The sequence below is a fragment of the Eretmochelys imbricata genome, chromosome 1 (genome assembly GCF_965152235.1).
Source record: "Eretmochelys imbricata isolate rEreImb1 chromosome 1, rEreImb1.hap1, whole genome shotgun sequence".
Lineage (NCBI taxonomy): Eukaryota > Metazoa > Chordata > Testudines > Cheloniidae > Eretmochelys > Eretmochelys imbricata.
The window spans coordinates 220,744,439-220,815,620 of record NC_135572.1 but is presented as its reverse complement, the minus strand read 5'-3'; the positions used below and the strand labels follow the sequence as shown (position 1 = coordinate 220,815,620).

The 71,182-nt window shown below is 49.8% G+C and overlaps 1 protein-coding gene across 1 annotated transcript; it reads right to left on the bottom strand.

Moving 5' to 3' along the window:
* Window positions 1-14,078: 14,078 nt before the first annotated feature.
* Window positions 14,079-57,943, bottom strand: LOC144268890 (antigen WC1.1-like). The gene is made up of 15 exons (XM_077824191.1): window positions 57,880-57,943; window positions 50,739-51,053; window positions 36,302-36,621; window positions 35,748-36,057; window positions 29,324-29,641; window positions 28,930-29,244; window positions 26,045-26,359; window positions 25,411-25,473; window positions 25,021-25,335; window positions 24,056-24,241; window positions 21,686-21,781; window positions 20,129-20,212; window positions 16,353-16,442; window positions 15,570-15,707; window positions 14,079-14,352 (listed from the first exon to the last, which is right to left on the bottom strand). Exons 1-15 carry the CDS (start codon window positions 57,941-57,943, stop codon window positions 14,204-14,206), a joined length of 3,078 nt encoding a protein of 1,025 aa, XP_077680317.1. The 3' UTR covers window positions 14,079-14,203.
* Window positions 57,944-71,182: the final 13,239 nt, after the last annotated feature.

Below are 71,182 nucleotides of genomic sequence, written 5' to 3'. Positions count from 1 at the left end.
AATCTTCTCCCCCTCCTCCGGGGGTTTCAGCTGAGGCAAATAGCTGCGCCCGGGAGCAGGCGTGAGGGGGGGGGGTACTGGCAGCAAGTTGGCAGCCGACCAGCACTCAACGGCAGCAAAGAAAAACGGCAGAAAAACAAAACAAAACAAAAAAGCGTCTGGCCCGGACGGGGGCGGGGGGGAGGGGTTGGGGGGGGGGGAACTAAGGCAGGGGCGAAAAGTAAGAAAAATCCAGGCCAGGGGGCTTTAGGAAAGAATGGAAAGCAGATAGCTGAGGAGCAAGCGAGGGAGGTCCCGTTTCCCAACAGGGAAGGTTTTTTTGAAACAGAAAAGAATTTTATTGTGTAACACTTGCAAAGAATTACCAAAGAAACAAAACAACTATGCAACAAAACAACGCAAACAGAAGGTATAACACAGCAGCTTTCAGGAGGGAGAAGTGTTAAGGCTAGCCTGGGCCCAGAGCCGGGGGGCTTCCTCGACACTCGTGGTCTTCCACCCTCCTTAGTTACCTGGTGGCCTAGAGCGGGGGGGCTTCCTCGACACTCGTGGTCTTCCACCCCCTCGAGTTACCTAGTGCCATGCCCAGTGTCACCGATTATCCCTCTCCTGAGAGTGCCCGGCAAGATGGGCACGGCTGCGGGGTGGGCGGTTTGGGGGTGGGGGTGGTAGACACCCATGTATTATAGGACCCCTCCTAGATGACAGTAATGATGGTATCCACAGCGGCAATGGCTGGGGCTGGCGTCTTTCGCTCTTCCCCTCAATCAAAGGGTCAGACGGAGGGAACCGGACGGGGTCACCAAGCAGAGAACCCCGGACAGCGCCCACCGCTCCTCGAAGGCATCAAGGGAGTCGGTGGACGCTGCCGAGAGGAACTCCGCCCGGATACGTGAATGTACTGAGGATCGGAAAAAGGCCCCACAATCGCAGGACGTTTCATGGGCCAACCTCCTCTCTCTGGTTTTATAAATGGCTGTTTTAGTCAAGGCTAGGAGGAGGTTAACCAGGAGATCCCGCGACTTTGTGTGGCCACGGATGGGAAGTGTATAGATAAAAAGGTGAGGGGAGAAATGAAGCCAGAAGCGCCAAAGAATATTTGTGAGGAGCTGGAAAAGGGGCTGCAATCTGGCACACTCTAAATATATGTGCGCCAGGGTTTCCCTCACATTAAAAAAAGGGCAAGTATCCGGGATGGGGGTAAACCGTGTCAGAAACACACCCGTGCTCACAGCTCCGTGAAGGAGCCGCCAACTGATGTCCCCCACGGGCCTCAGGACCAAGGTGGAATACAGGCTGGACCATCGAGGTTGCTCACCCTACAAAGGTGGCAGGAGGTCCCGCCACTTTGTATCGGGGCAGGACACCAGGGTGTGGGCGTGAAGGGTGTGAAGTGTGAGTGTGTATAAATATTTCCGTGGTGCAATTTGAAAACTGACCGGCTGCAGTTCATGCAGCCGGCTTGCAGTGAAAGGATGAGGGGTTTGTTGGGATCTACGGGGTAGGGGCCCAATGGAAAGGTCTGGCGGGCCTGGGGCAGAGGATGGGCGGGGTGCGCCCTCGCGCAAGGCTCGGTTGACATAAGCCCGAGCAGCGGGGGTCAAGGTGGCCTTCACCTCCTGAAGTACGCACCGGGGGGTACGGGGGCTGGAGAGCCCCATGCGCCGAGCAAGCGTCAGGGGATCCAGCCAGTCTCTCCGGTCGTAGTCCAGGAGGTCTCCGACCCTCGTGACTTCCGCCAGGACCAACCTCTGGCGCACCGAGCGGGACTCTGCCACCTGCACAAGGAGCTGGGGGTTGTGTAGCAGGGGCTTCGTGAGGAGATCTGCTCCCACGGTGGCCGCCACGGACCTGGTTCTTTGAAACAGTTTCCAGGTCCGGAGGAGGTCCTGGTAGAAGACCGGCAGCCCGGAGAGGTCTTGCGGAAAACCCCTTGGACAAAGATCAAAAGAGATGCCGGTCGTATCGGAGCCCTTGGAAGCAGAGCAGGAAGGTGTGCGCCAATATGCTCCATGTCGAACTACTTGCACTATAAAAGAGCCTCTGCAGGGCCTGGAGGCGGAAAATGCGGACCTGAGTGTACAGACACTTCAGGCCCTGCCCTCCTTCCTTCAGGGGTAGATGAAGAACTCCAACAGGGGCCCAGTGCATTCCTGACCAGAAGAACTCTAGAATCAATCTCCGGAGGTGGGTCAGGAAACCCGGGGCCGGGTCCAGGGTGTTGAGCCAGTACCAGAGCGTGGACAGGACTAGTTGGTTAAGCACCAGTGCTCTCCCTCGGAGGGAGAGACATCGGAGTAGCCTTGTCCATTTCCTGATCTGCTCTATCACCCCGCCGTCTAAATTTTGCCAGTTCTCCGGCGGGGAAGGGTGCGTGGCAGAAAGGTAAACACCGAGATAGAGCAGTGGACCCGCACTCCACCGGATGGTCTGAAGCGTGGGTGGGAGGGAGCTTACCTGCCGCCAGTCCCCCACCGCCAAGCCAGAGCTCTTGACCCAGTTGACTCGGGCGGAGGAGGCTGCCGAATAGATGGCCTGGCATGCCTCCACTCGCGCCAAGTTGCCCGGGTCCTGGACCACGAGGAGTACGTCATCGGCGTATGCTGACAGGACCAGCCGCAGCTCCGGCTCCCACAGCACCAACCCTGTCACCCTCCTGCGGAGGAGACAGAGGAAGGGCTCGATCGCCAGAGCATACAACTGGCCTGAGAGGGGGCACCCCTGCCGCACTCCTCGCCCGAAGCTGACCGGTTCAGTCAGGGTCCAGTTGAGTCTAACCAAACACTCCGCGGAGGCATACAGCACCTGGAGAAAACTCACAAACTGAGGTCCGAATCCAAACGCCTGCAGAGTGCTCAGGAGGTACCCATGGTCTACTCTATCGAACGCCTTCTCCTCATCAAGAGACAGGAGGGCGAACGACAGACCATCTCTCCGCCCGAGTTCCAAAAGGTCTCGGACTAGAAATAGGTTGTCAAAAATGCAGCGACCTGGGACAGTATAGGTCTGGTCTGGGTGGATCACATCCGCCATCATGGACCCTAGCCACAGCGAGATTGCTTTCGCTACGATTTTGTAATCCATGCTAAGGAGTGAGACAGGACGCCAGTTTCGTAAATCGCGGAGGTCCCCCTTCTTCGGCAGTGAGGCGAGCACCGCTCGCCTCCACGACAGAGGGAGGACCCCGCTCTGCAAGGACTCAGCCCAGACGGTGGCTAGGTCTGGGCCGAGGATGTCCCAGAACGCGCGGTAAAACTTCACAGTCAGCCCGTCGATGCCCAGAGATTTATTGGTGGGCATGCGACGGAGGGCTTCCGAGAACTCGGCCAGGGTGAGAGGCAGCTCTAGTCGGTCTCGGTCGCCCACGCTGACCATGTGGAGTTCCTCCCAGAGCACCCCGCAAGCACCAGGATCGGTCAGATCTGGGGAGAAAAGGCTTGTGTAGAAGTCACGGGCCCTCCCACACATCTCCTCCGGATCCGTGAGGGGGGTGCCGTCTTCCGCAAGAAGGCAGGTGACGTGTTTCTTGGCCCCCCTCGTTTTCTCCAGGGCATAGAAGAAGCGGGAGCTGCGGTCCATCTCCCGAAGGAGGCGGATGCGGGACCGAATGAAGGCACCTCGGGCCCGGTGGTCCTCAAGGGCCCGGAGCTCCTCCTGCTTCTCCCGGCACGCTCCGCAGAGGGACGGGTCCTCGGGGTTGGCGGCCAGGCGCCTCTCCATCTCTAAGACCTCCCCTTCCAACTGCTCTATTGCCGCATTTCGCCGTTGGCTGGTGCCCCGAGTGTAGTCACGGCAGAAGAGCTTGGCGCGCACCTTCCCGAGATCCCACCATTGCCACACCGAGGGAAAGGCACGCCACTGTTCTCGCCAGGCCAGCCAAAACTCCCGGAAGGACGTTATGAAGCTCTCGTCCTCCAACAGGCTGTTGTTAAAGTGCCAATAGGCCGGCTCCGGTATCTCGACACGGAGGGAGACCGTTACGGTGACTAAATGATGATCGGAGAATGGGGCCGGCCGAATGGCGGAGGAGTGGGCCTGTGAAAGATGGAAATGGGATAAATAAATACGGTCCAATCGAGAGTGGTGTGACCGATGGGCCTCCACCCAGACAAAGGTGAACGTGGAAGTGTCATCTGGGTGATGGTCACGCCAGACGTCCACTAGGGAGTGATGTTCAACTATCCCTCAGAGAATATTCGTGGCGGCCGGGCTCGGCTCGGCCCCTGAGCGGTCCCATTCCTCGAGGGTGGTGTTAAAGTCCCCTCCCAGGACCAGGCACTCGTGCGAATCCAGGGTGCCGAGAAAGTCGGACACCCGTTGATAGAATTGTGGCCGCCCGGAGCTCATTTGTGGGGCATAGATGTTAACAAGATTGACCACAAGCCCCTCCATACGGACTCGAAGGTGCAGCAGGTGGTCCGGCATGGCCTCAGTGACCCCTAGCACCTTGGGCCGTAGGTTGGGGGAGAACAGGGTCGCCACTCCAGCTTGCCAAGTCGTGAAGTGGCTAAAGTATACCCTGTCCCCCGACTCCAGCCGCCACCTGTCCTCGGCGGTCGGGTCCGTATGGGTCTCCTGCAGGAAAACTACTGAGTACCCCCCTTCCCGAAGGTAAGAGAGCACCTGGGACCTGCGGAGAGCCATCCTACAGCCCCTGGTATTCAGGATTGCAATAATAAGAGGCGTCATGCGGAGGGCTGGGGGGGGGTGGGGGTTTCTTGTTGGCGGGGGTGTTCAGGGCCCCTGGCGGGTTGCGCAGCAACCCGTGACCCATCCCGTGGATGAGTAGATCGTGTCGGAAGCCACGGGCTCGCTCGTAGGCCGCAGCACCGCGCCTTCCTTGCCCCTGCCCTCCTGTATAAGGGCCCTTGTGGCCTGGAGGATTTGATCAAAGTCCCCCCATAGCTGAAGAGCCAGCTGTGCCCTATTGCGGGCGCCGTGGATGTGTTCTAGGAACTTCCATAGTGCATGCCGCAGCTCATGGGGGGGTGGGGTTACAACTTCCGGGGTGTTCCCTGGTGGGACTCTTAATACAGCCTCGTGGTCCGCTAAGGCGGGTAGACAGGGTGCAGACCACCGACGGGGCGTCTGACAGGCTGGGGTTATTAAATTCATTTCACGCCTTGGGGTGGAGGGGGATGGCAGGGAAAAAATTGCAACTCCTAATGGGTCACGACTAGAAAGTGCAAAGACTGCTCCCTGGGGGGAATCTGCGAAAGGCAGGAAGGAAATAACCCCAGGGGCGGCATTAGCATTGCAGGAGGAGGGGACTTGGGTAGGGACAGGGGTGGGGGCAGGGGTAAGGCTCTGGGGTTCAGGAGGCAAGCAGCTAAAGGAAAGTGCCTCCTGAGCAGAGTCAAGGTTTAAGGGGTAAGGGAGGGGGCTCCCAATAATGCTAGGCACTAGCTCCATGGTGGTCTTAGCGGCCATGGCATCAGGTAGTGGACCACCTTCTGCAGGGTGCTCGCCCGGGAAGGCAATTAGGGGGAGGGAGCATGGGGAAAGGGGGGCTGGGGTAAGGTTGCCCAGCTCGAGGCCAGCCGGCAGTAGATCATCCTCTCCCTGGGTGACCGGGGTCAAATCTAGGGCCTCAATCTCCGCATACACGGGGGAGAGGCCAGCTCCTGCTACCCCGGGGGCCTCTCCTCTAGGGCCTGCCTCAACGGTCGCCTTGGGGTCCGCGGGGGGTTCGGGTGGTATCCAGGCAGAAGGGGCGTCCTCAGGAGCCTCGGAGGGGAGAGTCTCCCATGGAGGGGGGATTCTGCCCTCCAATGCCAGTCCGTCTTCCCCTCCCGACACCAGCGGATGGATCTCACTCGTGGCCGTAGTGGGAGGCTCAATATCAGTGCCTCCTTTCCTGGTCTGCCGGGGGGCTTCCGCGTCGGATGGATGCAGCGGAGTTCGAGCCTTCCGCTTGCCTCGCTTCCCCTGGACTAGGGTCCAGCCCTCCATAGCGTCATCTGGGGGTTGGTTAGCAGGGTCGTGTTGGTGGGCAGAGGCGATGGTTCAGGGGTTCGGGGGTGTAGCGGTGAGGCAGCATGATGAGTGGGGGTTTCTCCTTGGGGTGGGCCCTCTCCTATACCCGGTAATATCCTTGCCACACCCTCCTCCATGGGCTCTGCTGGATTGGTAATAGCAAGGGTGGAACTCCCTTGCTCATCCGGGCGTTGTAGGGAAGGTATCTCTTGGGCCCGGACGGGGGCAGCGATGGGTCGAGTAGGAGGAGGGTTGGTTTCAGGTGCCGGGCAGCCAGGGGTGTCGGCAGCGACGGGGCCAATGTCCTGCCGGGTTTCGGGGGTTTCGGGTGCCCCTCCCCCCCCGGGCCAAAGGGCAGTCTCTTCGGACATGCCCCGCTGAGCGGCAGAGGTAGCACCGGGCCTCTCCGGTGGAGTAAAAGACCCGATAGCGGGCTCCCTGGTAGGGGACTAGGAAAGACCCCTCGAGTGCCTCTCCGTCACGCGCCCCTGCTGGCGGTAGAAGCTGCACTTGCCGGCGGAACGAAAGGACGTGACGGAGGGTGGGGTCCTTGCAGCCCAACGGGAGAGGGCTGATGACAGAGACAAGTTTCCCCAGAGTGGAGAGAGCGGGTAACAGGGCAACATTGGGTAAGAAGGGAGGAACGGAGGTGAGGACGAGGCAAACGCCCAGGTCTTCTAGCGGCTCTAGGGGGACAAACACCCCCCCCACTGCCAGGCCCCTCTCCACCGCCTCCTGGGCGGCAACCTCCGAAGCTAAGAAAAAAACAACCTTCCCATACATCTTGGAGGCCGCCACAATAGCCGTGGGTCCTAGCACCTTCGCCAACGCCTGCACGTATGTCTCCACATGGGGCGAGGGGGGAACCAGGAGGCAACGGACACCGTGCCTCCTGGTCAAGGCGGGGAAAGGGCCCCAGCCGCTGATGATGGTAGCGGAGGCGGGGGGGGCGAGATGACGAGGCAGCAGGCAGGGGGGAGCCTGTTACCGCCCTGGCATACATCCTGGGGGCCAGGGGAGGGACAATCGCAGAGCTGGTGGAGGGAAACACAGGGAGGGGCGCCACGGTTGATGATGAGGCCACAGCGGTGGGGGCAGCCCCTGCCATGGAGGGCTTAGTGGTTTTAGCAGGGCCCTTTCCTTTCCACCCGCCCTGGCCCTTCTGGCGAACCGGGGGGGGGGTTTCCTAGAATCTGGGGGGGCGGTGGGCGCAGTAGCAGCAGTGATCACCCGGTGCCTCCTGCCGCCGGTGCCCCAGCGGGGGGGGTGGCAAGTATCTTAACAATAGTGGTGGAGGGGGGGCCTTGGGGGTCGGGCAGGGGGGAAGGTGGGGGAGGGACAACTGATTTTGTTGGAGGGGCCTCGCCCCTCTCATTCCCCGCCATTGTGAGCAGGGAGAGATGGGGAGACACCGGAAGGAGGAGGAGGGAGGGGGAAGCAGAGTAACCGCTCCTCCCGGCTGGGCTGCAGGCGGGGGGGGGAATGCCGAGGGGGTTGGACTGGGAGGGGGTGTGAAAAACAAAATCGGGGTCCGGTAATAGGGGCAAGCTGTGGGATAAGCAATCCGGTGGGGGGGGGGTGCAGACCCACACACGTTTGTCCAAAGAGTCTCGGTTGGTCGGCTGTTATGTCCGGTCCGAAAGGTAAAGTTCAAAGCGAACAGCTGGATCCGAAGGGAGATGGCAGGTTGCCAGCAGGGACGGACGGCGGGTGGACCGTGACAGTTGTAGTAATGGTCGGGGGGGTAGGGGCACCGATGGATCGGGGAGAGCTCCGCGCCACACCCCCTGTGCCGCCACAAACGCAAGTAACCACAGTCAAACTCCCCCCCACGAGAGTATAATTCAGAAGATTACTCAGTCTTATGGCCCCCTTTACGATGATTTATAGCTTCCCTGGGTTATTTCTCCTGTCTTCTGAAATCTTCTTCTCCAGCTATGTTGGCTGTGTTCCAAGGCTTCCGGCCGGCCAAGAAAAATTACAAAAATAAGCTGACAGCAAAACGGCTGGGTCTAGGGGCTTCCACTCCCCTCTCCGGATAACAGGTCGGCAATCTTCCTCCCCTCCTCCGGGGATTTCAGCTGAGGCAAATAGCCACGCCCGGGAACAGGCGTGGGGGGGGGGTGGTGCTGGCGGCAATTTGGCAGCTGACCAGCACTCAGCAGCAACAGAAAAACGGCAGAAAGACGAAACGAAACAAAAAAGTATCTGTCCCAGTCGGGGGGGGAAACTAAGGCAGGGTCCAAAAGTAAGAAAAATCCAGGCCAGTGGGCTTTAGGAAAGAATAATCAGGAACCTTCTGGAGACAATTAAGACAGGCTGATTAGAACACCTGCAGCCAATCAAGAAGCTGCTAGAATCAATTAAGGCAGGCTAATCAGGGCACCTGGGTTTTAAAAAAGAGCTCACTTCAGTTTGTGGTGTGGTGTGAGGAGCTGGGAGCAAGAGGCACTATGAGCTGAGAGTGAGAACGTGGACTGTTGGAGGACTGAGGTGTACAAGCATTATCAGACACCAGGAGGAAGGTCCTATGGTGAGGATAAAGAAGATGTTGGGAGGAGGCCATGGGGAACTAGCCCAGGGAGTTGTAGCTGTCACACAGCTGTTCCAGGGGGCACTCTCGACAGCTGCATTCCACGGGGCCCTGGGCTGGAACCCGGACTAGAGGGCGGGCCCAGGTTCCCCCCAAATTCTCCCAACTCCTGGTCAGACACAGGAGGAGTTGACCTGGACTGTGAGTTCAGAAAAATGGCCAAGCTGAGGGCTTCCGTGAAGCTCCAAGGCGAGCAAATCCGCCAATAAGTGCAAGACCCACCAAGGTAGAGCAGGAACTTTGTTACTATATATCTGTGATTGCTATATATCTTTGTTACTATATATCTGTGTGCAACAAGAGTGATGTAGTGGTGGGAGTCTGCTATAGACCACCGGACCAGGGGGATGAGGTAGATGAGGCTTTCTTCCGGCAGCTCACGGAAGCTACTAGATCGCATGCCCTGATTCTCATGGGTGACTTTAATTTTCCTGATATCTGCTGGGAGAGCAATACTGCGGTGCATAGACAATCCAGGAAGTTTTTGGAAAGCGTAGGGGACAATTTCCTGGCGCAAGTGCTAGAGGAGCCAACTAGGGGGGGCGCTCTTCTTGACCTGCTGCTCACAAACCGGGTAGAATTAGTGGGGGAAGCAAAAGTGGATGGGAATCTGGGAGGCAGTGACCATGAGTTGGTTGAGTTCAGGATCCTGACGCAGGGAAGAAAGGTAAGCAGCAGGATACGGACCCTGGACTTCAGGAAAGCAGACTTCGACTCCCTCAGGGAACGGATGGCCAGGATCCCCTGGGGGACTAACTTGAAGGGGAAAGGAGTCCAGGAGAGCTGGCTGTATTTCAAGGAATCCCTGTTGAGGTTACAGGGACAAACCATCCCAATGAGTCGAAAGAATAGTAAATATGGCAGGCGACCAGCTTGGCTTAACGGTGAAATCCTAGCGGATCTTAAACATAAAAAAGAAGCTTACAAGAAGTGGAAGGTTGGACATATGACCAGGGAAGAGTATAAAAATATTGCTCGGGCATGTAGGAATGAAATCAGGAGGGCCAAATCGCACCTGGAGCTGCAGCTAGCGAGAGATGTCAAGAGTAACAAGAAGGGTTTCTTCAGGTATGTTGGCAACAAGAAGAAAGCCAAGGAAAGTGTGGGCCCCTTACTGAATGAGGGAGGCAACCTAGTGACAGAGGATGTGGAAAAAGCTAATGTACTCAATGCTTTTTTTGCCTCTGTTTTCACTAACAAGGTCAGCTCCCAGACTGCTGCGCTGGGCATCACAAAATGGGGAAGAGATGGCCAGCCCTCTGTGGAGATAGAGGTGGTTAGGGACTATTTAGAAAAGCTAGACGTGCACAAGTCCATGGGGCCGGACGAGTTGCATCCGAGAGTGCTGAAGGAATTGGCGGCTGTGATTGCAGAGCCATTGGCCATTATCTTTGAAAACTCGTGGCAAACCGGGGAAGTCCCTGATGACTGGAAAAAGGCTAATGTAGTGCCAATCTTTAAAAAAGGGAAGAAGGAGGATCCTGGGAACGACAGGCCAGTCAGCCTCACCTCAGTCCCTGGAAAAATCATGGAGCAGGTCCTCAAAGAATCAATCTTGAAGTACTTGCATGAGAGGAAAGTGATCAGGAACAGCCAGCATGGATTCACCAAGGGAAGGTCATGCCTGACTAATCTAATCGCCTTTTATGATGAGATTACTGGTTCTGTGGATGAAGGGAAAGCAGTGGATGTATTGTTTCTTGACTTTAGCAAAGCTTTTGACACGGTCTCCCACAGTATTCTTGTCAGCAAGTTAAGGAAGTATGGGCTGGATGAATGCACTATAAGGTGGGTAGAAAGCTGGCTAGATTGTCGGGCTCAACGGGTAGTGATCAATGGCGCCATGTCTAGTTGGCAGCCGGTATCAAGTGGAGTGCCCCAAGGGTCGGTCCTGGGGCCGGTTTTGTTCAATATCTTCATAAATGATCTGGAGGATGGTGTGGATTGCACTCTCAGCAAATTTGCGGACGATACTAAACTGGGAGGAGTGGTAGATATGCTGGAGGGGAGGGATAGGATACAGAAGGACCTAGACAAATTAGAGGATTGGGCCAAAAGAAATCTGATGAGGTTCAATAAGGATAAGTGCAGGGTCCTGCACTTAGGACGGAAGAATCCAATGCACCGCTACAGATTAGGGACCGAATGGCTGGGCAGCAGTTCTGCGGAAAAGGACCTAGGGGTGACAGTGGACGAGAAGCTGGATATGAGTCAGCAGTGTGCCCCTGTTGCCAAGAAGGCCAATGGCATTTTGGGATGTATAGGTAGGGGCATAGCGAGCAGATAGAGGGACGTGATCGTCCCCCTCTATTCGACATTGGTGAGGCCTCATCTGGAGTACTGTGTCCAGTTTTGGGCCCCACACTACAAGAGGGATGTGGATAAATTGGAGAGAGTCCAGCGAAGGGCAACAAAAATGATTAGGGGTCTAGAACACATGACTTATGAGGAGAGGCTGAAGGAACTGGGATTGTTTAGCCTGCAGAAGAGAAGAATGAGGGGGGATTTGATAGCTGCTTTCAACTACCTGAAAGGGGATTCCAAAGAGGATGGCTCTAGACTGTTCTCAATGGTAGCAGATGACAGAACGAGGAGTAATGGTCTCAAGTAGCAGTGTGGGAGGTTTAGATTGGTATTAGGAAAAACTTTTTCACTAAGAGGGTGGTGAAACACTGGAATGCGTTACCTAGGGAGGTGGTAGAATCTCCTTCCTTAGAGGTTTTTAAGGTCAGGCTTGACAAAGCCCTGGCTGGGATGATTTAACTGGGAATTGGTCCTGCTTCGAGCAGGGGGTTGGACTAGATGACCTTCAGGGGTCCCTTCCAACCCTGATATTCTATGATTCTATGATTGGGTGCCCACCCCACACAAGGTCTTGAGGGGTTAAAGTGGCTAGGCAGGATAATTAACTTCCCAGGCTGTGCCTGAAGAATAGGACTGCCAACTTTCTACTCGCACAAAACCGAACACTCTTGCCCTGTCCCCTGCCTCCCCTTTTCTGAGGCCCTGCCCCCCACTTACTCCATCCTGTCGTCGTCCCCACTCTGTCGTTCACTTTCCCCACCCTCACTCACTCTCTTCTCATTTACACCAGGCTGGCTCAGGGAGCTGGGGTGTGGGTTCCAGGGTGGGGACAGAAATGAGGAGTTCAGAGTGCAGAAGGGGGCTCCAGGCTGAGTCAGTGGGTTGGGATGCAAGAGGGGGTGAGGGCTCCACCTGGGGGTGCAGGATCTGTTGCCAGGCCAGGGATGAGGGATTTGGGGTGTAGGAGGGTGCCCTGGGCTGTGACCAAAGGATTCAGAGAGCAGGAGGGGGATCAGGGCTGGGGCAGGGGGTTGGGGTGTGGGGGGGCAGAGTGAGGGCTCTGGCTGTGTGTGTGGGCTCTGGGGTGGGCTGGTGATGAGGGGTTTGGGGTGCAGGAGTGTGCTCTTGGTTGGGACTGAGGGCTTCGGAGAGCGGGAGGGGGATCAGGGCTGGGCCAGGGAGTTGGGGCATGGGAGGGGGTCAGGGGTGCAGGCTCTGAGCCGCACTTACCTGAAGCAGCTCCCAGAAACAGTGACACGTCCTTCCTCTGGCTCCTGTGCATAGGAGCAGCCAGGGATCACTGCCCCCGCAGCTCCCGCTGGCCACAGTTCCCATCCAATGTTGAGCTGCGGGGGTGGTGCTTGGGGTGGGGGCAGTGTGCAGAGCCCCCTAGCTGCCCCTGCGCGTAGGAGCCAGAAAGGGGGAATCCAGATACGTAGTAAGAAGCCAGGGCAACTGCAGCACGGAGTAGGACCATACAGCCCTTGGATGCTTGTTAGAGGGTTGCATGGCTGGAAGCCAGTGTAGAGGCAGGCCCGGGTTCCCTATCAGCCACTGGGAAGTGGCCCAGGGTGCTGGGGATGCCAGCTGGACAGCTCCTCCACAAGGACTTTGAATTCCCTGGAAGGGGAGAACCTTTGTGGCTCAGCTCTCTGGCCAGGTCACTAAAAGGAAGCTGCAGCTCGAAGAGTGAGAGGGGCCATAGGGTGAAAGAGATGACGGGTAGAGATACCATCAGAGAAGGGTAGTGCCTGGCAAGAGCTAATCCCCAGAGCTGCCAGGTGGAGGCACCACGTGCAGTGAGTTGACCCCATGAAAATATCCAAAGATGGCATTGGTCCTTTTGGCCACAGCATGGCACTGGAATTTCATGCTGAGTTGTTTGTCCGCTATGACGCCTAAATCCTCTTCTGAGTCACAGAAATATGATCTTGCATTTTATTAAAGCTCAGTGTTTGAATGGACAAAAGTGATCCAGATCACAATATCTCTATAACATCCCCCACTTATACAAGGGAATCCCCTACTCAGTCACCTTCACCTACTGCTGTCCCTGTTCTCTTTCCTTTTCTCCAGGATCTGCAGGTGTCATTTTCGGGGGGAGTTCTCCTCCTTTCTTTGCCCTGGAACAGGGTAGCACAGCCCCTGAGATTTCCCTCCTCAGTCTCCACGGGTCAGTGACATGTCTCAGTCATGTCTTTTTAATTTTTCTCTTTTCGAAAGTAAATTGCTGTATTTCTGTGTCTTCATATGACCCCTGACCCTGTTGAATGCAGATGATTGGAAACTCCTTCTCTCATCATTTCTATTTTCATTCCATCCTTCTACAGATGAAGTGACCAAACTGCATGCAGGATTGGTGGTGAAGGAAAGAAAGATATTTCTGTGAAATAGCGATGTACTCTGTGGGCATTCTGGTATTGATTTCACTGAGGGTTCATCCAGAGAACACCTCTGGCTTCTCCACTGGTCAGTACTCAGCTCAGCATTGACTTTAAACTATATTCGTAGATTGTCATGGAAATAAATATTCCACTGTGTGAAAACGATCGGTTTTACTGGGGTTTCTAGTAACAACTCAGTGACTTGTTACTTGTTTTAGCCTTATTGCTTCAGTGGAAACCCAGATTCTTATTAACCCTCCTCTTGTCATTATTTTCTATACAATTTATTTTTTGTCCTTGCAGAAATATTCATCCTCTATATTTATCGCTAATGGGGAATTCTTTTTACCTGTTTCCTTCAGTTCAGGTGTGAATTACCCAGAGAGAATTTCCCATTTATCTCCTTGGATTCAGGGAAAGTTTCAGATCTGAATTAGGTTTAGGAACAACCATGTTGCTCATCTCAGAATGTTCTCTTGCTGGTGTCTCACTTTTACCACATGCCTGACAGAACATTCAGTGTAAACCCACCTCCCATCAAAGAGCTGGCCATACCCAGAGGTGGCCTGCCCTTGTCTCTTGGTTTGTTGTATCTCAGCCTCTCCCTGTGATGAACCCTGGAAACTGCACAATTCATCTGGCAAGAAACACTTCCACAACAGGGAAGACTTTCAGAAAGGATTTAATATGCAAAAGGAACAAATTCAAGATGAAGAAATTAAAGGCATAAAAAAGCAGGAAACTTCCACCCCTTGAAACAATAGAAAATTATACAAAGAAAGTTTATGAATCTTTTCCCTCTCACACTTATATTTCTTGCAACTTCACACAAATCTTATAAAAACACCTGCTTTGTCTATCAGACTGGAAGGGATTGTCTCTGGACCATCATAACAGAGGGAGCATTTCTAAGAGAAAGAGGTGAAGCGTTTACATCAGCACAAGGTTATTTTGTCCAATCACATTGTTCTGATATTGATCCCCCAGAGTCACAATGTCCCACATCATCATAACCTGTGTCTCCCGGAGGCAGGAACAGGGTTTCCTTCTCCATCCCAGATACACCTTCACTCCTTCGTGAGTGCAGACTCCCACCTGAAAATACCAGAGGAGACACATAGTCAGTGGATCCACTCTATGGTGATGGGCAGCAGCAGAGCAAGGCGGCGTTTACAGCAGTGGTTCTCAAACTTATTTGATCAGCCCCCTTCTTTGTGTCCATTGTAGTTGACACCCCCCACCCCCACCACACAAGTACATCTACTGATTTTAAAAAAATCAATGTCCAACTCTCACTAAGTATGAAAAGGAGTCAGGCATTGAATCACAAAGAGCCATGTAAGTACATAGCTCCCTGGCTGCCAAGCTCTGAAGGCAGGACTACCGCCAGCAGCAGCAGAGAAGTAAGAGTGGCAAAACCATACTCTGCCATCCTTACTTCTGCGCTGCTGCTGGTTGCAGCACTGCCTTCGAAGCTGGGCACCTGGAAAGTAGCCGCTGCTCTCTGCTCTGGCTTCTCATGCTGCCCCAGAATATATTCTATGCTCCACAGTTTGAGAACCTTTGCTTTACGGTGTGGGCTAGGAATTGTTCCCCCTTCAGTCTTCTGGCTTCGTCTAGAACAAGTTCTAATCCATCATCTCGATACACAGTCTAGAAATTAAAACCTTTGGTTTCCAGACCAGCTAACACTGCCCAGTGCCAGCTATAGCTACCTGTACATTGGTGAAAAAAATCCCAAGCACTTACCAGCCAGGAGCACTTAAGGACATCAGAACTTTCACTCTGCCCTAACAATGAAGATAAGCATCAAGTACTAAGCAATGCACATTTCATCACCACTGCACCTCCTCTGCTCGTGGCACAACAGGGAGGGGAGTGGAAACTTAGGCCAAGGATAATGGGCTAAGCCCGACTTTTACAGGAAGTGTCATGGGCTCTTTAGCATTTGTGCAGCAGTAACATGACTTTGGTTTATAAGATTCTGCCCAAAAGATACACGTTCAGTAAATAGGTAGGAATCCAGTACATCAAGAGTAGGGCAGCCACACAAGGATTTGAACCTAGAGCTTGAGGGAATCCGAGCTATCCTGCTGGTTTGACCACAAAGTACCACCCAGCACAGATCCTACTTTTCCTCTCTCTATTTCAGGCACTGAAGCCTCTTCTTTGAGGGAATGGAGAAATGAGAGAAGGAGAGTTTTTCTCACAGGCGTTGGGTTGGCCAGCGCTGTTCCCTTGCTGTGTACCCCACATTTCCAGCTACCCCACTCTGCAGAGACACTGTAAAGCGCAAACAGTTCTCCATTCACCTGTCTGTGCATCCCTGTCACTTGCCCCAGTGCCTTTTTCATCATTCTGCCACAAGCCAGGGTCACCTTCAGGGACAGACACTTCTCTGGCATCATCGTAAACAGCCCCTGGGACATCTCCAGGCAGGGCAGGGGCATCTGACGTGAAGATGGGAAGTAATTAAGAGAATATTCACAGTGAAGACAGAAATAAACTACTTGCTGCAGATGCATCAGCCTCACTGGTCCCTGGGGATCTCTCAGCACTTAACTTCCACCTTCAGGGCATTAAGAGAAGCCCTCCTCTGAAACCCTCAGACTGGGGGATTTCACATATCACATTGATTTGATATATTTCAGGAGCTAATTGAGAGGATCCTAGAGCTCCTAGATTACAAGCGTGGGGGGGGGGGGGGCGGGAAGCCAGCTAATAAGGTTGGAACATGGGTCCTTGGGTGTAAAATCTCTATGTTCCCCCCAGCACAGCGTGCCTGACACAGATGTACATAAGCTGGGACAGTGACCTGAGCCAAGTATAGCGTGGGCAGCTCCTGAGCGAACTGCTCCCTCAGTCCTTGCTATGGGCCTTTATTATGCCTTTGGACATCACATGCTTCCCTACACCTGGGCCTCCACACAGCTCTTGTAATGCACCTGATCAGCGCCCCCAGCTTTACACCAATAGATAATACTGGTGGGTGAACTTCCTGGTTTTCTTAACAAACCACTATTGTCCCTACTGGGAAATACAGTTAGTTTTTCGTCAGGGTGACGTTGCTTCCAGGAGGCGGATTAAATGCTCACCTCGGCCATCTGGAGTCTGGGGGACGTCGTTCAAGGCAGGCTCCTCCACGTTATCATAATCCAACTGAGACCCCCCTGGGGAAACTCCCTCTGGAACAGCAAACACCACACTCAGCCCATGGCACCAGCAGCGTCTCTTCAGTGCAAGTGGCCCTTCTAACTAGAGCTGTTTGTCATGGCACATGAGAGGGGAAGTCGCAGGGGCCCATGCTGAGAAGGGCACAAGTCAGAGAACTACAGTAAAACAGGAGCCCCAGAAATAACTCAGGGCCAATCCTGTCCCTGCAGAATCCAACAGCAGCTCTTTTATGTGTTTCAGTGGGAGCAGGATCTGGGCCTGTGCTGAGATAACAGGTTGGAACACAGGCACTGCCAGGCCAGAGCCGGCCTGTGTGAATCCAGCTGATCTCTGCAGACAGGTTTGAATTTTCCTGTTTCACTGGGGAGGGGAAACCTCCCCTCTGCATGAATTAAAGCTCCCACTGGGAGCTCACTGGCCTGATCCTTTGTGAGCTCCTGCTCTCCGCTAGCCTTTCAGGCAGCCCAGGGCTCAACTTGGCAGCTCTCCAGCTTCTCAGCAGAACTGGCTCATCTGCTCAGTGTCTCCCCCACCCAGCCGCAGGTTAAACTCCCACAGGGCCCAAATCATGGACTCCCTTGAGAGCAGCTGGGGTAGAAATGCCGCCCTGTTTATAATTAGAGATGGGGCCAGGCTGGGAAGTTCAGGTCCAGGATTTTGCTTCAGCCTGTTATAGCGACAGGTGCCAGCCCCAAAACTGAGATCCGAAGCTGGGGTCAGAATCTGCAAATCCCCCCTCCCACAAAGTTCTGGTGGGTTTGGATCAATGAGTTGGGCTGAGCCCATCTGTAATTATAACATAGGACAATCTTATGTGAGCAACAAGGGTGATGTCGTGGTGGGAATCTGCTATCGACCTCCGGACCAGGGGGATGAGGTGGACGAGGCTTTCTTCAGGCAACTCACGGAAGTTACTAGATCACAGGCCCTGGTTCTCATGGGAGACTTCAATCACCCTGATATCTGCTGGGAGAGCAATATAGCGGTGCACAGACAATCCAGGAAATTTTTGGAAAGGGTAGGGGACAATTTCCTGGTGCATGTGCTGGAGGAACCAACTAGGGGCAGAGCTCTTCTTGACCTGCCGCTCACAAACCGGGAAGAATTAGTAGGGGAAGCTAAAGTGGATGGGAACCTGGGAGGCAGTGACCATGAGATGGTCGAGTTCAGGATCCTGACACAGGGAAGAAAGGAGAGCAGCAGAATACGGACCCTGGACTTCAGAAAAGCAGACTTTGACTCCCTCCGGGAACTGATGAGCAGGATCCCCTGGGAGAATAACATGAGGGGGAAAGGAGTCCAGGAGAGCTGCCTGTATTTTAAAGAATCCTTATTGAGGTTACAGGGACAAACCATCCCGATGTGTAGAAAGAATAGTAAATATGGCAGGCGACCAGCTTGGCTTAAACAGTGAAATCCTTGCTGATCTTAAACAAAAAAAAGAAGCTTACAAGAAGTGGAAGATTAGACAAATGACCAGGGAAGAGTATAAAAATATTGCTCAGGGATGCAGGAGTGAAATCAGGAAGGCCAAATCACACCTGGAGTTGCAGCTAGCAAGAGATGTTAAGAGTAACAAGAAGGGTTTCTTCAGGTATGTTAGCAACAAGAAGAAAGTCAAGGAAAGCGTGGGACCCTAACTGAATGAGGGAGGCAACCTAGTGACAGAGGATGTGGAAAAAGCTAATGTATTCAATGCTTCTTTTGCCTCTGTCTTCACGAACAAGGTCAGCTCCCAGACTACTGCACTGCGCAGCACAGCATGGGGAGGAGGTGACCAGCCCTCTGTGGAGAAAGAAGTGGTTCGGGACTATTTAGAAAAGCAGGAAGAGCACAAGTCCATGGGGCCGGATGCACTGCATCCGAGAGTGCTAAAGGAGTTGGCAGATGTGATTGCAGAGCCGTTGGCCATTATCTTTGAAAACTCATGGCGATCGGGGGAAGTCCCAGAGGACTGGAAAAAGGCTAATGTAGTGCCCATCTTTAAAAAAGGGAAGAAGGAGGATCCTGGGAACTACAGGCCAGTCAGCCTCACCTCAGTCCCTGGAAAAATAATGGAGCAGGTCCTCAAGGAATCAATTCTGAAGCACTTAGGGGAGAGGAAAGTGATCAGGAACAGTCAGCATGGATTCACAAAGGGCAAGTCATGTCTGACTAATCTAATTGCCTTCTATGATGAGATGACTGGCTCTGTGGATGAGGGGAAAGCGGTGGACATGTTGTTCCTTGACTTTAGCAAAGCTTTTGACACGGTCTCCCACAGTATTCTTGCCAGCAAGTTAAAGAAGTATGGGCTGGATGAATGGACTATAAGGTGGATAGAAAGTTGGCTAGATTGTCGGGCTCAACGGGTAGTGATCAATGGCTCCATGTCTAGTTGGTAGCCCGTATCAAGTGGAGTGCCCCAGGGGTCGGTCCTGGGGCCTGTTTTGTTCAATATCTTCATAAATGATCTGGAGGATGGTGTGGATTGCACCCTCAGCAAGTTTGCAGATGACACTAAACTGGAAGGAGAGGTAGATACGCTGGATGGTAGGGATAGGATACATAGGGCCCTAGACAAATTAGAGGATTGGGCCAAAAGAAATCTGATGAGGTTCAACAAGGACAAGTGCAGAGTCCTGCACTTAGGATGGAAGAATCCCATGCACCGCTACAGAATAGGGACCGAATGGCTCAGCAGCAGTTCTGCAGAAAAAGACCTAGGGGTTACAGTGGACGAGAAGCTGGATATGAGTTAACAGTGTGCCCTTGTTGCTAAGAAGGCCAATGGCATTTTGGGATGTATACGTAGGGGCATTGCCAGCAGATCAAGAGACGTGATCGTTCCCTTCTATTCGACATTGTTGAGGCCTCATCTGGAGTACTGTGTCCAGTTTTGGGCCCCCCACTACAAGAAGGATGTGGAAAAATTGGAAAGAGTCCACTGGAGGGCAACAAAAATGATTAGGGGACTGGAACGCATGACTTATGAGGAGAGGCTGAGGGAACTGGGCTTGTTTAGTCTGCGGAAGAGAAGAATGAGGGGGGATTTGATAGCTGCTTTCAACTACCTGAAAGGGGGTTCCAAAGAGGATGGCTCTAGACTGTTCTCAGTGGTAGCTGGTGACAGAACAAGGAGTAATGGTCTCAAGTTGAAGTGGGGAACGTTTAGGTTGGATATTAGGAAAAACTTTTTCACTAGGAGGGTGGTGAAACACTGGAATGCGTTAGCTAGGGAGGTGGTGGAATCTCCTTCCTTCGAAGTTTTTAAGGTCAGGCTTGACAAAGCCCTGGGTGGGATGATTTAGTTGAGGATTGTTCCTGCTTTGAGCAGGAGGTTGGACTAGATGACCTCCTGAGGTCCCTTCCAACCCTGATATTCTGTGATTCTGATTCTATGATTGATTCCTCTCTCTCTTGGGGAGAAGAGACTAGCCCTGCTGGGCACTGACGCCTCCACCCAAAGACACTGACCCGTCTCCTCCAGCTCCTCACCTGGGGAGGTCACTGGGAGTCACTCAGTGTGCTCAGGAGATGGTCACATGTTCCCATCCTGAGATTCTGACAGAAATCCTGTTCAATGGGATGAGACCTGACTGTGTAAAATGGGAACCGTGTGAGGGGAAATGGCTGCGATTGCAGAAAGTGTCATAGAAATTCTGTTCTCTGCCCAGATTTTGGGTCTCTTGGCCTGAGTCTGCCCCTCCCCCATTACCTTGTTCTGATCCAGGATCATTTTCCCCCTCGCTGTCCCCAGTGTAATACTGCAGCTTCGTCACTGAATCATCTGAATAGGAGACTGGAGAGACGAGAACCAGAAATTCATCACAGTGAGAACAGAACAACTGTGGGACTGGGAACACATCCGGGGCCTGGAGCAGGATTTCCAGTCTCAGTCTATACCTTCCTCTACAGGACGTGGTGACTCACAGCAACTCCGAGTAGTGAGAGTCTGACACAGACTCCCCAAGAGAAATCTCCATGTTATTGTGGTAAATGTGACTGAGGGGATGATACAATCTGACCTGAAGGATGCTGTGGTGAGTGAAAGGCACGTCTCTGGCTGCTGGTCCAGGGAAGTTCCACAACTGTCCTGGCCTCCTCAGCCACAGAGGGGACTCCTCCTTCTTAAGGGTAAATACCCACCTACCCCATAAATCAGTCGATCAGCTCTCCATGGTGTTTCCAGATTAAACCAAGAAAGGCCCAAAGCAGAGTCTGTGATTCATAAATTTGTTAGTCTCTAAGGTGCCACAAGTACCCCTTTTCTTTTTGTCATTCACTGTAACCATCTTGGCAGTGATGCTGGGGGATGCCCTGAGCATGTTCTCAGAGCTCCACCACAGCAGAGCCCTTGGGCAGGATGTTCCCATCAGACATTGAGACAAAATGGCACAAAGGATAAAAGGGCCAGGATTCAAACTCATGAGGCTCTCCTGGGCTGGTCTCTCTGCTCCAGGGGCAGGAGGGAGCTGACACAACAGACCAGTGGCTGCGGTGGGAGGGGGGCAAAGAACATCCCCTGCTCCAGTGCTCCAAAGAAGTTTTCAAATGATAGTTTAGCCTGCCCCAGACAGTCGCTTTCCTGACCCCTCACTGGTTACACGCCAAGGCTGCAGGACGGGCAGATGGGAAATTAATTGTTCCTAGAATTGGGACACTCAGTGTCCGGTGGGAAGGAAATCCATCTCTCTCAGTCTACATGAGTAACTGCTGGTCTCACCACAGACCCAGCTCCCACAGCTAGATCTTGGTAAAAAAAACAGGTGGTTTGGTTTTCTGACCATTGGGGGAAAAAAGAAAAACATAAGATTGTTTTTAGTTGAGCCAAAAATGATTTTTTTTTTGTCAATTTTTGGGAAATGCAAAAGTAAAAAAAAAGCTTAATGTTGAATGAAACCATATGGTGTTCTTTTGGACATTTGTTAATTTTTGTTTATTTGTTTTCTTTCCGATAATATTAAAGGAAATTTCTAATGGAAAAGTAATATCCAATTGAAAAAAACAAAATGTTTTCTTTAGAAAGTGTTGAAATGAAATGAATCATTCTGTGTGTATTTGGAACAATTGGGTGAAATTGATAGGAATTTGTGAAATGTTTCGGTGTCTCTGAATCTGCACTTTTCACCAAAACATTTCATAACGGAGACTTTTGCCCAGCTCCAGTGACAAGCTCACAGGGCTGAAGCTGCAGTGATTTAAATCTGGGTCAGGGCCTCCGATGGATGGGGCATTAGATAGCTGCTCCCTGTTAAGAGTGAGACCCACAGACCTGAGTGACTGAACATCTCCTGCTTTTTTCTCATCAGGTTATAATCAATCTCCTCGTACACGGCCTCAGAGAAGGGATCCAAGGGTCTTCTGGAGCCTGAAAACAAAGGGCAGGGTTTGCACAGGGTCATTGAAACCAGAGATGGGAAATACTATGGGATCATCCAGCCCCTCCCCGTGGGCTCAGTGCAAGCCTGAACCCTACCGCACATTCCCAGTGCTGGAATTTAAATGAGCCAGGTGACAGGGTTTCTTTCCATCACAGCCCTTTGATGATGGTTCCCAGGGCTAATTCTCTGTCAGGAAGCTTCCTCACATTTATCTTAAATGTTTTTTAATCTCATCTCATTATTTCTGGTTATTCCCCTTTGGAGCAGCTTAAATAATTCTTCCCCCACGCAGGTTTTTCTCTGCAAAATGGTGAGAACATCTTTTTTTTCATCGAGTTTAAGGCCAGACGGGACCATTAGAACATCTAGTCTGATCTCCTGTATAATACAGGCCATTGCATTTCACCCAGATTCCTCTAGGTTTGAGCCGAAAGATGCACTTAGAGTAAAGCATTTCAGTCCTCAGGAGAATAAACTCTTGTGTGCCAAAGTCAGAAAGCAGGAGCGAGTAAGGTGCCACCGATGCCGAAGGGCCCCACAGTGGCAGGGAACTGGTTCCCTGAGAGATGCCTTGATAATCCTGGCAGGTGATCCACGCTCCATGCTTCAGAGGAAGAGGAAAATCCCCCAAGGTCTCTTTTTGCCAATCTGACCTGGGGGGAAATTTCTTCCTGACCCCAAATCTGACAATTGGTTTGACCCTGAACATGTGGAAAAGACCACCTATCTTCGAAAGAGGTTTCTCTGTATCATCTCAGAGGACTGGTCCAGCCCATCCAGTGACACATATCCCTCTGTAGCTAACGCCTGATGCTTCAGAGGAGGGCAAGAAACAAAATGAAGCAAAACAAAACACAAAGATGGGGGCTTCCCAGAATTCCTTCCTGACCCCTGCAGGAGACTGGATGAAGCCCTGAAGCATGAGATCTGATTATAGTCATTGTCTTTCTGCAAAGTTGTGAATGTTACATGTATGTTGATGGCAGTCCCATCCTCTATCTTCTTGCCAAGGAGCTGGTAGCTAATGTTTGTATAAAGTGTGTTATAGATGTAAAATCCCCGACAAGTGCCAGCTTTGAATACAAGACAGTAAAATGCTCCTTTCCCACACTTCTGCTTCCTAAGATTGTCTTTTCTACTGGATCACGCTCTTCACAACTATTTACCACAGCTCTATTTTTATACACCTTTTTTCCTTGACAATATTTCCAATTTCTCTCGGTCCCTTTTCCATGATGTCTCTCCTCATGATATTCAGATCCCCTCCCTGTGGCAGATACTGCAGCTCCAGGCAGTATCTTTGGGAACCACTGTATTAAAGCTATGAATGGTTTATGTTCTTCTGCATGTCGGAGGGTTACCACAGCTCCTCCAGGAAGAAAAAACACTGAGTGTGTGTGGGGGGGGTGTGGGGGGGTGATTAAGGTGAATCACTGAGATTGTAAACAACTCCAGAAAGGTAACAACCTTCAGAGTGGTTTATACAGACTGGTTCAAACTGGGTTACCAGAGACCAAGAGACAATGGAGGACTTCTGATATGAAAGGCTGAGTTTAAAAAGACTCAAGGCCTTCATTTTGATTCTGCAAATGGGCAGGACCTTCTGTCCATGGGGATCCCAACACGGAATCGTTGGAGGGATGTTGATCTACCAGGCTGCCCATGAGGAAGATGGGTGAATTCTGGTATGTTCAGCAAGTGTGGAGGAATTTTTATTGTTTTTAATGTTTTCTCTGTCACACTTTTATCCTAGGAATAAGGTGTAATCTGCTGAGAGAGAGCTGGGTGGTAACTTGTAACTGCTCGCAATGCCCTGCTCATAGCCCTTGAGAAGAAAGCACAGCATGGGGGCTGGCCTGTAGGCAGACTGGTTTGCTGGTGTTATCACAGTGGAAGGCAGGGGGCTGTGCAGCCTTAAAAACCCCTGGCCACAAGGAGATGGGACAGGGGGTTCCCACCCAGAGACAGGTGGCAGCAGGAGGCCTGAGTAGGCACTCCTGGAGTGGATCACCGGAGGGTGGGGGCGGGTGGGGATACAGATGCCATTTCTCTGAAACTGTAAAGGTCCCTAGCTAGGATCATCTCCAGATTTCATGGCTGGGCTGTTCCACTGCCAGACAGTTAATGAAATATTCAATGAGAGGAGTTAACCGGCACCCTTGGCCACCCCACCCAGCCTGGTATCGCCCCTCACCCTGACACCCTGCAGCCCCCCTGCTATTGCAGAAACATTTCACACAGTGACACCAATCAGGACCCACCTCTGCGCTGTGCCCTGGCACTTCGCACCTGCGCCCCCAGGATGATTAAGACCAGGCAGAGCAGGGCCCCCAGGATAATGCAGATGACCACGGGCACTGTGACTCTCCCACTGTTGGTCAGAGGGCGGCGCGGGGGAGCTGGATGGAAATGAACATGTGACAGGGAGAGATTAGCCTGTGAGAGTCCTGGGATCCCAGGGAGCTCCCCAGTCACTCATTGCAGGGCCCAGGACAGCAGGGTAATGGGCTGGGACACAGTCTGTGCACCATGGGGGCAGCTCACAGCATGCTATTTAAATCATGGGCCCTGCCCAGTTAGCTGGAGCCAGCAGACAGGAATCCTCTGGCTCAGCACAGCCTGCAGCTCCCACCCCGGTGTCATTCCCCCTCAGATGTCACAAGCCATGGAAAGGAGCTCCTTCCCTCAGGCTGCAGCTTGCAGCTCCTCTGCTGTGACCCAGCACCAGGGAAATTTAACCCTTGATGGGAGGAAGGGGATGCTTTAACTGGAGTATTTGGAAAATCTGTCCTCTCCGTCAGACTTGCAAAATTAAAGGGAGGAAACTTGGAACCTGTAGTAAGGGAGAGGTAACGTGTTTGTTCCTGAGGGGGATCCTCACCTCTGAGAGTCCCTGGTTGTCTCCAGCTGTCACCTCCACAAACTCCCTCACAGCAGCACAGGACCTGTTTGTTAGTGATTTAGGGCCCAAGTCCCTTGTGCTCTGTGCAGCAATGAGGACTCTCATAAGAAACCAGCACAGTGGGGCCTGTGATGGATGCAGGGGCTATGTGGGCTGATGCCTGAGCCAGTCTGACACCACAAAGGTTCCACCCCTCAACATCCAGGATGCTCCAGCACTCAGGAGATGGGAGGGCCTGGTCTGGGACCAAAGGGGATGGGTGGGCTAAACCATCCTTTTCCCTGAATATTACAGCATGTAGCAGAAACATCTCCTGTCACTCACCTGAGCAATTCACGGCAGCATCTTCCTTATGACCACAGTTGCTCTCACCCCAGGGCCTGGCAGGACAGTCCCAGAGAGATGACTCTGTCCCTCTGCAATTCAACGTCTCCACCCAGATGGGACCAGTCCCCTCGCCGAATGCAGCCTCGCCCGGGGCAGATACAGCAGAGCCACAGCCCAGTTGTTGACACACAACGTTAGCATCCGCCATGTCCCAGGAGTCATCACAAACTGTTCCCCACGAGCCACGGTACCAAACCTCCACTCTCCCCGAGCATCTGTCCTCTCCTCCCACAATGCGTAACTTGTCCTGGTCTAGAAATGCAGAAACCTCACATGTTACTGGGACAACTTAGGGACCACGAGGGAGACAGTGAGAAGCAGAGATACCTGTGCAGCTTGGAGAGTTCGGGCATTCGGCAAACAGGGTCTGAGTTGGTTTTGGTTTTTTTCCTATGGAGAGAAAAAGCTGAGGTGAATGCAATGGGCTGTGTGTGTGATGTGGGAGTAGAATTTATCTGTATTTTAACCCCCTAATTTCAGCACTGTGTGAACTGAAATGTGAACGCTGGGTCACTTAATACCTAATTAATTTGCTATTCAGCTGTTACTCAGACACACAGGCCGGCATGCACCCAGACTTGTGGGGGATTCCAGTTCTGACCCAAACTGCACAGCCTGGGTCCATCTCTGATAGTTCATCCCAAAAGGATTAATAACTACAGAGCTGTCTCATGACGGTCTCTAGGGAGAGGCTTTTCTTGGCTCTCAGACTACCTTATCGCAGTGTCCAACACCGGTCTCTTTTAAAATTAATTGATTAACTTCCATGTTTGTTGTTAATCAGAAAAATGCTTATTCCTATAAAACATCATGAAAATATGTTTGTATCTTGTGTTGAGAATTTAAATCTGCCTACACTGAGATGTAAACAACAACAAAAATTCTATCCTAACCTTTCCATTAATTAAACATCGTTTGCATGTGAGTTTGCACGCGCGCATGCAGGTAGTTTCAGAATTACCAGTGCAAGAAATATGGGTCTCTTCAGCTCGGTTATCACATGACCTTGGATTCCAGGGCTCTGACGGGCACTGCCAGAGGGAGCTGTGCTGCTCACTGCATGCAACGTGGTCCAGCCACGTGGGACCAGAACCTGGTCCATATTCAAAGTCACTTGCAATCTGCCCTCCGTCCCCACAGTTCAGCTGTTTGCAGACAATTGCTGGGGTGACTCCAGACATCTGATTGGAGCAAACACTGCCCCACGTCCCAGTGTAGAAAACCTCCAGCCGCCCTGCACAGTCACTGTTGCTCACCAGCCTCAGATCTGTGAACTCTAGAAGGAAATGCAGAAAAAGGGAATTTAAATCATTTGATTCTGAAATGAACTGGGGTGTGAAGAGTGAAATCCCAGCGATTGCTAATGATCCTGTGCATCATTCTGCAGGAGCAACGGCTAGGGAAACACTCCAAGAGTAAGAGATGCTTTTAGACACTACAGGCCCCTTAGAAATACAGTGGGCATCTCTGGAAGGCCACCATTTACCAGCAGCTACATACAGATTGTAATAGATAACGGCTGGGAAGGATTGTGACATTGGCAGGCCAGATGCCAGCTCTTGCCCAGGCTGCAGGCCTTGGCTGAAAACTTACAATCTCGTAGCTGGAGACCAGGCAGGGTCACATGTGTGTGAGTTTTGCTGAAAACAGGTATTAGTCTTGGAAGAATGTATTGAGTGTTTAGACTTTATGAAATGCTGGTTAGTTGCTGTGGGCACTAATCTCACTTGTAATGTTTGTGGTCCATGCTACAAGAACATATGCAAGTTTTGCTTTATACTGAAAATGTTTGCTCTGAACTTGTGAACTCAGGCACGGGAATGATCCCCGCCGCCCATCCCCTGCATGTAGTACATGCAGAAGGTCTTATCCCATGGCTTTGAAGGCTGGAAGAGGGAAATAAAAATAATAGATGGGAAGAGTTTTCATCTTTTTGGCTGTTTGAACTGTGACAGGGCTAAAGAAACCAAACTGAAGCCCGAGACCCCAAGGGGTTACCCCTGGGTCAGCGCTGAAGGACATTTGGACTTGACAGATCACTACAACTCTGTCACTCCGAGGATATAAATGGTAACTCATTTGTGTGTAGATGATTGCTTGCTTTAACCGTGTAAACAACCCTTTTATTTCTTTTTCCTAGTGAATAAACCTGTACATACTTTATTACAGGATTGGCTACAGACATTGTCTTTGGTGTTAGATCCAGGGTACCAAGTGAACTGAGTAGGTGGCTGGTCTCTTGGGATTGGAAGAAACCTGAATGTGATGTGATTTTTGGTGTAAATGACCACTTATCACTAAGTCCAGTTTGTTTGGGTGACAATAGACTGGAGAGTCTAAGGGGACTGTCTGTGACTCCATGGTAAGATAGATACAGTGACCCAGGACTAAGTTCCCTCTAAGCTGCGTGGCCATGTGGACACACAGAAGGCTATCAAAGGCCACATAGGCACGCAGCCACAGGGGCCTAGACTGGAGAGGCACCTCTTCCCCAGCCCCAGAGCTGCCGCAGTGGGGAGAGGTGCCTCTCCCCTGGCCCCAGGCTGCTGCAGCAAGAGAGGCCTTGGGGGAGTCCTCTCTTCCTGCTGCAGCCCCAGGGCAGCCAGAACTACAAACCCCTCATCCCTGGCCCCACCCCAGAGCTCGCACCCCCAGCCAGAGCTCTCACCCCGTGCACAGCCACCCTCTGCCCCAGCCCTGGGCTGCCTCCCACATTCTGAACCCCGCAGCCCCAACCCCACCACACATCACCTCTAGACTGGTGCACAGAACAAAATTCATTCCGCACATGGATGTAAAAATTAGAGGGAACATTGGTCCAGGAGTTCACATCTGTTACAGACTTGGTGAAATCTACTTATAGAACACACCAGCAGTTTGGGTTATTGCCTTGTTTCTCACCATCTGCCCTGAGGTGGGCACTCAGTGCCATGAGCCACTCCAGACAGTGTGACAGGGATCATGAGATCAAATAATTTGACCTTCTGTAAAACAGCTGCATAGAGCCTAATAACTTGAGTTTGATATAAGCATAACTTCCAGAAAGGCATCCAGTCTAGACAGGAAGACTTCAAGAGATGCAGAATGCACCATTTCCCCGGTAGTTTGTTCCGATGGTTAATCACCCGCCCTGTTAAAAACCTGGGCCTTATTTCTGATCTGAATTTGTCTGGTTTCAGCTTCTAGCCATTGACTCTTGTTCTGCCTTTCTGCATTAGATTAAAGAGCCCTTTAGGAAGTGGTATGTTCTCCTTGTGAAGGGACTTATGCCCTGTAATCAAGTTACCTCTTGGTCATTTTGATAAGCTAAACAGATTCAGCATCTGAAATCTCTCACTGTAAGGCTTTTATTCATCAGATCACTTTTGTGGCTCTTCTCTGCTCCAATTTTTGTGGACATCAGAACTGGACACAGTATTCCAGTATCTGTCTCACCAGCACCAGGTACAACAGTAAAATTTAGTCCCTACTCCTACTCACTACTCCCCTGTTTATACATCCAAGGTTCGCATTAGCCCGTTTTGCCACACATGGCACTGGGAGCTCATGTTCAGTTATTTCTCCACTAGGACCCTACATCCTTTTCAGTCACTGCTTTCCATGATACAATCCCCTTCAGATACCTGAGATGCAGCCTTCTAGCATTAGGGAAATCTTTCAATATCTCCAACACCTCTGGATGGGAGCTGAGGACTTTCTAATGGTGACCCTGGTAGGTAGTTACACAAGGGAAAGGGAGGCAGAGACAGTCAGGGAGAGTATCATTCTCAGCAATCTCCTTAAACATCTGCCCCCTCCATTTAATCCCCTGGTTACCAGGCTCATGTGAGCATTCCCAGAACAGACCTGAGCAGAGAACTCCCGCATCCTCTTTGTGTCTGCAGTTGTGCTGGCCCCAGCCCCCGGAAGGACACGCCCAGAGATCGGATTCCTTCCCAGAGCAGTTCACATCATCCAGCCAGATCTGCCCGGATCCTTGCCCGTAATGAGCAGAGACAGTTGCATTGATGGCGCGTCCACATCCCAGTTGTTTGCAAACGACATCGGAGTCTGACAGATCCCAGGAATCATCACAGACTGTCCCCCAGCTGCCATTGTAATAAATCTCCACTCTCCCGGCACAGCGACCTGTCCCATTCACCAGTCTGATCCGCCAGCTTCCTGCAGGGATAGATCCCAGCTGTTAATATGTATTTTCCTGCTGAACAGAAAATGTTTGTGAGATTTGGAAATGAATCACCTGAGCAAAGGACACCGACATCCTCAGCAATTCCTGCCTGGGCTGTCTCAGACGTGGAGATGTCACAGAGAGTCAGACGAGTCTCATTTCCTGCACACTGGACCCTTCTCAGCCCCACAGGGCCCGTTCCATTCTCAGACTTCGGGGGGATAAAAGCTTTCTCAGCGACTCCGCACTGGAGGTCCCTGCACACCACGCTGGCATCGTTCATGTCCCACTGGTCATCCAGCACTCTGCCCCACACACCACGGAGGGAAATCTCAACTCTCCCGTCACACCGGCTCTCTCCATTCAGGAGTCTGAGTGATTCAGAGTGACCTGGGCTCAGGAGAGATGGGAAACACACTGAATAACACTCTGTCTTATACATTAGAAATAATGCACATGAAATTGTTGACTATTTCTCAAAAAGAAGGTATAAGCCAGTGATCAGAGTGTGTCACAGTGTTAAAGGGAACAATCTCTGTCAGAAGACACTTATACCTATGAATCTATAAGTGGAAGGTGCTATGAAGATTGTAAAACTCTGAGCTTGACACAAGGGCTTGCCAACGGACTCTCTAAATGTGTGAGCGAGGGAATTCCTGCTGATTACTGATTGGGAAAATAGTCTCTGTGTGTGGTGGTGGAATGGCTGCTGAGGTTTGTAGTCACTTTATCCAGGCTTAAATGCCTGGAAGCCAGTGAACAGTGTCTGCACAAGCACTTAGCAGGTGGGTCGTGAATGATTTAGCCAAGTTTGCCTTCAGGAAGTTTGGCCAATGGAAGAGCAGGGTTTATGGTGGTCAGGAACAGGTTATTGTTGGTAAATTCCCTTAGTTCCCCCTGATCTTTGCTCAGTAGGTGGCAACTTTCTTGGTTCACGTGGATCCAGTGCAGGAGCTCCTAGTGTTAGATAGTTCCCTGCACTGGTGGTTCTGACTGGAGCTGTCCCCTGAAGTGTGGTGTCATCTCTGAGTCCAACATGAGATTCCTGCTGATCAATTCATAGCACAAGAAGCAGGTTGTGTGTGGGGTGGGGAAGGGGACGTGCTTTGTTGGTGAATATTGTGACTACTTTGGGATGTGAATCTCAGTCTTTGCGTGTGTCTCAGAATCAGAGACTCTGATAACAAGGTGGTAAGTTAGGAATTACTCCCCGAGTTCAGACCCAGGTGCAGCCAGGAGAGACTGACAATGTTAAAAGGCAACAGCAGAGTCAGTGCAGGGCACACCCACTGGCTGTGTCGGGTACAGTATGTACTAGTATGGCAACCTGACGGGTGCAGTGTGTGCGCACTGGATCCAACCAGCTCAAGGATCTTGGTAGCCAAATAACATTTCAAAGCTAAGAGTGAAATCCTGGCCCCACTGAAGGCAATGGTAAAACCTCCATTGACTTCAACGGAGCCAGGAGTTCACCCTAAGACTGGACCAGGAGACTGCCTGCATGCAGCTAGTGTAGTGCAGGGGTGTAGCCACAGGTGGGCTGTGGCCCACCCAGTGATCATCCAGGCCCACCCAAATCAGGGCTGGAGCCCCCGAATCCACAGGCTGGGACTCCTACCCCCAGCTCAGTGTCCGTCAGTCTGGCCGCATCTTTCTCCTGCCAGCGCCATGAGCTGCTTCCCTGGTCTCTGACCCCAGCACTAGCCCCACAGGGGGTGTGCCTCATGAGGGCAGGTCTGGGTGGGGCTAGTGCTGGGGCTGGAGACCGGGGCAGCAGCTCCCGGCACTGGCAGGAAAGGGATGTGCCTGGGCTGACGGACACTGAGCCAGTGTCGGGAAGGGTGAGCAGAGCTTGAGCCCTAGTGGGACCCCACTTTGCCCAAAATACACGCCTAGGTGACCAGATGTCCCGATTTTATAGGGACAGTCCTGATATTCGTGGCTTTTTCTTATATAGGCACCTATTACCTCCCACCACTTGTCCAATTTTTCACATTTCCTATCTGGTTACCCTACGCACGCCCCGCAGCCTGTGTGCCCCGGGCAGCCTCAGCTTTGGGTGCCTGCTGAGCGGTAAGGCTCGGCTGGAAGGGGAGGAGGGAGGAGAGCCCCCCTTCCTCCTGCCCCCTTCCCAGGGCACCGGATTCCTCCTGCACCCCTCCCTCTGCTCCTCCCGTCACTGCCCACCCCGGAAAGCTGGGGCCCACCCAAGTTTCCTGTCCTAGGTATGCCGCTAGTGTAGTGTGAGGGTAGAGAGTAGATCTGGGGCTTTCCGAGGAGGCTCATGGATATAACTGGGTACCACAGCTCCGCAGGAAGGCCGGATGGGATCACGGCAGATGGAGCTCGTATGGAAGGGACCAGGTGTTTTTCCTTAGAAGGAATTCTCCTTCCAGCAATTGCTGAGGAGTTCCCTCCGAGAACCAGGGTCTGGGCTGGGTAGCTAGTTAGGAGAGGCAGGGCAGGGCTGCAGGGAATTCAGGTAGGAATGCCGGTAGCAGCCTCTGTGAGAAGCAGGAGAACTGCCAGGTGAATTACCCGCAAGGTACAAAGGTATCAGTTGTAAAGAGGAGAGTAGATGTCTGTTGAGAGTTCTGGGCAGGGCCACATAGGCTTAGTCATGGTGTGTAACAGCACCAGAGACTCTGGGCTCTGTGGGAGACAGTCCTGGAAGCTATGTGTCCATTATTAGAAAGAAGGTTGAAATCCAGGGCTTCTGCAGTAGGTTTCTCTGTAAGGACCCCAGTTCCAGACAGGCAAGAAGCCCTATGGAGACTCTGTACATGGATGAGAAGACGGGGCAGAGAGGGGAGCTCAAACTTCATTAAGCAGGAGGGGTCCCCATGGTGAGAGGAGAAGCAGATGATCACAACGGCCTGTTTGGGTCTTAAAACTCTATGCATCTATAGACCCATAAGACGGGCTCCATTTAGCCACAAGGGAATCAGGTTGGCTGGCCATTAAAATTAATTTTCTCGTCAATTATTTTCCCACAGGGCCCTGGCCACTTTCAGTGCCCAGGATGGATAAATCGGGGTTGTGCAGCATTAGGCTGTTGCTTCTATGACCCCTGCCTCATTCACTTTAGAAACTGGAAGGCCTGTGGAGAACGAGGAGGGGAGTGCAGGAAGAACTAGGATGCTCTTGTTTCTAGCACTGACCGTCATTCAGTCGAGCTCAGTTCTGTTCCTGCCTCTGCTGCAGACTTCACAGGTGATACTGTGCAGGTCTCTGAAGCCAGTTTTTATGGGGTCTGATTTGCAGAAGTACTGAGTATTCACAACTGCCGCTAGGCTCAAGACAAGATGTGGCTGCTCTGCTCTTCTGCAGTCAGGCAGCGAGGTCGGGTGAAATGAGCACAGGGCTGCAAGTCAAAACACTGAGTTTTATCCTGTCTCTGCTGCTGACTCACTCAGTGGCCTTGGGCAAGTCACTTTGCTTTTCTCTCTCCGTTTTACCGTTTGTAAAATGGAGCTGTGACATTGTACTCTGTATGCTTTTGTGAAAGTATGCTGATGAGTGTGAATATAATGTAACTGAAATATGCTTCATGCAAAAGGTCTTTTGTAAGGTATCATTACAAAGATTATAATCTACTTAGTGTGGTCATCCTATTTGTACAAATGTATCACTCGTGTATCTGAAACTAGAAATATGAAATATAACTCTGAGGTCCTATTGTAGTTAAGCACAGTGTGGGCCATTCATGGTGGTTTGGAATCTTAATGGCTCCCATTAACCAGGACAATCGAGTGTAGATGGCTCTGTTTTACTTCTAAATCTTCCTGTATACTGGCAAGCAGGTAATGAAATCTTACAGTGACATGTGATCATGGCACCTAAACTCGAATCCACCTTTAACCTGGTGCTTTTCCATTGAAAAGGAGGGGTGGGAACCCAGAGAGGAACAAAGGATTCCCGCCTTATGCAAAAGATATCTAAGTGAGTGGAACAGAACAAAGGGGGCGGCCATCACGAGAAATCCCCTCGCTACCACCTGAGCTGGAACAAGGGCTGTACCAGGGAAAGGATTGTGCCCAGACTAGGTAGGCATCCAGTCTGTGAAAGAAACTTATTGAAACATCTCTGAAGGTGAGATTTTATCTGTATTGGGCTTAGATTTGCGTGTTTTATTTTATTTTACTTGGTAATTCACTTTGTTCTGTCTGTTACTACTTGGAACCACTTAAATCCTACTTTCTGAATTTAATAAAATCACATTTTACTTATTAATTAACCCAGAGTATGTATTAATACCAGGGGTGTGGTAAACAGCTGTGCATATCTCTCTCTCTCTGAGTGTTATGGGGGCGGACAATTTATGAGTTTACCCTGTATAAGCTTTATACAAGGTAAAACGGATTTATTTGGGGTTTGGACCCCACTGGGAGTTGGGCATCTGAGTGTTAAAGACAAGAACACTTCTTAAATTGCTTTCAGTTAAGTCTGCAGCTTTGGGACACGTGTTTCAGACGCTGGGTCTGTGCTGGAGCAGACTGGCATGTCTGGCTCAGCGAGACAGGGTGCTGGAGTCCTAAGCTGGCAGGGAAAGCAGAGGCAGAAGTAGTCTTGGCACATCAGGTGGCAGCCCCCAAGGGGTTTCCGTGATCCAACCTGCCACAGGAGCTAATAATAATACTTCCCCACCTACTTCCCTGGAGTTTGGTGAGGCTTTATTAATGTCTGGAGAGTACTCTGAACACATAAAACTCTGCAGAAATGGTGAGTACTCTGGAGAATCAGGCCCTGAGGGTCTCAGGTTGCTGCCCAATCACCCCAAATAAGTCGTGAGTTGGGAATTTGGGCTTTAATCGTTGTAAGCACAATTTTCAAAAGCAGCTAAATGATGTAGGAGCTTAAGTGCCATTTTCAGAAGTGACTTAGGCAGCAAGAGGGAGCAGTCTGTATGGTTCTTGGGCTCCTATGTTACTAGAGAAAATAGGATTTAAGTCTCTAAGTCACTTAGGCCTTTTGAAAATGTTATTCTTGGGCTTCTAAGTGCCTAAGTCACTTTTGAAATGGACCTCGTAAGAGTCTGCTATCTCCTGGGGTGTTATGAAGACAAATTCATTAATGTTTGTGGGGCATTCTCACACTACTGTAATGAGCATAATAGAAAAGCCAATGAAGAAATTAATAATTCTGTATTCAGTGCAGTGTTTGTACGGTCTGTAGAGTGAATAAGGCCCTGGGTCACAGGTTGAATGAGGAGGATAAAAAGAAATATTCTACAGCTCCTCCATCCCCTGAGCACCATCTTCCCTGTGCACTGAAGGAGGCAGGACCTGGGGGAGGTGAGAATAATAGAATATGTTGATGCAATTAGACTGTATCATAATGTATATGCAGAAGGGAGGGTTGGGGACTGAATTAACATGATATAGATAACCTTAATTCTGGTATTTTCTAATTCTTGTGCCTTTGGCTTTGACTAAATGAACTAAATAATGCTGTTTATTTATTTTTATAAAAGCTAAATATTAGAGAGGGTCAACAACCAAAAATTTTTCCTGTGAAGTATTTTGAGTGCAGTATTTCAATTTTTAAACAGATCTGAGATACTGGGATGTGGAAATGGAATGAAAATTTTTGTTTGGACTCTAACTAAAATATTGATTCATTTCAACTTTTGGTAAATGAAACATTCAATTTTCCATTCCAGGTTTTGGATGTACAGGTTTGCCACTTCCTCCCCCTTTCTATTTTTTCACACAATCAGAATATTAGGACTGGAAGAGACCTGAGGAGGTCATCTAGTCCAATCCGCTGCTCATCTTTTCTTCCACTGTAAAAAGTTAGAAAAAGGTAAAAATGTGTAAGAAAGTAAGAAAGCAGGGGAAAAAATCTTTGGAGTTTTTTCAATTGGAAAAGTGTGAAAAAAGTAAAAAAAACCTCAGTGAGTGAAAGCACTACTTTCTCTGTGGTGGGCTACCAAAAATACCCCCAGGAACTCACGTGAGAGAAAGGAAATGCTGATATTCAGCAGTTTATAATTCAGCCAAACCTGGAAGGAATCTCACTGCAGGAGGAGAAGGCACCTCCCTGGCCCCAGCACTGACCCCTTCCCAAATTGCAAAGGCTCCAGCCATCAAGGAAGGTGCCGAGAATATTTTATCATAGAAAGTGTGAAGCAAGCTCCATATTGGGAGTCACTACCAGCTCCCCCTCTAATTACTATTGGAGAAGGCTGGGGACAATGAATCGGTGACATTGATGAAACCCGAAGGACAAAGTGCTGCCCCTGCTCCGCTGCCCTGCGTGAGGACAGAGTTGCTAATGTTTTTACTGGAGAATCCAGGGCTTTCCCCAGTCACAACCGTTCTTTTGTGATGATATTATTGACTTACATGTTATCTTTAATACATTTACTGTTATTTTCTGTGCTTTAGGATCTAGCTCCCCCTCCCCTTGCTGTGTCCTGAGGTTCCCCTGCTCTGGGGCAGCATCACACACTGAGGGGCAGGTGTCCTTAATCCAGCATCTCTCTTGCACTTACCTGAGCAAATCACACCGGCATCATTGTCGTGTGAGCACGGAGAGGCCCCCAGGGCAGTAACAGGGCAATGGCCCAAATGGGTTTCAGTCCCTTTGCAGTGAAATGTGTCTGTCCAGACAGAGCCAGTTCCCTTCCCAAAATACCCTCCTCCTGGGTTTGATACAGCGAAGCCGCAGTCCAGCTGACGACAGAGCACGTTGGCATCTGGTAAATCCCAGCGTGAGTCACAGAGGGTTCCCCAGGCACCAAGAACCTGGATCTCCACCCTCCCTGAGCACGCTGTGCTGCCGTTCACCAGCCGGAACCCTGTGTGCCCAGGGGAGAAGGGAGAAGGGGTTTAGAGAGGGAGCATTTAAGATATTTTATATTAAATAATAAAGAAAAGGAAAGTTGGGGGGATTGAACCCATTCCCGTTATATCGAGTTGTTTAGGTTTAACTAGAAGCTGATAGCTGCTTTGTTATCCCAGCTCCCTACAGAGTGAGATCATTTTTTTTGCTGCACCCTACTCTAGAATACACATGACTGGGATTTTAGAGACATTGTGCCAAATTCTTACGTGAGCATATGACACTTGCATCATTTGCATGTGAGCACGTCTGACTCCCATGTGATATCCTGGGACAGTACACGAGGTGTGACTCATTCCCTACACACTGGAATTCCTCAGTCCAGATTGGTCCATGTCCTTCTTGGAAATGAGCTCTTCCTGGGATAGATAGAGCTGTTCCACACTCTAGTCCATTACAGATAACACTGGCAGCTTTGAGATCAAAGCGTGCATCACAGATTGTAGCCCAGGTGTCTCCATGTCTTACTTCCACACGTCCTGAGCAGGCATTGTTCCCTCCAACCAGCTGGAGCTCAATGTGTCCTAGAAAGCCAATGAAGGATGAAAATTACAAAGGAGCCTTAGGGAGTTAGGTGTTCCACTGCCTTAGAACTTTGGCCAAAAGCCCATCCTGGTGCAGTGGGACAGTGCAGGCAGCAATTAGACATTTAAAAAAAAACAATGTACAGCAGATGGAGAGAGGGGAATTTAATAGCAATCGATATACATTGGAAGTTCTGAGATGTAGAAAATCGATAAGGGAAGCTAAAGCTATCAGGAAAAACTCCACAGTTGGCAGGGCTTGGAACAATAATGACCATTTTTTTCAGTATATTAGGAGTAAAGACAAACAAACAAACAAATCCTAACAAAGGTGTAGCCCATTACAAATGGAGATGGTAAAATAGTTTATAATGATGCAAATAAGACAGAAGTGTTCAATAAACATTTCCGGTTTTGAATAGAAGCAGGATGTGTATTCAAAGTATATGAAGAGGGTGAACCACTCTGCAGTCTGTAGGTAACTAAGGAGGATGTTAAACAGTATCTAGTAGGGATAAACTTTTTTAAAAAATCATCAGGCCTGAATATCTTATAAAATCTTGGAATAAATAGAAATGTAGGACTGGAAGGAACCTCACAAAGTCATCTAGTCCATCCCCTCACACCAAGACAGGTTTTGTATACCTAGTCCACCCCTGATAGATGTTTGTCTAACTTGTTCTTAAAAGTCACCAATGATGTGTGTGACGGGTTCGGTCACAGACACCCCCTTGGGACAGTCACCTCACATTCTGAAATTACCTCTGAGCCCATTTTCCCCGCCAGCTTGGGACTCCAGAACCCTGCCTTGTTGAGCCAGACATGCTAGCCTGCTGCAACACAGACCCAGATCTGGACCACACCCCAAAAGCTGCAGACTTCAACCAAAAACTGCTCAGCAGCAGTACCAGATTTAAGATGGATTTAAGATGGATGTCATATGAGACCTCATTGTTCATTACCCACAGGCTGGCCCACACGTACACAGGAAGGCTTGCAGGTAAATAAACAATCTACAACCAATTGTCCCAGTCAATCGGAGCCATCAAGATTCTAAACCACCATAAATGGCCCACACTTTGCATTATTACAATAGGACCTCAGAGTCATACTTCATATTTCTAGCTTCAGATACAAGAATGATACATACATACAAATAGGAGGAATATATTCAGTAGGTTATAACTTTTGTTATGGTACATTACATGAGACCTTTTGCATAAAACATATTCCAGTTACATCATATTCACACTCATAAGCATATTTCCATAAAACATATGGAGTGCAATGTCACAACGGGGATTCCACAACCTCCCTTGGTACCTTGTTCCAGTACTTAACTATCCTTATAGTTAGAAAGTTTTTCCTAATATCTGACCTGACTCTCCCTTGCTGCAATCTAAGTGGATTACTTCTTGTCCTACCTACCCATTGTAGAGAGAGAGCCCAAAACTGGACACACTGCTCCAGCGGAGGCCTCACCAGTGCTGAGTACAGCAGGACAATTACCTCCTGTGTCTTACATATGACAATTCTATTAATAAAATGCAGAATGACATTTCCTGTTTTCAAAACAGCATCACCCATTTCAATCTGTGATCCAGTATAACCCCAGAACATTTTCTGCAGAACTGCTGCTTAGTCAGTTATTCCCCATTTTGGATTTTTTGCTTTTGATTTTTCCTTCCTAAGTCTAGTACTTTGTACTTGTCTTTACTGAATTTTAATTTACTGATTTCAAGCCAATTCTCCAATGTATCAAGGTCATTATGAATTCTAATACTCTCATCCAAAGAGCTTGTGACCCCTCCCAGGTTTGTGTCATCCACACATCTTATGAGTTTATTTTCTACTCCATCATCCAAATCTTTAATGAAAATATTGAATAGTTCCAGGCCCAGGAGAGTGATATTATTTATGTATCCATAGGAACACAGTGACCAGAGAGAGAAGTGTTCAGGCAAGTAAAGGCCAACGGGCATATGTCTTACGTAATCCTCAGCATTTCCCTCAAAACCTGGGCTGGCCCAACCTATCCCAGGTACCCCTGCTTCTGGGGACTGGGTTTCAATCTCCTTCCCTGCAGACCCTGCCTCTCCCTCTCTGTTCATCAGGGCTCTCCTTTTTATAAGTCCCAAGCTCTTTGTTTAACTTTCCCACTTGAAGGGCCCCTCCCCTCTCCCAAGCTAGGGGGGTTGTGCCCAGCTTGGTCAGAGGCAAAAGTTCAAAGGCCTTGACACCCATATTGTCAGTTAAGTACCAGTGACTGGGTTCTCTGCAACCATTGTCTGCCTTGCTGGGACATGTGGGGAGATCCAAGCAAGGAGTTACTCTTTGAACCCTGGTAGGAAATGTCAAAACAGCAATAAAAGAAACAGAGGTACACATAATATATGTAAACATACAGATATTTCCCATGGTCTTCGCAGGGGTCCTAGTGGACAAGCAACAGAACTAGAGGTCCCAGGGTGATGCTGTGAAAAGGCTACAGTGATCCTCGGAGGTTTAAGCTGGGGAGCAGTGAGAAGAGCTGGCTGAAATGCAGGATTTCCAGCTCACAGGAAATTTTGCTATTTCAAAACTTCCTGTGAACCAGAAATCCCCTCCAAACTTTCTTCTGGAAAAACCAACACATGGTGTGTCCGACATGAAATTTGCTCCCAGGGACACCAGCAGATGCTGAGTGAACTGACATTCTTGTCAGTTTCACAGTGCTAAGAGAAAAACAAAAATGTCAATTTCTCTTGCATTGCAGACTGCCTTGGACTGGGGACCCCTGGGCTTCCAGACTCCTGGGCCAGCTGGGGTCCCAAATAGGCAGCTGGCCTGGGAGTCTCAAAGCTCTGGGGTCCCCGGTCTGGTGTAGTCTGCAACGCAGGGCTGCCCCAGAGCCGCAGACCCTGGGAATCAGGATCCCATCCCAGGATTTCTAAATTCCCTGCTGTGGAGCTGGGAGCTGAGCCCTGGTTAAAGCCAGGACTCCCTTTTCCATGGCAGGGTTGCCCTGGAGCTGCAGACGATAGAAGACCAGGGTCTCTGGTCTTGGGGCAGTCTACATGGTGCAGCTATCCCAGAGCAGCTGACCTGAGAAGACTGGAATACCTGGCCCCAAGGCAGTCTGCATGACAGGGCTGGCTGGAGCTCCCCAAGCCAGCTGGCACTTAACCATGCAGGTTTCTGCCACAACCCTGCCTGTGGTCTAGAGAAAGTTCATTGCACCCGACTCACTTTCATGGGAAATGTCCAGTTCAACAAACCAGCATTTTCCAATGAAGCTCTATTTTGTTGGATAATTTCTGACCAAGGACATGATTTTACCTCTGTATACAGTATGGTGAGACCAATACCGCATCCAGTGTGTTGTCCACATTTTAAGAAGGATGTTAAAAAAAATGGAAAGGGTGCAGAGAAGAGCCACAAAGATGATTTAAGGGCTTGAAAATACGCCTTGTAGTGAGAGATTCCAGGAGCTCCGTCTGTTTATTTTTAATAAAGAAGACCAAGAGATGATGTGATTATACTGTATAAGTACTTTAGTGTAGAAGTACTTGCACAGGGACAAAACACTGGTATGTAGAGACCTCCTTATTCTAGTGGAGAAAGACAAAACAAGAACATATGGCTGGAAGTTAAAGCCAGAGAAATTCATATTAGAAGTAAGCCATACATTTTCCATAGCGAGGACAATTAACCATTGGAACAAACTAAAAAGGGAAACAGAAGATTATTCACTCCTGAAGTATTTAGATGAAGACTGGATGCCTTTCTGGAAGATGTGCTTTAGCCAAACAAAAATTATTGGGTTCAGTTCACGAGTAACTGGATTAAATTCTGTAGCCTGTTACCCAGGAGGCCAGACTATATGATCTAATGCTTCCTTCTGCCCTTAAAATCTATAAAGCTATGTATCTAAAAGGAAGTCAAGCACTCAAACATTCAGAATACCAGACGCGTGCTGTCCTCTGTAACCTTAATTAGCCCCTTTTGTATTTCCATTGTGATACTGTCTTTAATTACACGATCAAATGCTATTTTTGCCCCAGGACCCCTGCCTCACTCGGTGCACAGGACACGTGGTGCTGACTGAATGGGTGGATGGTCAATCGTTCTTTTTATACTCATTGTGCAATGTGTGGCCCCAGCCCTTATGTACTGCACATCATCCAAACTGAACTCCTAAAACAGAATTGTTCATTTCCTCACAGGCTTTTCTGTGGTGCTCATTCCTATGGTAGCTGAGAGCTTCACAAACTTTAAAAAATTTCTCTTCACAACACCCCTGGGAGGCAGGGAAGTGTTGTTATCTCCATTTTACACATGGGGAACTGAAGCCCAGAGACACTATGGCCAAAATGATCAAAAGTGTCAACTGATTTTGGGTGCCCAACTTGAGACACCCAGGTCCTGATTTTTCAGATTCCTTAGCATTATACAGCACTTAGTATGTTCAGAGCAGAACACCTACTGCAGGGGTGGGCAAACCTTTTGGGCCGAGGGCCACCTCTGGGTGGGGAAATTGTATGCAAGGCTGGGGCAGGCGGTTGGGGTGCGGGAGGGAGTGTAGGGTGTGGGAGGGGGTGCGGTGTGCAGGAAAGGGCTCAGGGCAAGGGATTAGGGCAGAGGAGGGGTGCGGGTGTATGAGGGGGCTCAGGGAAGGGGGTTGGGGTGCAGGAGGGGTGCGGGGTGCAGGCAGGGAGTTTGGGGGCGGGGTGCAGGAGGGGATCGGGCTCCGGCCTGGCGCCGCTTACCTATAGCAGCTCCGGGGTGGCAGCGGCACGCACCGGGGCCAGGGAAGGCTCCCTGCCTGTCTGCCCTGGCCCCACGCTGCGCCGCTCTGGGAAGCAGCTGGAACCACATCCCTGCACGGCCCCTGGGGGAGGGGGTGGACAGGGCTCCGTGCGCTCCCATTGCCACGCCCCCAGGTACCTCCCCCGAAGCTCCCATTGGCTGCGGTTCCCCGTTCCTGGCCAATGGGAGCGGCGCAGAGTGGTGCCTGGAGGCAAGGGCAACACACAGAGCCCTCTGCCCACCCACCCCCCCAGCCCGGGGTCCCAGGGACGTGGTGCTGGCTGCTTCTGCGGGGCCTGTGGCACTATGGGGGGCAATCCCGCGGGCCGGATCCAAAGCCCTGAGGGTCTGGATCAGGCCCATGGGCCATAGTTTGTTCACCCCTGACCTACTGACTTCAGTTTACAGCAGCACATGCTCAGCACTTCTGCAACCAGACCCCCACGGTTACAAGGGGCCACCCATAAAATGAGGAACACACAATTAATGACCACCTGTGAAATATTTGGTTTCAGAGACTTGCCAAGCATCACATAGGATCTCTGTGGCAGAGGCAGGGAGAGAATCCAGTTCCCCAGGACAGGATTCAGCTGCCTTAACAAGAGACCCTCCTTTCTCTTTCTGCAATCCCCTGCCTCACACACAGCACACTCTGCAGTTTCTGCAACCAATGAGGCAGGGTCCTACACAGACCAGCCTCCTTCGCGCCACAACAACCCTGATTCAGAGCCCTGTCGAGCACAGGCGTAGTTTGACTGCTATATTTGGGGGGGACAGACACACACACACACACACACACACAGACGCATGCTGAAGCCAGTTATCTTGGCTCACTGACTCTCCCTCCCCCCACCCCAGCCTGCAGTGGTCTCTGGGCTGCCAGGGCTGGGGGCGGGGCAGGATGGCTCAATGGGTGAGCCCCAGCTGCTGCTCTCTGCTGCAGCGACCTGAGCTTGGGAGCTGTGGCCACTCCAGCACCGGCTGTTGCAGAGATGTTGCTGCTCTGGGGCCTCCCAGGGCCGTTGCAGCCGCCTCCCTGCTGGGGCTGCTGCTGCCGAGGGGACGCCACATGCTGGGCTCCCGCTCCCCGCTCCCATTCCTCTCTCTCCTTCTCTTCCCATCCCACCCCCTTCACCTGCCCGCTGCCCCGTGCCCCTCCCCCTTTCCCAGTGTCCTCTGCCCCCTGCAGGCACTCACCGCTTTACCGGAAACGGGCAGGCACTAGGACCCAGGCAGCCGTGCACAGCTGCAGAGCGACAACCCGGAGCAGCTACTCTCAGCCTCAGGAGAAGTGGCTCCACCCCTCCACCCCCGTTCCCTGCACCGACCCCGCCTGCCCCCCCATGCCTTTCCTCTGCCAATGCCCCCCTGCACCCTCCCAAACTATGCCCATGCTGTCGTCCTGTGCACTGAATGAGGCAGGGGTCTCATGGAGAAAATAGCTTCTTATCCTGTAATTAAAGACGGTATCTTAACGCAGATGTACAAGTGGGCCAAAATAAAGTTACAAAGACAACTTTAATTCTGCCATTTTGTTATTTTTTACAGCTCAACTTTGCAAACTTAACGTTCCTTAAAAGTAACGTTTTGTCCATAATTATCCTAGGTTTTTAAAAAAGCAAACTGAAAAAACAGAAGTTCCAAGATGCGGAATCATGCTGCCACCCTCCGGATGCCACCCGTCTCAGTTTTACCCGGACAGTCCGTTTTTTGGCTTCTGTGTCCGGGTGTCATTTAGGGTTGCCAGGTGCCTGGTTTTCGACTGGAAAGTTCGGTCGAAAAGGGACCTAAATGACACCTGAACCAAAAATCTGGTTTCCATGGGGGGGGGGAGGGCGGGGGGGGAACCAGGGTCATTAATCCGTGCCAGCCCCTGCTCAGCCAGGGCCGCTTCGTACCTGCAGGCCGGCTGCTTGAGACGATCCAGCGAGTGACGAGGAGAGAGGGGGAGTGAGCGATGAGGGCAGAGCCTTGAGGGGAAGAGGCAGAGAAGGGGCGGGGCCTTGAGGAAAGAGGTGGAGCAGGAGTGGGACCTTGGGGGAAGAGGGCGTTGCCTTGGGACGAAGAGACAGGGCAGGAGGTAGAGCCTCAAGGATCCGGTTACCAGCCATGAGAAAGATGGCAACCCTGTGACACCCACATGGGTCATCAGCAGGGTTGGAACCTTTAGATCCACCACAGAAACCACTGCCACTTGAGCTAGTGGAGTAACTGACAGTAGTAGTAGGTTGTCATCCTCTTTGTGGACAAGCACTAGAGGAGGATCAGAAAAGTTTTTTGGAGAGTTTGACAGATATTTGCTGACAGCAGGGGAATGGCAAAACTCAGAGATCCTGGTTCCATTCCAGGCTCTAGAGTGGTGTGTGTTCTGGTAGTGACAGACCCGTCTTCCCCTGTTCCCCGAAGCCTAACCCCTTCTGCCCCATCCCTTCCGAGCAGTCCCTGTAAGTTACATTGCTCGGGGGAAAGGGGTTGTTTTCACATCCCTGAGCCATGTAACTTACATCAACTTAAGCAGTAGTGTAGACAAGGCCTCAGTGTGCAGCCACACCGTCCACATGGACACTCGGTGCATGGCAGGACAGTGCAGGGTAGATTTACATCCCAGCTTGCCATGCACTAAATGTTCATGTAGATCTGCTCTCAGTCTCCCACAGCCCACTCTGGCTGCTTATTCCAGTCTCGTCACCCAGTTAGTCTTAGACTCCCCCGACACCCTGGTTCCTCATCTGGTCTGTTTCCTCACCCACCTCCAGTTCCTCCTCATTGGTTCCCAGTCCCAGACTCCTCCCCCAGTCAGTCCCAGTCTCCCCCAGCTCCACAGCTCCTTGCTCAGTACGTCACATTCTCTCTCCCCACCCAATCCCTGTCCTAATTGCCCTGCCTAGCCAGTCCTAGTCTCTTGCCCCCTCCTCCCAGTCCCAGGCTCCTTGCCCAGCCAGTCCCTATCTCCCGCTTTCTCTCCCAGTCCCAGTTTCTCTCCATCCACCAACCTCCAGACTCAGAATATTCCCCCTGCATCCTTATCCTCTTCTACTTTCCCCTGCCACCCTGGTCTGCATTCAATTCGGGTAGCTTCCTCCTCACACTGCCGAGGCCCAATAGGTGGATACAGTCTCCCGCATCTCCATTCTAGTGCCTGGTGCCACTCTGGCCCACAGCAGCCAGGAGCATAATTTCAGCATAATTTTATTGGTTACATATCTTGCCACTGCTGCAGCCCCTGTTGGGGGACCGTCACCTTCTTGCGGTGAAGGGGCTTGTGTGCTCCAATGAGCCTCAGAGCTATGTTGCAGGGAGATTCATTTTTCTTCAAATTTGGTATAATGAGAAGATTCCGGAAGACTTGAGAAATGCCAACATTGTTACAATCTTTAAGAAAGGAGATAAATTGGAGTGTGGAAATTATTGTGGCATTGACTTGCTGTCTGCAGCAGGGAAAATTCTTGCCCATCTCCTCTTAAACTGATTACTTCCCCTTGCTGAGGAAATATTGCCGGAATCTCAGTGCAGTTTCAGACCATCCTGCTGGACAACCAATATGATCTTCATTGCCCACCAAATCCAGGAAAAGTCTTGGGAGCAAAATCAGGACCTGTACAGAGCTCTCATCGATTTGACAAAGGCCTTCAATTCTGTCAATCGCGAAGCCCTGTGGGAAGGTGCTGGCCAGATTTGGCTGCCCTCCAAATTCTAGTAAAGGGCCTAAGGCATCTTCATGGTGAGATCACTGCCACCGTTCTCTGTAATGGCCTGGAGATGGATCCTTTCATCATCAAAACTAGGGTTAAGCAAGGATGTGTTATTGCCGCAACCCTGTTCTCCATGTATTTAGCAGTCATTTTGGTCCTTGATAAAGACCTCCTCCCCACTGGAGTTGACATTCAATATAGAATGGATGGGCTGTTTATTAATCTTTGACATTTCTGCTCAAAGTCTAAAGTCCTCAGGGTTGCCATTACTGATCTTCAAAACGCTGATGACTGTGTCATCATCACACACACTGAGAATGACCTTCAGTCCACACTGGATTTTTTTGCACACACTTACCGAAGCCTATGACTCTCACCCCATATCAAGAAAGCTAAAGTGCTCCATCAGCCTGCTTCAGGCCTTGCAAATGAGCCACCACAAATCACCATCGAGGGACAGACTTTGGAGAGAGTTGAGGACTTCTGTTACCTTGGTTGCCAACTTTCTCAAAATGCAAAAATTGACAGTGAGATCCAGCAGAGGATCCAGTGCACAAGTGCTTCCTTTGGAAAACTGCTCTGGTGCATTTTCACAGACTGTGACCTACGGGAGGAAACCAAGATCCAGGTATGGGAGACAATTGTTATTCCTACACCCCTTTATAGACGCAAAACCTGGGTGACCTATCGACAGCACCTCAAGAGTCTGGAGTGGCACCACCCACGATGCCTCTGGAAGATCCTTTGCATCAAGTGGGAAGATCGCTGCACTAACACCAGCATCCTCATTGAAGCAAATGTCACCAGCATTGAAGCAATGATCCTCACTCACCAACTCCGCTGGGCTGGACATTGTGTGCGGATGCCAGACTCTCGCCTCCCAAAACAAGCCCTCTACTCTCAGCTCACCCATGGTCGGAGATCCCGTGGTAGTCACAGGAAACCCTACAAAGAGACACTGAAAGCGTATCTCAAGAAAACGCATCACAAGCTGGGAGGAGCAAGCAAACAACCCATCTCAGTAATTTCACATCCTCCAAAAGGCAGTGGCCCGCTTTGAGGAGAAGTGCTTTGCCCTCGAAGTTGAAAAGAGAGAGGGAAGGAAGGAAAGAAAAAGAACTTTCTCTCAGCAGACAGCTGACCCGTCAGGAAACATCTGTACCTACTGCGGGCAGATCTATGATTCCAGGATCGGACTCCTGAGTCCTCTCAGGACCCAGATGTAAATCTGTGGTGGAGATCATCCTGGAATGGAGGGATCGCCCATGATGGTGATGCTGCTGCTGCAATCAATGAGGCTGTGGGCCTACAGACAACAGCCTCTGTCACTGTGCATCCCTGATTCACTCCCTGGGCACCATCCAGCCTGTGCACTGACTGAGGCAAGGACTTTGGCAGAGGAGAATGTTTTGGCAAAGTTTGGTATTAATCCAACCAGAAATGAAAACTGAAACTGGACGAGAAGGGATTGAGAAAGACAAAATGGCTGAGGTAACAGCTTTTATTGGACCCTCTCCTGTTGGTGAAAGAGACAAGCTTCTGAGCTGACACACAGCTCTTCTCTGTCAGATCAAACGTTTCTCTCTCTCCAACAGAAACGGGTCCAATAAAAGATATTGCCTCACCCACCTTGTCTCTCTAATATCCTGAGACTAACATGGCTACAGCAACACTGCATATCAGAAGACGACTGTCACTTTTGGGAAAGTTTTCTAGTATTCTGTCAGGTCAGCATCTCTCAAAAATTGCTTGGTGCAGAACCATCACAGCTCCCGTATGAGTTTGTTCTCAGTGATATCTAGTGCACAGGGCAGTTTGTCGACAGACGACTGGCTATTTCTGGAATAATTCTGAATGGATCCAATCTTGAGTCCTTTATTCCATTTCTACTCAGTTTGTACAACGCAAACTCACATTACAGTTGTGACGTTATTGCCATGAACTGTGACCGTATAGATCATTGTCTAGGGGAAGGTTGTAGTTTGCTGGTTATGATTACGCTGCCTGTATGTGTGTATCATTTTTGTATTCAAAGTTATGAATATTGGGTATGTACTTATTTGATGTTAAGTAGCCTCAGCGAAGCATTTGGTCGGCTTCTGGAGAAAGGACTATTCTCAGTAAGTGCCCAATCAAGAAACACTTAACTGACAATGAACTTTGGGAGACACCAATCCACATCTGAGCTTTCCTGGGAACATTCAAACTAACATGTAAACAATTGACAGGTTTCAGAGTAACAGCCGTGTTAGTCTGTATTCGCAAAAAGAAAAGGAGTCCGTGTGGCACCTTAGAGACTAACCAATTTATTTGAGCATGAGCTTTCGTGAGCTACAGCTCACTTCATCAGATGCATACCGTGGAAACTGCATGCATGAAAACAATGGCGTCTGCCTGCAAAAAGCTGAATCATTCATAGACATGACTTGCCCAGGTGACTGCAAACTCCATCTTGTGGAGGGGATTTTACACAGGAGGACAAGGGGCTTTCCAGCCACAAGAGAAAGACTATATAAGCCCCTGTTGAACTACCCTGCCAGCACGGCAGGGGTTAAAGGGAGCCTTTAGACCCAGCTAGCCCCACCCTGCTATACCCTGCAGCCAATGCCAGGGCTGGGGGGTAGAAAAGGAGAGAGCCTGGCTCAGTTGAGGGCTGACTGGAGAAGAGGCAGGAGCTATCCCCATCCCTACCTGAGGGGAAGGGTCACTAGCCGGGCAGCCACCAGAGCGTAATCACTGTCTCCCCAGCCAAGGGGGACTGTGGAGGAGACCTAGGAGCCTCCAGCAACTGAGGTAACTGGGTCCCTGAAGCCCAGAGATGTGGTGGGGTTCAGTCTCACCAAACTTACAGCTTCCCCATCTGAAGGAGCCTCAGACTGCAGCATGATGCCACCCAAGATCCACAAAAGGGTGCTATCGGATGCAAGCCACCCAGCAAATGGGACTAGAGGCGCCAGGCTCCAAACAAAAAGGACACTGGTATGAAGCAGCCCAGAGCAGAAAATTTAGATTCCCTGCTAAGAGACCACCCCTATTCCGGGGTTGATGCATTCAGAGTCCTGGGCTGGGACTTGGTAGAGAAAGAAGGCCTGGGTTTCCCTACCCCATTGCCTAAAAGATTGAGGGAAATTGATCTTCTAAACAAGGAGCTGCAGATCAGGAGCACCAACCACTAGGCAGCCTAGCCCTTCAGGGGCCCTGTTACAAACCTGAACTTTATTCTCACTACAAACATGTAGCTCTAGTTGAGATACAGATGCAGTTATACAGAAAGAACTTTTGCTCTGTTACCCCTTTGTTTGTGTACAGCTCCCTCCTCCCAGTGAGGTTCAGAGAAGGAAAAACTCTCTGTTGGGCACTTGCTAGGTGGGCAGCACAAGGCATTGTGCCGTTGTTATTTCCAGGTTAGGGGGGTTACATTGGTGAAGGTCGATCTGTTTTCTGCAGAGTTGCAAAGTCCTGACAATGAAGCTCATTTTCGTAAAGTTTCTGCCCAACCCATCTCTTTATTGTTTAAAAATACTAGGAAATGGCAGCTGTAAGCAGGGTCTGAATGAGTTCTCCCCTGACAGCTGCTGGGAGGAGGAGATACTTTGGGAGCAAACTGTATTTACTTGAACACACCTCCTCTGCCTAGATATCAGCAGATAGATCCATGTTGCTCAAAGTGATCAACTTGGCCAGTGTTGGGTTACAAATCACCTTGGTACTGAATGCAGAGGTAGTGAAATGTTATCAGTGTTGTTGTCTTTACTGTATGAGTAAAGGGGAGCAGAACTGTGCTTAACCTGTCCCAAATGAGGGGGTCATCCTCAGCTGAAAAGAACTTGTTAAGTCAGGGACTTGAATGCTAGACCTCTGTAAATCTAAGAGGGGTGTGTTAGCGAGAAGGTGTGGATTCTTCCTAAGGGTTCTCGGTCTGGTTTAATCTCTTTCTCCCCACTGTTCAAAAATAGAGCTAAATAGGTTGTATTGGTAGTCTTTTAACTAAGTTAAGTGCTTATTAGAACTGAAAACACTTGTGGTGGGATAGTATTTCTGTCCAGCCTGGTTTATTGAGAGCTGACAATCACTAGAAGCTGCGTGGACTCTCAAGAGACTGATATGTACAGGTCTCAGTAACGAGGCTGGTAGAGAGGCTAGGTGGCTGGTGAGTTAACCAGCCAGAGCAAGTGCTCAGATGGTAGAGCAAGCAAGGTGTCTTCTTCCCTGGGTAGAAGATGAACTTTCACAGATGGACCTCTGGACTCTGGGTCTTCACTGACCAAGGACAACCACTGTGAGTGGGGTTTCACAGATGGTGTGAAGTGGGGTGTGATGAAGGAGCGGAGAGGGACACAGAAAAGGAACTTTTGGTTGTAGAACTCAAGAACATGAGGTGGAAGGTGCTGCCCCACGCACGCTGGGGTGGGTGCCCTGCTCAATTTTATGTTTATGAATCCTGCTTGCAGCATTTTCCCTAATGAATGTCACGTGATTTCCCTCCTTTCATTAAAAGTTTCTTTTCTACACGCAGACTCTGCTTGCAAGTGGGGAAGTATTGCCTCTCTAAGGCACCCAGGGGTGGTGTGTAATTTTCCAGATTACTGGGAGGGGGCTCAAACTGGTTCTGTGCCATATTGTTGAAAAGGAACCCCTGGATATTGAACCAAGCCCTGGTTGCTGCTGGCTCCACCTGGCAGAAGGGTGACACATATAACACCGCCCCCTCCCCGCCCCCCGCTAACCATGTGAAGAGAACGTTGAGGTGTGTCACTGAAACACTCAAAATCCAGGAAAGGGTTGAGATTAAACCCTGCCTTGAGCTCCAATTTCCAGGGGGAGCTGCTAAAACTTTTGGAACTATAGGGAAATATTCTACTCTTCCTTGTGCTGTTTCAGGGGAAGATATTATTCCTACTAAATGTTAAGAAGAGAGAACTTACAAATAAAACTTATAATGGGTCTGTAGCTGTAATGTTAACTATTCAGTTACAACAAATGCCTCCATAATATGATATTCCTGTGCTGTGTAGGATTGAGGTATATTTTTGGCTGAGCTCTCTATTCTACTCTAGATCTACAGGGTATCAGAGATTATGAAATTTTCTGTTACTGGTTGGTCCAAAATGTGAGAAGTAACAGAGCAGAGGGGGGAGTGATTTCGGCAAAATCTAATTCTGGCCAAGCTGGGAGAATCTACCCCTTCCTTAGTCACCCTATGAGGGTGGCAAAGGGGCTACATACATGCCCCAGCCTCTGTTCTTCTGTGGTTGGGTGTCTGGGTCTGCATTTTAGCATGAGTGTAACATTTTCAAAAGTGTCTCAGCGACTTAGGAGCCTACGTGACATTTTCCTTTTCCATTTTCTCTCCTATCTGCATTTTTAGACCCATTCAGAGGGAAAGGGAAAGGAACAATGTGGCACTGAAGCAACTGGAAATGAGATAATGAAAATGCTTCACACTCACACAGGGGGCTCCCCAATGGCCAGAGACATGAACAGTAATAATTACAGTTCAGTAATGACAATAATTACAGGACTTGCTCTGCTTTTTGTTCATTTCTTGTTAGGGTCACAGGCACACAACACGCTGTGGGTTCCAGCCCTTTTCTCTCAGGGGATTTGCTTTTCAGGACAGAGGTGGCTGATTCTTACCTGAACAGGTCACTCCAGCATCCTCTCCATGACCGCAGTTATGCACTTCCCATCCCCTGTTCCCGCACTGCCAGAGAGCAGACTCGGTACCAGCACAGGTAACGTCATCAAGCCAAATTGGTCCATTTCCTGCTCCAAAATGAGCCCCGCCAGGGGCACTGACAGCAGCTCCACATTCCAACTGCTTACAGACAACCCCAGCATCTCTCACATCCCAGCGATCACTACACACCGTCCCCCACTGCTCCTGGTGTTTAACCTCCACTCTCCCGGCACAGGGGCTGCCTCCATCCGCCAGCCTCAGCTCATCAGCACCTTCAAAGAGAGACACAGCGCAGGGTCAGAGCAGCAGGGAGCCCCCTCCCCAGCATTATCACAGCAGAGTCGACGCCCACCAGCAGGGGATCCGCACTCAGAACCAGTAGAATGGGACCTGCCCAGAGCTGCCTCATGGCGCCACCTTCTCAAGTCTCAGGGCCTCGCACTCAGGGCTGTCACTGCTGCAGCTCTCCCCATTTTATCCCCACTCTGGTGGTTTGGGGAGTTTTTACCTGTCTTGTGAGAACACGATGGAAGGCGCCAACTCATGGAGTTTCCCTTACTCCAAACGGCGCCATCTCCTGTCACTGTCACTGGGGCTGAAGGCAGCGAGATGGTGGGGAGATGGTCTGCAGTGGGGTAACAGGGAGGCAGGAGACAAAGTCGGAAGGGAGGGGACAGGGATCTGAAAGTGGGGCAGGAGGGAGCAGTGGAGATGGAGCACAGGGTGATCTGGATGGGGGAGCAGGGAGCATAGGGCTGGAGTGGTTATTGAGCAGGAGGGAGGAGAAGGGGGTTTAGAGAAGCGGGTCTGCATGGAGAGGTGGAGAGAGGAGGGGTCTGGAGTGGGGGACAGGAGTGAGAAGTGAGGAGGGGTTGAGGAATCGGGCAGGAGGGAGAGAGGGGGAGTGGGAGAGAGCAGAGAGGGGGCAGAAGGAGGCATGGGAAGAAGAGGGGGTTCTAAAAAGGGGGGAAGAAGGAGGTGGGGTGGGGAAGGGTAATCATGTGTAGGGGAGGAGGGAGGGACTCTGAAGCAGGGTAGCAAGAGGGTGAGGAGGGGAGGGGTGTGGAGCAGAGGATGGGAGGGAGGGGAGGTAGCCTGGAGCAGGGGGAGATGAGGGAGAGTTGGGAAGGACGGAGGAATCTGGATGGAGTGTGCGGAGTCTGGCACTGGTAGACAGGAGGGAGGGGAGCGGTTCTGGAGCAGGGGGACAGGAGGGAGTATTGGAGTCTGGAGTAGGCATGGGATGGGGTCAGGAGTGTGAGGGGGCAGGAGCAAAGGAGAGAAGGAGAGGGGGCTCTAGAACGGGGGCAGTACTTTCCTGCCTCAGGCAGAGAAGTTGCAGGGGTGGGGTGGGGGAAGCCTGGGAAGTGTTGCTGTTTGCAAATGGCTAAATCAACCCTGCCCTGTTACGGTGACATTATAGCAGATGTGAATGGCTGATGTCAGTGTGACGGTCTCCAATATCTGTAACTCGCCCCTGAAAAGAAACAGAAGTTCTGTGTGTGACTGTGAACTAAGCTGCATGAATTAGCTCAGTGGCTGTCCAGCTATTTCCCAGTCACCCCTTGGTCTCTCAGAGGAACTGAACCAGGAGGGGAGAGCGAAGGCAGTGCTGGGCAATGGCCGGCAGTTCGCGTCTCAGGGGTGAGGGGAGGGTAAGCGCAGTCTCCAGCTGAGCAGCCAGGGGGAGTTGTGCCGTTTGGGTGCATTAAATGGTGACTTTTCAGTCTGCAGTTCTCACCCCCACGCTGGCAGAGGAATAGAGGGGGGTTCGACCGTTCAGAGACAGCCTGAGTATCATGACCGGATGGTTTTTATAACCTCGTAATTTTTGTTCTGTGGCGCTTGGCATTACAGTCTTGTGCTCCCCACAGGAGTTTCCTCTCCCCACCTCCCCACACATTTCCCTCTTCCACTGGTCTCTTCCCACCTGCCTCCCCTGGGCTCTTCCCCCTTCTCTTCTCCCCTTTCTATCTGGCCTCTCTGCCCTGCATGTACAGGCTGCTCCTTCCCCACATGAGAAGCAGACTCTGTCCCCACTCCCTGACACTGTCTTTTCTCCCAGTAGCTCTGAGCTCCACCCCTGCCCTAAGTTGTCTCTACAGCTGTTTGCATTTCTGGGGGTTGTGAAAAGGCAAAGCTGGCTGCTGGGAGGGAGGCAGTTAACAGGGAATGTGAGGAGGGGCCACTGCCTGCCACACAATCCTGGGATATTGCCTGGGAGAACTGGCCCACAGGACAGCGTGTGAAAAGCCAGGACTGTCACTGAGACTGGGAGCAAGGTGCAGGCTTCGTTACAACGCCCAGGAGTTACAGCTGCATGCAGAGTTCCAGTGTGACCCCTGGAACAGGCTGGTTGCAGCGGTGGATGGCTGAGCCAGGGACACCGTGTTTATGGAGCCTCCATGGAGCTCAGAGAACAGTGCAGTTCACACCAGTACGTGGCCAGACCATCCTCCTCCTTTAATGCCAAGGAAATACAAAACTCTCACTTTGCTGCTATCCACAGGGGCATTTATTCAGGTACGGCTCACTTCAGTGCAGTCCCACAGGCAACACATGGGGCCTGATCCGCACTGAGAAAAATAGGGGATTTTTTTCATTGGAATTAACTCCGTGATGTTCGCTTGTGGCAGGACCCAAGGCTGCAACACTGCTCGAGCTAGGTGCACACACAGTTCTGTTTCCCTGCACTCAGTAGAAACTAAGAACAGCCGACAGTTTCCTTGCTCAGAAATCCCCCAGCCTGCCCCTCCAGTGAGCTCCAACTGGCTTTGTTTCTTTTCTGCTTCCAAGATCCCGGTCACAACTCCTTCTACTGGCTTCTCCCCCCAACAGACACATTCTGAGACCAGTATCCTAGCCCCTGTATTGGCAACAATGGAAACCCCTGGCTTAGCTCTGCCCTGCCCCTGTGCCCAGTGCCTTTGGCAGTAGCCCCCACTGTCTGCATCTGTTTTTACTACATAAAGGATCTTGATTGCTCCGTCAGTTGAGCCTAAAAGAGAGTTCTCGCCCTGCCATTGGCTTTCATGAGGTCTGTGATTGTCTTAGGGTCGAAGACTCCCCAATGGCAGCCATCAGCACCTTTCAGGATAACAATCACATTTACATACTGCACCTCTCATATACTGGCTCCACTTCTGTGACCCAACTTGGAATAATGACCCCACCCAGCACTCTGAACATTGGGGAAGTTCAGATCTGGGTCTGGGAGTGAAACCTGCAGCTTTGGCCCACCCCTGATATATTCTCATTTGTTGGCCTGAATTTTACAAATTAGTTTTCCCGCACAATGTAAAGAGGTCAATAATTGTGAAACACGATCTTCTGGCAAAGATTGACCTGACCTCTTCTTAGAGCTCAAGGAGGAGAATTGGGGCACTGAGGGAAACGGAAGAGTAGCTACATGGTCATATCCCCTGTATTGTAAACTCCCCCACATCACTGTGTCATGTGAAGCAAACTCAGATTTCCAAGAGAAAATAAAAAAATATGAAAGAGATGATGCACATTTCCTCAGCAATCAAACAAAAATACTTTGAGCTGAGCTTGTGCTTGGCATCACTATAGGACGTTATCCCACAAATAGCTGGAGAGTATTTTATGCTCCCCATGTCACTGTGTCTGCATCATATGAAGCAGTCAAATTTCCCATAGAAAATAAAAAATATTCAGGGGATGATGAACATTTCCTCAGCAATCCAACAAAAATACACTGAGCTGAACATGTGCTTGGCATCACTATATGACACCATCCCACAATCGTGCAGTAATTTGTCCCGCACGTGGTAATAATTGTCCGTCCCCTGCAATGTCAGTCTGATCAGCAGAAGTCACCACAGAATTCCATGCTTTCCGGTCATGTACAGCTGTGTCATGGGCTCTAATCCCAGCACATTATATAGGAACTTCTTGGGAATCTGAAATATAAACTCCAGGTAACCTGCTAGATGGTTGGTTTGCTCAGGATTTTCTGGGTACGAGCCCCCTACTCAACGCACAGTGACTGAGCTGTCTGTGAAATATACATCAGGACAGGTTTTTCCTCTAAGGGTATGTCTACACTACGAAATTAGGTCAAATTTATAGAAGTGATTTTTTTAGAAATCGGTTTTATATATTCGAGTGTGTGTGTCCCCACAGAAAATGCTCTAAGTGCATTAAGTGCATTAACTCAGCGGAGTGCTTCCACAGTACCGAGGCAAGTGTCGACTTCCGGAGTGTTGCACTGTGGGTAGCTATCCCACAATTCCCGCAGTCTCCGCTGCCCATTGGAATTCTGGTTTGAGATCCCAATGCGTGATGGGGCTAAAACATTGTCGTGGGTAGTTCTGGGTACATGTTGTCAGGCCCCCCTTCCCTCCCTCCCTCCGTGAAAGAAAGGGCAGACAATCGTTTTGTGCCTTTTTTCCTGAGTTTCCCGTGCAGATGCCATACCACGGCAAGCATGGAGCCCGCTCAGCTCACTGTCACCGTATGTCTCCTGGGTGCTGGCAGACGTGGTACTGCATTGCTACACAGCAGCAGCAACCCCTTGCCTTGTGGCAGCAGACGGTACAGTAGGACTGGTAGCCGTCATCGTCATGTCCGAGGTGCTCCTGGTCACCTCTGTGAGGTCAATCAGGAGCGCCTGGGCAGACATGGGCGCAAGGACTAAATTTGGAGTGACTTGATCAGGTCATTCTCTTTAGTCCTGCAGTCAGTCCTATTGAACCATCTTATGGTGAGCAGGCCGGCGATACGAATTGCTAGCAGTTCTCTTGTACCATTTTCTGCCGAGCAGCCATGAGATGTGGATGGCGTGCAGTCCTTCTGCACCATCTACTGCCAGCCAAAGATGGAAAAGATAGATGGAGTGTATCAAAACAAGAAATAGACCAGATTTGTTTTGTACTCATTGCAACCCTGCCCCCCGTCTAGGGGACTCCTTCCTCTAGGTCACACTGCAGTCACTCACAGAGAAGGTGCAGCGAGGTAAATCTAGCCATGTATCAATCAGAGGCCAGACCAACCTGCTTGTTCCAATAAGAACAATAGCTTAGGTGCACCATTTCTTATTGGAACACTCCGTGAAGTCCTGCCTGAAATACTCCTTGATGTAAAGCCACCCCCTTTGTTGATTTTAACTCCCTGTAAGCCAACCCTGTAAGCCATGTCGTCAGTCGCCCCTCCCTGCGTCAGAGCAAGGGCAGACAATCATGCATCTGAATTGAGAGTGCTGTCCAGAGCAGTCACAATGGAGCACTCTGGGATAGCTCCCGGCGGCCAATACCGTTGAATTGTGTCCACAGTACCCCAAATTCGACCCGGCAAGGCTGATTTAAGCGCTAATCCACTTGTCAGGGGTGGAGTAAGGAAATCGATTTTAAGAGCCCTTTAAGTTGAAATAAAGGGCTTCATCGTGTGGACGGGTGCAGGTTTACATAGATTTAACGCTGCTAAATTCGACCTAAAGTCCTAGTGTAGACCAAGGGTGAGACAATAATTTAGACTGACCTTGCTGATTGTCAAGATCAGGGTCAGTTTCTCAGGCTGGCGCAGCAGCACATCGGGTTCCCATGAACCAGCTAATGCTGAGCAGTTCACTGCCCTGCCAGACACATGGATCATTCTTGTGCTGCTAACACCAGCCCAGCAGGTTCCAATCACTGCATTATTTGAATCATATCTGGGTCCCACATTCAATTTGAATCCTATTGCTGATCAGTTTTGGAGTCCTTGGGCCAGATTCACTCCCTAAGATGCACCAGCACATGCTGATGTACCTCATGATCTGCTCCTCCCTCCCGCATTGCTGTTAAATCTTCCTGGAGCTGGGACACTGGGTAGCAAGGAGCCTGCAGCCCTCTCTGTGCTGGAGGAATGAGAGCAGCCCTGAAACTGGGCAGGGGTGGCCTTGTGAGAATGAAACTAATGTGGCCATGAGAGGCCCTGATGCAGCACCTCTGCCATGCAGCTTGTGCTGGTCGGGCTTCTCTAGTATCCGACTAGGATTCAAAACTTCTCTGCTCCAACAGAAACCCTGGGGGAGGGAGGCAGGTCTCCTGCAGGATAAATCTTCCTGCTGGCAGAGCTTCCGATACCCCCATGGGAACAGGGCATTGCACACTGCACCTCAACACATGCACACCCCCCTTCTCTGGGAGGAATCAGCTCTGGGTTTATTTGGATAAATCCTGCTCACTTCAAAATTGCAAAACTTATACTGGCCTCAGTGAGTGAATGGGGGAGTGAGGAGCCAGGACTTGGCCCTTGGAGCTGTTGGATTCTGGACCAAACAGACATTTCTGTTGGATCCCAAATTATTGATGTATTTATTGGGATTGAAATTACTAAAGGGATGCCCAGCCAAGGCTCTAGGCATCTGGACGGCATGGATAACACTCAAATCCTTGCAGCATGAAGTGACCATTTCAACAGGAACTCAGCCAGACAGACACCCACAGAAACTCTTTCCCACCCTTTTCTCATTATGTGATGCACAGCCTAGGTCCTTCCCACCCGCACCCCCAAACAACTGTCTCTTGCAGTGTGCCCAGAAGGTCACCAGATTTGGGCTATTTTGGCCCAAAGGGGACAGGAAGTTTCAGAGTCCTGGAGGCCTCACAGACAGCACCCTGCCAGCCACCCCTCTCCTTTATAAAAAGGGGGAACCAGCTCAGGTGAACCTGCTAACCAGAGCTGTGGCAGTACGTCATGGGGAGAGAGGGGATCTCTCAGGGAGGCTGGTCCCAGACCTTCAGGACTTTACAAATCATCACCAACACCTTAACCTCCACCCAGAGATGGGCAGCTAGTGCAGACCCTCCAGCACGGCTGTAACATGCTCCCAGCGAGATGTGCTGATCAGTGAGTCGTTGCTATTTGCACCAACTTCGTTCTCTGAATGGTTCTAAGGTACAGCCCCACATTAGGGTCATTTGAATAGTCCAATCTCAAGGTTACAAACACCTTGATAACAGTGGCAAGGTCTAATCCCGAAAGGAAAAGTCATAACGTCCAAGCCAGGTACTGATGGTAAAAAGCTGACTGTAAAAGTTACCACCCTCGTTCCAGTTAACCCAGCTCCCCTGGTGAAACACTGAGGAGACTTACCTGCAACGTCCTGAATTATGAGGAGAAGAAGCCACAGCACTGGAGTGGAGAGATGTCCCTTCATTGCCAGCCAGACTTGCTGTCCCCCCACTCACTGCACTGGCTGCCCCTAAACACCTGCCAGGGCTCCTCTGTGTCTGACAAGTGACAACAAAGCAGGGGAAGGGAAATAAATAGATTCAGAGACTGGCATCAGCTGCGGGAAGGAACCAATAGCAAACCCACCTGCCTTTTTAGTTATTATCAGTGGTTTTATCTGTGACTTTATGCAGCTAAAACATCCAATAAAACTTGAAAGCAACAAACATCACCATATATGAGTGATGAGCCCCCTCCTGATGTCAGGTTTACCACAGCCTCAGATCATTGGGTAACCCCCAATCTCTGGAGCCGGAAGGAAAAGTTCTGCACAAACTGTAGCCGTGCTGTTTCTCGCCCCGATAGATTCTATATCATATTAAACATGAACTGGGAGACATTAGAGACATTATTTTATAAACTAGGAAAGAAATCTCTTGTGGAAAAGGTGATCATTACAAGACCAATTCCCAGTATAGGACATGCCCAATTACAGACAAGGACAACTCACTAGAACCAGGTCGTGTCGCTCAGATCAGCTTTATAGAAGAAGAATTACTCAGCAGCATCTGAAATATTGACAGTTCTTCCACTAACAGGCCTTGGGGCAGGGGGGAAAGTGGGACGGTACAACATACCAGTAAAAAGTGGCTGCCGGTAGCGGCCCGTACACAGACGACATTAAAGCGCTGCCATGATCATTGCCATGATCAGCGCTTTAAGATCATTGCCCCCCCCAACCAGGCTGCCAAAGGGGGGCACAAAAGGGGCAGCTGCCCCGGGGCCAGCAATTTAAAATGTAAATCACCGATGGAGCCCCGGGCAGTACAGGTCAGGGAGTGCAGATGGGCTGTCTGGGGCAGGCTGACCCCCCCAGCCCCTCCCTTCTGCCCAAGGCCCTGTCCTTTTCAGGGGCCGAGAAGTCAGGCCCCTGTACTGGTAAGTGCTTAATGTTACTTTCACCCCGGCCTTCGGGTTTCCTGTCTAGACCATGATTCTTAGTGGTAGAGGCAGAGCATAGGGCTTCCTGCGTAGGCCATGACCCTCTCTTGCAGTAGCAGGAGGTCCTGCACACACCATGCCCATCAGTGCTATCAGCATCAGGAGGGCTCCTTGGAAACAAATTTACTTGATTCATGGGACACAGACAATTCAAGAAACAGGCTCAAGGCAAGGGAATAGCACAGAATAATGACTAGCTGGCACCACACCCACCTTCTGCTCTTCCTCAAGAGAACTGTTACAAATACTTGGATTAAGGGAACCATCTTTAACTTTTTACCTTTGCATTTTCTCCCATGCTGCCCTATCTGTATGGAGAAAACTCCCTGAGAAAATCTGTCCAAACAACACCTGAGCCTCCTTTGAATCCCGCCCTGAGACTCTGCTCTACTGTGATTCCGGAAAAACACTTGACAGTGAGTGACTAGCTTGGCAGGGGAGGTGTTGCTGTGCCTCTTCCCCTTCCTTCTGTCTCCTTATTTTTAACAAACTCTGCTCCCCAATCTTGCCATTCCCCCTCACTCTACCCTCCCACTACTTAAACAAAGAGTAATGAAAAAAAGGAAGTGGCACCAAAGTAGTATAAGGGACCTACCATCAATCAAATGTTAACCCCGCCCGTTTACCCTTAAGTCTTGCCCACCTGTCACCAAAAGTTCCGCCTATGGGGCATTACCTCCGGAGTCAATCTGGACACATGACCAGAAGCCAGGTCTGTCATGTGACCCCTCTAAGAACTCCTACCACTGCTCTCTACCAATCAGGATGGGTTTTGCCCTGGTAGGACTGCCCCAACAGGTGATTTGACCAATCTGGGGGAGTTCCAGGGAGGGTTGACCCATCCAGAAGTGGGTCGTGTGACCCCCTCTAACAACTCCGCCCAACACCCTCTACCAATCAGGATGGGTTTCAGCTGCTGGGGACCACCCCCGAGAGGATATTTGACCTATTGGGGGAGTTCTGGGGCAGGGTGACCCATCCGGAAGTGATTCGTGTGACCCCTCTAAGAACTCCCCCCACCACCCTCTACCAATTGGGATGGATTTTGTCCACAGAGGACCACCACAAGAACAGATGTGATCAAAATAGGGCAGGTTCTGGGGCAGAATGAACTGCCCAGCAGAGGGTCATGTGACCTCTCTAAGAACTCCTCCCACCACCCTCTGCCAATCAGAGTGCAGCACCACCACCCCATAAGTCCCAGCACTGGGCAGAACAGGCCATCTCTTACTAAGAACGCGTGTTGTAGAAATCATGGAAATGCTGAGAGGAAACATGGACTCCTTCACCACCCCCATGAAAACTTTGAACTTTGTTTTAGCACCGAGGGCCTTCGACCATCTGCAAAGAAAGCGCTACATCAGCGAGAGTTCCAAGGAGGAGGAGGGAGCAGCCAAGGGGAGCCCTTTGGCCCAGCCATTGATGGATATGCTGGAACCTGACCCCGAAACCCAGCTGCTCATGAGACACCCCGATAAGTGTGCTGGCCTCTCGTCATCCACCCCCCTGGAGGAGGAAGGCGAACGCAGCTCGGGGGAGTCACTGGCGGACAAGGTGAACAGAAAAGACGTCGCTCAGGTAAATGAACAATTTAGAAGTAACATTGGAGGATTTGTGTGTGTGTATGTGTGTAATGGGGTTCGGAACTGGGGTTTTGTAAATCTAAAAACAAGCAGTGGGAACTTACACTTGTTTCTTTTCTGAAAATCTCTCAACAGCTAGAGGATGCCTTTCTCGAGTCCCTGGAGTCCCTGGACAGCATTGCATCAAACGGCAATGATGAACCGGGCCCGCCTTGTTTTTGTTCAATACCGACACAAATTGTTGAAGAGGACTCCGAGGATGACAGCTATGAGGAGTTTAAGAGGAGGCTTGGCATGGAACTAACTGAGCCACTGCCACGTCGTGAGCGTAAAAAAGACATACTTTTATTGTACGCATTGTAGTTTATGCTGTCCTTAATCGCTGTCTTAGGGAAAGATTTTCAAAGATTGTGAGAGCTATGTCATAGACGTGCCAGGCCAGCGGCACCATGACTGTGTAGCCTGGACTTCAATGGATATAAACTGCAAGCTCCAGGGCTTGTGTGCTGAGATGTGTTTGGAAAGCTTCTTAAACACTGTTATTGCCATAGGTGATGCTATGCAATATCTGTGCTTAACTCAAGAATATTTAGTGCAAGGGGTGACCTTGATAAATGCTGTGCAATTCAGTGGAGACCCTGAAGTGTTTTAAAGAAAATGACCAAACCGGAAGATGCGTTATATATATATATAGTGTTATATTGATCATCTGGTCCGCACAAAAAGTTACAGAACCCTGCTTAAGAAATCTAAAAGGATTAAGTTAGAAAATGGTGAGGGGACAAACATGTGATATAAAACTTGGTAGTTGTAAATTTTAAAAAGAATCTATTGAAAAGGGCTTTGTGGCTATCTGTGTTTCTGTTAGAATGTCTCTGTGGCCCTTGAGTGAGCTAATAGTTTTAATGGAGCATCTTGGTTTGTTTTCAAGGAGCTGTATGTCTTTTAAATAAAAAAAAAATAGTTTGTGAGAACCTAGCTCTTGTGTCTTTGTGTAAAAGAGACCCATTTACAGCAAAAAGCTGAATTGTATGTTGTAGAATCTTGTGTGTGGGAGGGGGACCCTAAAAATGTGTTTACTGTGGTAGGTGCAGCAGTGATCTGTATGCTCTCTATGATTATGCTATGTACAACCTGTATGCTCAAAAGGTCTGTTACACTCCCCCCGGCCCCTTTGTCTCCTCTCCCTCTTTGAATACCTGTGAAATGGCTTTCCCCCTCCCCGTCCCTCCTGGAATGCTTGTGGGATGAATGGGCTGGTTGAACAGCTGGAAGATCAGAAGAGCTCCCAGGTAGACAAGGTGTCTGGGACTCTAATTAGGCAGCGCTCACACACCCAATGCATGGACCCTGCACGGACACTGGCTTGGGTGGAGTGTGACCAACCAGATGCAGCCAAGTCATCTCTAGTCACAGGCCATGAGGAGCAGGTCCTTAAAATGGGAAGGGTCCATGTGCTCAGAAGTGCACTCACAATCTTGGACCTCCCATGAAGGCCCTTCACGCAGACTGCCTGGCCAGTGGTTCCCCGTGTTGCGTTGCATCGTGCCTCGGGAAGACTTACCTTCATTGCACCATCCATCGCTGCACTGTGGGACACTTAACTTGAAGTATCCTGACATCTCCAGTGCCGTGCCTGTCCTGTGAGCATGAGTATGTGAGTGTGAGTGTGACACCCCACCCCCCATCCCTTCTTTTGAGCTTAGCTATCAGGATAATAAAGGTGCTGCTTTCTGCTAAACTCTGGTGGGTCATTAGTTCTCCCTAAGCTTACTAGCTGGCTCAATTTTGGGTAATATTTACAATTTAAAAAAAAATAGGGATTGTTCAAACATGTGTTTGAGTATAATAAAGCTGACCCACCGTATTGAACTGAATGGTTTTAACCAACCCCCCACGGAATAGCCACGGTGACTGAGATTACCCATCCTTGTTGCCATCAGGGTTAATCATATTAGTGATCAGTAATTAAATTTGACGGGTGTACACACACAGTAAGGGAGGTGGGTGTGTGAGGATGGTGGGCTCTGATTAATATGAAATGAAATAAAACCTCAAAAATTTGCAGATGCTATTGGACAGTTTAAATATATCCCCAGGAGTTGGTAGAACTCTATTGGATAGTTTAAATATAACCCAGGAGTTAAATATAACCTGGGGAGGAGTGAGAGCTCAGTGGTTTGAGCATTGGCCTGCTAAACCCAGGGTTGTGAGTTAAATCCTTGAGGGGGCCATTTAGGGATGTGGGGCAAAAATTGGTGATTGGCCCTGCTTTGAGCAGGGGGTTGGACTAGATGACCTCCTGAGGTCCCTTCTAACCCTGATATTCTATGATTAGTTGAATGCTATGGCTCACTCTTTCTAGCAAGTCAAAGTCATTAAAATAATATATTCACAAAAATAAACAATGGTCTAACCCAAAACTGAAATGTTTTAAGGGTTCACAAACCTTCACCATACTTTAGAACAAGCATGTTCTCTAAAGACAATCAAACATTTAAAAGCTCTGGGTATTTGTAGGGTGCTTACTATGGTTGGGATACACCCATTTTATTTCAAAAACAACCCCCAAACTTTAAGCATGAAAGAAACATGTTTAAAAAACAAACAAGCCCTAAGACAGTCACTCATATCTGCAAGACAACTTAATTTCCCCACCCCAGATCACAAAAGGGAATGTTAGGGGCGGGGGGGCCTAAAGTCCTTAAGAATCTATTAATTCAGAGTTGTGATCAAATCAACCTGCTAACTACAGACTTTTGAAGTCTGTTTGAAACAAAAAGTTAGGATGGTATAAAAACCTTAAATTTTTTGGAGACTGTCCTCTTTCAACAGAAACTATCTTGAATTGAATTGCTGCTGGACTGCAAGAGGAGGTATGCTCCCTGTTTTTTACTCTAAAAATATATATTATATGTAAGCAGAGTCAGAATGAGCTGTACACTGACATCTGGTGGTGAGCTGTGGAAAAGGACTTCAGGGGCTGATCTCGTTTGCATGGGCACACCAACCCTGCCTAGCACGATGGACTGCCTGCCCAAATGGTCACTTTGGCTGCTGTGGGATCCCCAGTCTCTTTGTTATTGGGGCAGGAGTAATAGAGGGTTGTTATCCTGGTTATGTGAATCAGGGACAGTAGAACTGTACTTGGCATTTTATGATGGAGGGACTCGCCCTCCACTAAGCAGTACTCGCTAGGCAAGGGACATGGGTTCCAAAGCCCAATGACTTGAGAGAGATTGGTGTAATTGGTAGTGTGGGTGCTTTTTGGGACTCTGAAACACTACTGTGATTCTCTACCTCTTCTGTATAACAATAGAGCTAATTTTGATTTCATTAAGAGTTTTATTACATGTTCTAGAGCTGAAACCAGTGATACTTAAGTCTAGGCTTTAGACTTACCTTGGGCTAGTGGTGTACCAGCACTGAGGCTCTCCTACTATTAACTAAACCTGCTGAGAGCTGTGTTAAGGACAGGGCCTAAAGACAAGTTGGAGAGCGACTAGCAGACTGTAGGGTGTCTAGTGAAGAGGCGTGAATAGCAGGCTGGCTGGTAGAGAGGCATGTGGAGTGGATAGCAGGGTGGCTGGCAGAAAGGAGTGGACAGCAGGATGGCTGGTGGAGAGGCATGCAGAGTGGAGTGGACAGCAGGATGGCTTTCAGAGAGGCGTGCAGAGCGGATAGCAGCAGAGAGGTGCAGCTGGCGGTGAAGACTGCAGCAGGACCCCATGGAGAGGTGTGGTACTCGGCCGTCGACCCAAGCAGTGGAACATGTAAGATGCCCCCCATACCTCCCTCCACTTGCACCCAGGCTAGGAGGTAAACTCTGCAGATGAACTTCTGAACTCTGGAGGCTGCACTGACCAAGGTCAGAAACTGCGGGTGGGGTGACTTGGGTTGCTGGACTTAAGACCCTGAGAGGAAAGAGACGCTGCCAAACACACTTGGGGGTGGGTCTTTTGCTCATGGTTTGTGGTATGAATCCTGAAAAGGAGTACTTGTGGCACCTTAGAGACTAACCAATTTATTTGAGCATGAGCTTTCATGAGCTACAGCTCACTATGCAACACGGCTGTTACTCTGAAACCTGGTATGAATCCTGTTTGTGGTATTTGCCCAACATAATGCCGCATTGTTTCCCTCCTTTATTAAAAGGCTTTTGCTGCATTGGGTAAAAGGGGCACTCTCAAGGGTACACATCAGCTAAGGTGTAAACAAAACGGGGGACAGTGCTTGGGGGATAAACAGACGGCTGCCAAAAAGTTCCAGGCCAGGGTCACTGTAAAAATTTTAAAAAAGGCTAAAGAGGTAATGAGGAAAAATACAAAACAAAGAGATGCCCCCTACTGGAGGCTCTCAGACTGGCTTCTCTGAAAATGGGGAGATGGAATCTGACCTGCGGGGTGGTGGTGACTCTTACACAGAGTCTGATTTAGAAAATTCCCCAGAAAGCTCTCTAGATGGGTCTCCGTCTACTCCTGATGACCCTCATGGAGGCCCCTGGGAATCTGACTCTCAAATAACATGTGATGTAGAAGATGCCACTGATGGTCCCGTAGAGGAACCCCCAAGTAACCCTGAAAATGCAGAGGTATATAGGGAGAGAGTGAGAAGTTGGCAACGTGAATGACCTAGATTTGGGGGGTCAGTGTATTGTGAGGAATTTTGTTCTGTCAATCTTGAGCGAATAAATTCAGCTCAGCAGGTTGTTGAAGCCATACACAGGGGGATACAGTTAGTTCTCGATGACGTTAATGGTAGAGTAGGCCCGGATGATAATGTTCAGTTACGTTTAGAGCCACAATTTAACTAACCCTTTGTTTTCGGTCTGAACTGGGGATGAGCTGTCTGCTGAGGATTTCTTCAATCAGACCTGAAAGCTGCTACAGAGCAATAGAGAGTTGCATGTCGATGGGACGTTGCGTCTTGTTGTGACAATTTAAAAAAACTTGGGCAGGGGCAGTCGTAGAGTTTTAAATTCTATCCTCCGTAGTCAAACTGTCCATAAAAAGAGACAATATTTATTAGACCTGACTTACACTGGTACCAACCTGTGTTTTGCGGGCGGGTTCTTGGCCATCTTGTCCCACCGTAAACCTACGGATGTGGAATTGTTAGCGGGGGTGAGAAAGTTACATGATAAACTGGGGCAGTCAGATCAAAAAAAGGTTCTGCTCAGTGTCGCAGCAAGGTTTGAACAGCATTTAGGAGTCAACATACACGTGGTGCTTTCTGCGGCAAAAGGGGGATGGTGCTTTTTTCAACCGGGGGGCCCGGTGTACCCCAAGACTTTTTTGATCCTGTTGTACAATGAGCATTACTATGGGGTTCTGGACGTGAAAAAGTTGCTTGGTGTGAAAACTTGTGAGTTTTGCCACATGGTGTACAGTCACGACCACTCTTGCAGGTATCCTTGCCACCTCTGCTTGAGCGTAACATGGTTGGACAGCATGGGCGTGCCGCTGAGGTGTCCTAGCTGGCGACTGTATTGTCGGTCCAAGGAGTGTTTAGACAGACACCTCGACTCTGCATCGAAAAAAACAGTCGAATGCCGGCCTAAAACTTTGTGTGATAAGTGTCAGTCTTACGTGGACAAGCGGCACAGGTGTAAAGGGAGGCGCTGTAAGCAGTGTCAGGGTTTGATCACTGGTGATGTACACTGCCACCTCTGTTTTGTGGATCGCATGAGAAAGCCCAAAAGTATATTTTTTATGATTTTGAATGCACGCAGGAAATGGGGTTGCATGTGCCCAATTACATTTTTGCTATGTCCCTAAAGCCGGAAAAATCCTGAGAATTTAAGGGCTGTGAGTGTCTTTCTATCTTTGTTAAGACCTTTATTGGCAAAGAGTTCCGGGACTACACGTTCCTAGCGCACAGTTCCAAAGGTTACAATGAGTAATTCGTCGTTAGACAGTTACTGAAGGAAAAGATGTGCATAGAACTCATCACTCAGGGTAGTGAACTAATGTCTGTGGAAGTTAAGGCCCTGGGCATTCGTTTTATAGACTCTTTAAACTTCTTGCCCATGAAGCTTAGCAAGCTCCCGCAGGAGATGGGGTTTGAAGGGTGCAAAGGGTATTTTCCACATTTTTTTTATCACTTTAGAAAATCAAAATTACATGGGGCCCATGCCCAGTGTTGAGCACTATGGTGTAGAAAGCATAATGCCAAGGAAGAAAGCAGAGTTTCTTGACTGGTATCAGGACCAGATATGAGACATTTGACTTGCAGAAAGAGCCCATGTATTCCTTTCAGCAGGATGTCAAAATTTTGAGACAACAGGCCCCTTTTTAACAGCCAGGGTTGCTGACTGAAAACATGTCTAGCTGCGTGAAGAGAAACCTGGTCCTTTGAAAATTACTTCGCAAATCGCCCCCGCAGCAAAGGAGGGGTATACTGTGTTCGGCCTCTGTCGATTTAGTGGTGGCCATCTCAGAAAGAGCACTCAATACCTTAAAAGGAAACGTACCTTTGACACAAGATCAAGTATGCTTATAAAAACTCTGTGTAATCAAAGGGTTTCACTTAAAAGAAAGAAGCATCTGGTGAAGTAGTGTGGGGGGTTTATTGGACCTCTGTTAAGTTTTGCTACCTCTCTGAGAATGGGGCTTTTGACTAATCGATAATGGAGTATGGAAAAAAAATTTACCTGGTGCCCAGCCACCAGCTGGAGCAATTAAGGGCTCCCCTTCCTGTGGAGGAAAATATCAGAACGACCGCAACTCACTTCCTGGATGCTGAAATGAAGTCTGTTCTTCAAAGAACTGACTTAGCCGAATACAAAAAGGTTAAGCTTTACAGTGCCGTGCTTCAAAGGTACCAAACGTATGTGAAGCAGAGTGATACGGATAAAGGGAAATAAGTCTGTTTCTACCGGAACAGGAACAGAGTGTGACTGCCAAACCCCCAGAAACACCAACGACCTCAGACTCTGTTGCTCAGGAGGTGCTGGATAATGTGAATAAGAAAAAATGCATTAGTATTGCTAAATAAACTGGGCCAGGATAAAAATATCTCTTCATGGAATGATAAAGGGGCTTTCGTGTACAAAGGCTCTGTGGTTAATGGTTCTAACATGCTCGACTTAGTCAGGACCATAACCCAGATGCACTCTGTTCCCATCAGACATGTATCTAAAGGATGGGATGTGTTTATGAATGCCATGGCGGAACTGAATGTATCATCTTCCGTCATGGGCAACCTGGCCAACAGAGATCTTTTGGAAAGCTCAAAGGCCTTGACTGCCAACACCAGGGGTGGATCGAGAAACCGTGACCCCTTTTTTGCGATCTAAAAAACAAAAATTGGCGAAAAAACCCAAATGGCTCAGTGTGTAATGTTTTTCATGTTCTAAAAAAATATATTTAAAACTGGTAATGTTTTGCTTTAAATAAAACATTTCTATACTTTTTTTTAAAAAAAAATCTACGTGTAATTTTCTGAATTGGTCATTCTTTAAAAAAAAAACGAACAAAAACCCACCAAACATCAATTGTCTTTAAACCCCTCACCTGGGGTGCTTTATTGGGTAACATGGCTATGAAAATCCTTGCAAGATACACACGTCTGGTTTGCTGAAACATGTTTTGAGTGAGGCTAGACATGCCCGAGAATTTACCTTTTATAATTTTTTTACAAAATTCATCACCCTCTGGTTGTTTTGCACTAAGTCATTAGAATACAATTTTAAAATGGTCAAAAGATAAACCCTTGCTACAACGATGTAAGAAAAACACCCAGAGATAGCCACAGGCGACAGAGCGGGGGTCTTGTAATTGTCTATTGTGAAACACAATGTCAGTGGCATTTTTGTTTAAAAGTTCGTAATGCTTCTAGGAAACAACAGACAGCTTGGGGGATGCCTGTATGAGTCAAAAGCTCTCCATGATTGCACTCTGCCAGATACAAGGTGAGCCAGTGTTTAGCCGATTGGTTGTGCAGATGCGTGTTGACCACCAAACCTAGGGGTCTCTGAGACAGTTTGGCACAAGGGAGCCAATCACAAGGGAACACATCTAAGAAATTCTTTTTTGTGTAAGAGTCCATTGATAAGACACGTGAGAGCTGCATGGTGTCCATATTCACCTCTAGTCAAAGAGAACGTTTCTCCTCTGATTTATCTCTATGACGTTATCAAAAACCCCATACACGATCATCTTGACGGTGACTGTCAAAGCCGTCCCAGAACCTATTTCTGCTCTCAGGTTCCTTCTTTTAATCAGGGAATAGTGATCAGCACATTCCTGGTCGGGAGACAGGTCAAAGGCAAACAAGGTGTCACCCTGTGGAAACTCCTCATGGTTGATTAACAGAAAACAATCTTTTATGTGTTTACCAGCCGTCTGTACCAGATTCATGTATTCTCTTACGCAGCGTCCGGCCTCGAAGTCTGGTTGCAGACGCTTGGCTCATATCTGTTCCCCATCCACATACAAGGCCACAAAATTAATATTGTAACGTTTATAATGAAAGGGGGTTTTTAGTGTAACTTCCGCTAAAGGCATCATTATCCACAAATCCTAGAACAAGCATTTTGGGTAACTGTCCCAAACCAGATTCTCCTGGTTACTAACCCTGCTGCCCGCGGGGATGCTAAACACTTTCATTCCCACATGGTCCATGGGGTATTTAGCATTAGTGGTAAGCAGGGTTTCCGTGTGCCCCACACGGATGCCCGGGGCCACCCGTACTTTCTTCACTAAAAAAAAGGGACTCTGATAAAATCGGCAGTTTAAAGTCTTCGGCCACATCACCCATTAAACAAAAGGCGTCTTTGCTGCGCGTCAGTTTAATTTTTACGTACACTCTGTTCAACAAAAGTTTTTCTTGAAAAAGCAGGTCGCTGTGTAAATGACCCAATAGCTCCACCATCCTGCTCTGGTCCATCAGCTTTCCATGCCTCTCAAACCCTAGAGTCCCGCCATCCAACTCCCTTTCTTCATTTGTCCAGGAGTGTCTTTGTAAAACAGGCCGGCAGAAAATTGTGTGGCGAGGGTGTCGTAACTGTAATTGAGCACCAATTCTATAAAGGCCTGTAAGGGTATGTGACGTTATTGACACAAACTGGGACTGTATAGATCATTGTTGCAATCAAGGTCCTGTATTGGCACCAAATCTTGTATAAAGGGGGTCAAATAAGGTGTCTAAGACAAGGTTATGGTTTCCTGGTTATGATTATGCTATCTGTATGCATGTATCATTTCTGTATTTAAAGTTACAAGTCTTGGCTCTAAACTGTCTGTATTTCAAACTTGTGCTATGGTTCTGGGTGACATCCCAGACAAGCTGGCGTCAGCACTGCCTAGCCTGCTTGATGGCCCATTAAGGACCATCAGCTATTCAAGTGACCTAGTGAGAGAAGGCAGATACACCTTGTGACTCAGCAAGGCATGCAGGGACATGCCTATGGACAGAACTCTAAGGTTTTTCCATGCCATGTGCTAGATAGCTTGTTTTTGGAACAAAAGAAGCAGAGGCCAAATGGCAAGAGACTATAAAAGGCTGCTGCATCTCCTCCATCTCGTCTTCAATCCTGCTTCTAACCTCTGGAGGAACTTTGCTACACTGAAGCTCTGAACAAAGGACTGAATGACCCATCCAAGTTGTGGATGTTCTCCAGAGACTTGATTGGAGCCTGCAGTTAATTCCATCACTGCTACAAGCCTGAACCAAGAACTTTGCCATGACTGTATGTAATTGATTCCTTTAACCAGTTTTAGCTCTCATCTATATTTCTTTCTTTTTATGAATAAACCTTTAGATTTTAGATTCTAAAGGATTGGCAACAGCATGATTTGTGGGTCAGATCCGACTTGTATATTGACCTGGGTCTGGGGCTTGATCCTTTGGGATCGGGAGAACCTTTTTTTCTTTTACTGGGCTATTGGTTTTCACAACCATTCGTCCCCATAAAAAGTGGCACTGATAGCGATACTGGGAAACTGGAGTGTCTAAGGGAATTGCTTGTATGACTTATGGTTAGCCAGTGGGATGAGACCAAAGTCCTCTCTGTTTGGCTGGTTTGGTGTGCCTTGATAATAAAGGGCACCCAGCCTTGGGCTGTAAGAGTCCTGCTCTAAGCAATTTGTCCTGAACTGATACTCTCAGTTGCGTCCTGCCAGAGGCCGCATCGTGACAGTTGTTGCTTTGGCTTACTAGGGGGTCTCCCAGTGGAACATCCAACTGGCTAAAAATAGAGGCCACTGGGTAATTCACCAGGCCCCACCTCGGCGTCCCTGGCAAGTCCAGTTCCGTCTCCTTCTACAATCTTGCAACACAGGTACAGCAGCATGTTGTTTAAATCGATGTCATTTCCTGCTATAAAAAGTCAATGGGGGCAGACTCCGTAACCAGCCACGTAGCCAGGTGGGAGGGAACAGGGGGAGCGATCCAAAAAAAAGGGGCCACCCGCTATGGCGCATTTACTCACCGAGTGGCACTCCAGGGGCAGACCCTCACTCACTCCGGGTGTTTTCGGCGGCACTCGGGTGCCGCTGAAGACCAGGAGTGAGTGAAGGTCCCGCCGCCGAGTTGCCGCCGAAGACCCGGAGCGCCGCCGGATGAGTAAGAGGGATCGCTCCCCCTGTTCCCTCAACAGGGGAAAATTGAAAAGGCACCAAGACATTCAAAAGGCGCCA

Excerpts from the sequence above, each read along its gene's own strand:
- LOC144268890 (XM_077824191.1), bottom strand. The coding sequence starts at position 57,943 with ATGAAGGGACATCTCTCCACTCCAGTGCTGTGGCTTCTTCTCCTCATA. Across the intron at positions 29,642-35,747 it reads TGCCGGTGTGATTTGCTCAG|GTCACTCTGAATCACTCAGA; the intron begins GTAAGTGCAAGA and ends TCCTGAGCCCAG. Across the intron at positions 25,474-26,044 it reads GACCCATATTTCTTGCACTG|GAAAAAAACCAAAACCAACT; the intron begins GTAATTCTGAAA and ends TTCTCTCCATAG.